General features: G+C 48.3%; 2 protein-coding genes across 2 annotated transcripts in view; both read left to right on the forward strand.

Moving 5' to 3' along the window:
• Positions 1–11,963: 11,963 nt before the first annotated feature.
• Positions 11,964–40,770, forward strand: Lrrc38 (leucine rich repeat containing 38). Its single transcript, XM_052175858.1, is given in 5 exon segments — positions 11,964–12,228; positions 12,915–13,039; positions 13,134–13,176; positions 17,175–18,239; positions 40,517–40,770. Coding segments are annotated over 5 exon segments (1,752 nt in total).
• A 29,056-nt stretch (positions 40,771–69,826) lies between these two features.
• The window catches only part of LOC127680164 (preferentially expressed antigen in melanoma-like protein 1), a 2,624-nt gene continuing 697 nt past the window's right edge, over positions 69,827–71,753 (forward strand). Inside the window, exons 1-2 of the mRNA XM_052175733.1 lie at positions 69,827–70,119; positions 70,425–70,991. Coding sequence (XP_052031693.1) covers positions 69,827–70,119; positions 70,425–70,991 — 860 coding nt within the window. The remainder of the gene's footprint in view (positions 70,120–70,424; positions 70,992–71,753) is intronic.

A 71,753-nucleotide genomic window follows, 5' to 3' on the forward strand; every position in this document is an offset into this window, starting at 1 on the left:
TATCTTTGGCCTCCATGTGCATGCGCGCTGTGGTGCACATACCGCCTCCCCCCAACAATTAAAATTAAATATTTGGAGAGGGGGCCATTCTATGATATAAACTAGCCGGTCAAATCAGGGCATAGGTGTAGCATGGACTCATGCCTACGGCTTAGATCTTATGTCCATCATACAAGGTCTCTGGGCACAGTGGACTCCATAAATGCTTTCTACCTGGCTTGGATTTTTGCAAATGCGTACTTGGCTCATTTGCTGCACCGAGCTCTTTCTTGGAGGGTCTTTGTCTTTTCTGTGTCCCACTTCCCTTCCCATCTGTCATCTCTGCATCCTCCATGGAAACCCAACAGCGCCCCATCTTTCTGGGGCAGAGAATAATGGTGGTGAGTGTTTAGGGAGAGAAGAAAGAGATACTGGCACACAAGCAGAGCTTAATGGAGTCCAGTCCTCCTGTTAAAGTTTTGATATGGTTTGTTCCCCAAGTCCGTGTCGCGATGTGGCCAGGGGACCTCACCAGACAACATTTGGACCCTCTGGCTCCGGAAATCACGAGCCAAACGATTCCCATTATTTTCAAAATTACCCAGCTTCCGTGCATCGTACTTTAGCAACACAAGATAGACCAATGCACTCTCCTAAGTGCCCCTTTGGGGAATGCACCGTCCCCTTGGTACTAATGAAGGATTTACAGAGGGAGGCAGCTCTGCCTAAGTCACTGACTTGTACGGCAGTGGGGAAGAGAGGAGGTGCCTCCTGGGACGTCCTCTAATTAAATTTCCAGCACCTCAGACAGAGGTCCGTACTCTTGTTCCCTCCCCTGCTTTTCCACTTGCTTAATTTTACTATGAATTAGAAGTTAATGAGGGGGAGGATGGTAATGAACTCTTCTCCGTAACCCTCTTCAGTTTTTTCCATCACCAGCTGAGTGTGTGATTCCATTACAATATGACATTGCCCGGAAGAGGAGTCACACTCGCGGGGTCTCAGATGCCAGGTTCGACTCTCAGGCCTCTTGCACTTCTGATCCACTGGTTATATATCTGAGGTTCTTGTTCCCCCGGATGCAGGTCCTTCAACTATGTGTTTCCCAGCCTCCAGCACAGTAAGGAATAAACCTCTGTTCTTTATAAACTACCCAGTCTGGGCTGGAGAGATGGCTCAGCGGTTAAGAGCACACTGACTCCTCTTCTGAAGGTCCTGAGTTCAAATCCCAGCAACCATATGATGGCTCACAACCATCTGTACAGCTACAGTGTACTCATATATACATAAAATAAATAAATAAATCTTTAAAAAAAAATAAACTCTCCGGTCTTGGTTATTCTGTTAGAGTAACACAATGTAGTTAGCTCTGTGAAGTAGCGGACAGCTGATACGGGTCAGTTAACCTGTCCACCCAGCGATAGCTCTACTTCCAAGGGATCTGACGCCTTCTTCTGGCCTCTGTGGACCTAGGCTCGCAAGTGGCACATAGACACACGGGCAAAACACCCATACACATAAAAATAAAATAAATTTTGAAATAAATAAAAACTTTTAAAAAAAATTGCCATCTGGATAGTATTTGAATAGTCTGGTTTTGCTAAGTCAAGGCCGAACCACAGCTGTAGGCTGGCCGTAGGTCACGACTTCAGTAGAAAATTAAATAAATTAGTTTTGTGAGAAATAGTTCAGAAAACCCAGAATGTGCAATAAGGAATATTATGTAAGTTATGATTATACCTAAATCACATGTTATGTATTTTTCTTATCAGAAAACCTAACAGTTACGCATAAAAAGAAAAATCCAAGAAACACTTATTATCAGCACATTGCTGGTTCTGACCAGGGTCCAGCCCAGTGAGTAATACGCATCCAAGACGCGCTCCCCAATATGACAGTCTCACTAGAACAACCATAAATCATCATCAGGACATAACAGGGTACTGCAGCACTGAGAGTCGAGAGGGGATGGCTGCTTATGGAAAAAGTAGGTTCTATTTATTTCCATCAGCCAGAGGAAATGAATTCATTCTCCCCACTCTAAGGACCAGCCTGCCGTGTGGGTGCCTCCTCATCTCCTCGCCTCTCAGAGATCAGTCTGGGAGACCAGCTGTTCGAGGTTAACATGATTAAACAAAATGACTGCGACTTCTCAGTCAGAGTAAGTTGCTGGGAATTCAAAGCAAAACAACTTGACCCCCAAATAACCCATCAGTTGCTTCTCTGCGAGGCACCTCATCTTCTGGAGGGAGCGATCTGATTGGATGTTCTTGAGAGCATTGACATAGTGAGCAATCTGATCGGATGCTCATGAGCATAGGGAGCGATCTGATTGGATGTTCATGAGCATAGGGAGCGATCTGATTGGATAGTCATGAGAGCATCATAGGGAGTGATCTGATTGGATGTTCATGAGAGCATCTGCATAAGGAGCCATCTGATTGGATGTTCATGAGAGCATCCGCATAGGGAGAGATCTGATTGGATGTTCATGAAAGCATCCTCATAGGGAGCGCTCTGATTGGATGTTCATGAGAGCATCACACATAGGGAGTGCTCTGATTGGATGTTCATGAGAGCAACGGCACACTGCACTCTCTGATCTCACAGAGCAAATCCTCCTCAGAACTTTTTTATCTTGGCCAGGCAGTGGTGGTACACCCTTTAATCCCAACACTCTGAAGGTAGAGGTGGGCGTATCTCTGAATTCAAGGCCAGCCTAGTCTACAGGGTGAGTTTTAGGATAGTCAGGGTTACAGGAAAAACAAGACTTGTTTTTTATAGTCTCTTATTTATTGTGAATGTGTGTAGGTGGGCAGGGGTCCTTGGGCCATGGTGTATGCGTGGAGGTCAGAGGATAACTTGCTTCGAGTTGGTGCTCTCCTACCCCGTGGGTTGCAGGCATCAGCGCAAAGTTACCAACCTTGGTGGTGGGTGCCTGCTGAGCCATCTCACTGGGTCTCAAGTTTAAAGATGATGTATTTATTTTACTGTGCGTATATGTGAGCATGCGTGCTTCGTGGTGTGAGCATGGGGGGTCAGAGGACAAGCTGTGGCAATGGACTCTGGTTTTAAAACCCTGTGGATTCTGGGGATCAAACTCAGATCCTCATGGTTGTGGGCAAGAGCCTTTACCCACTGAGTCATGTCACTGCCTAACCAATTATTCTTTTTGAGGCAGAGATTTCCTGGATTACTCAGGGGTCCGATGGTCCCTACCATTCAGAGCTGAGCTTACAGGTGTGTGCAGGGATACCTGACATGCTGGGCACTTATGAGACCGAGGCAGGCAGAGCTCTGTGAGTTCAAGGCTAGCGTGGTCTACACGGTGAATTCCAGGACAGCCAGGAATATAGAGTGAGGCCCCAGTTTATAAACAATAAGCTTTTACAGAATAGAGAGGAGGGGGCTGGGTGGGACAGACTCAGTTTCTCCATGTTTTTCAATTAAGTTGAAAGGCCGCGGGAAGTCAATTCACATAGAAGGGAAAGTCCTGCTGGGAAGTGGTGATGCATGCCTTTAATCCTAGCACTTGGGAGGCAGAGGCAAGTGAATTTCTGAGTTTGAGGTCAGCCTGGACTACAGAGTGAGTTCCAGGACAGCCAGGGCTACAGAGAAACCCTGTCTTGAATCCCCCCCGCCCCCCAAAGAAAGTCCTGAGAAGCCAAACAGCTGCTCTCTGCAGGTGTGTCCAGCCATGACCTTGACCCCGGCTGCTATCTGACTTAACAAACCTTCTAGAACTGAACCCAGAGGGAGCAAGTGTCCTTTTATGACCACAGCCTGGAGGCTAAAGCGTAATTGTGTCTTCAGCAGTGCAGCTGAGCTGTTCCCTTCACCTTTGAAAGGGAGCTCACTTTCCAGAGCCTGAATTCTGCACTTGGGAGAGATCAAACTAGGCCGATGAGAAGCCAGGGAGCAGGACGGGAAGGGCAGAGAAGGTAAGAGAGCCGAGGCTTTGGACACTGCGGTGCGGTCTGGAACCTGGAACCACTGAGCAGACGCGAGGAAGCGACAGAGAAGAAGGGTGGGGGCTGTTACTTGGGTCTAATGTTATTCAAGTGTTAGTGACAAACTGCATTTATTTTAATGATTTTAGGCCTCAGGATGCTATTTCTAGAGTTTGACACTGTAGAGACTCCGCCCGAGTTCCCGGACTCTAATCCTGGTTTCGCTAAGATAAGGGTCTTCACTGAGCATGCGCGGTGTACCTCAAAGGGGTCTTGGCTCGAGGTTGAAGATGGATGTTGAGAGCAAACTCGCAGCTCTGTGGGGCCGGGAGGGCACCAAGCATTTGGAGAAGGATAGTGGGGAGCAGGAGAGGCAGGAGGGGGTCCTGGAATGGGCACACACACACACACACACACACACACGCACGCGCACACACACACATGCACACATACATGGATGTCCAAGGAAGCCAGAAGAGTCACCTGATTTGGGTGGGAACCAAACGTGAATCCCTAAAAACAACAGCTTCTAGTCGCAAAACCCCATGTCCGGGGTTTTGAAGGCTGAATGATGGCACAGATGGAGAATCTCTTCCAGACAGAGATGTGCTCCCGAGAGAAGGAAACTTCACTCACGACAGCACAGAGGCCCAACAATGTCATGTGAATCTCTCTATGGGCGCTTCACTCACCTGTAAAATCCGTGCCAAGAAATGAGCCAGGCTGCCCCCTTCCCGGTCCCGGCTAGCGTTTCATCTCTGTGTCTGTTATAGAGAGCAGTGCTATGGAGTGAATGCGTTCTCCCAATAATGACTTGTTGCAAATGCATAAATCTTATTCCTGACTCTGACTCTGGCATCTCTCCCTGTTGCCTGTTATCCTACCATGATGTCATTTGCCATACATGTCACACACACAGCCAAAGGGACCCTACTGTCACCAGTGGGGCTGTCCAGATGCTCTGGACACTAGATTACGGCCACAGAGCATTTACAGAAAGGAATGGGACGGCAGGCTTGGCTTTGATGCCCGGGGGCGGCCCCTTTAATTTCTCTTGTCTCTTCTGACCCACTGAGGCCAGCCCTAAGCTGCCTTCTAGTTCCCAGCTCGCAGAAGCTCAGTAAATTGCATCTTTTGATTGAACCAAATGTTTCCAACTCCTGGATTCTCTTAGCATCAAAAGGAAATGACAGCAGGGGCTGGAAGACCCAGGTTTGATTCCCGGGACCCACATGGCAGCTCAGAACTTTGCACAGCTCCAGTTCCAGGATATCCAGCGCCCTCTTCTGGTGTCTGTGGGTATTGCATGAATACGATTCACAGAAGAACATGCAGTCAAAACACACATAGTTATAAAAATGAATAAATCTCAAAATTTTTTGATAAGAAGATGACAACAACTTTCACCAGGTACCTTAAAGGATTTAAAAATGAACAAAAGCCAGGCACGGTGGCGCGTGCCTTTAGTCCCAGCACTTAGAGGCAGGGACAGGTGGATCTCTGTGAGTTAGTTGGAGGCCAGCCTGGCTACATGGTGAACCCCGGGCCAGCAGAGCTACATAGTGGGACCGTGAGTCAAAATTAAAATAAAATAAAATAAAATAAAATAAAATAAAATAAAATAAAATAAAATAAAATAAAGTAATTATAAAAAAAAACAAAAATGGAGACAGAACAAAAGAATGGCTATACAATGTATAAGTAAAAGGCTGTGAGAGCTCAGAGGGCTAGTAAAGACTTGCTTGGAGGGAGCACCGGGCTACTCGGCTGGATGTAAGGTCACCTTACCAGGTTTAGGAAGCACCAAAGCTCTCCAAAGCCTCGGGCGTCTTTATAGTGTGCATGCGTGCGACTGGTTCAGGTAAGGACATAAGAAGAACTGAAGACTGTCCACAAATTCAACCCCATGTCATCCCCAGTCCTTCCCCTGTTCCTTTTTCTCAGTTCGTGGTTTATCCAGACCTCATCTACCTCAAAGCTATCTATTCACCTTGGGCCTGTCATCTCCGGCAAAGGCTCCCGTCTGCCCAAATCTACCCCGCCTCCTCCTCAGGGCCTCAGCCTGCCCCTTTCCCTCGATGCTCTCAAAGTCGAACATGGCCACAGGCCACGTAGAGAAAGAGAAGAGAGCAGGCCGGGCTTTGGCGCCTCAGGCGGCCCTTATGTTTCTCTCATCCCTTCTTTCTGCTGTGTCAGCAGGTACGGCCCAGCCTCATCCCGAAGGTGAAGAAACCAGCTGAGGAGATTTACAGAGATGGGTGGATTCTGTGTGCCCGCGTGAATGGCAAAAGCATTGATTAATGGAACTTAATCTCCAAGGGCCTCTCAAGAGCAACCCATGTCTGAGTCTCTCTCTCTCTCTCTCTCTCTCTCTGTCGCTCTTTCTCTCTCTCACACACACAAATAAATAAATAAATAAAAAACAACATAACATAATTTAATTTTTTTTTCAAGGTGAATACCAGAAAGATGACTCAGCAGTTAACAGCACTGACTGCTCTTCCAAAGGTCCTGGGTTCAAATCCCAGCAACCACATGGTGGCTCACAACCATCTGTAATGGTTAAGAGCAATCCATGTCTGAGTCTCTCTCTCTCTCTCTCTCTCTCTCTGTGTGTGTGTGTGTGAGAGAGAGAGAGAGAGAGAGGGAGACAGAGAGAGAGAGAGAGGGAGACAGAGAGAGAGAGAGAGAGAGAGAGAGAGAGAGAGAGAGAGAGACTGAAACAGAGAGACAAAGAGTATGGAGGCCCAAGGACAACCTCAACTCTTCTTCAGTAGCCCTTCAGCTGGCCAGGAAGCTCTAGACACGCCCCTGTCTATACCAACCTCCCCAACTCTGAGATTAAAAGTGTACACCGCTGTGCATAGCTCTCCCACTCCCACCCTCATGAGACAGGGTCTCATTGTGTAGCCCTGGCTGACCTGGAACTCAATATGTAGACCAGGCTGGCTTCAAACTCAAACTCACAGAAATCCACGTGCCTTTGCCTTGTGGGTGCTAGGGTTAAAGTTAGTGAGACTTTCTTTAAACAAACAACCGTGCTTGGCAATCAAACCTTAGCATCACTGAGTGAGTCGTTTCTCCCCACATCTCATTTCTGACTTCCCTAACAAACCTGGGCTTTCTTTATTATAGCAATCCAACCTTACCTTTAATAATGTCGAAAGTGCTTGGTGACAATCCTGGCTTGCTCTTTTTTGTCCCCTGCAGTGTACCCACCATCTGAGGGAGTAGCTGACCCCTGTGCCAAAAAGAATGGAGAGTCTGAATGCCTGCACTAGACTTGTCCATTAGGCTATGTGACCTTGACCATATGGGCTTCAGTTTCCTCACCTGTAAGATGGGGAGAACAGCTGGACTTGCTTTGAGATGGCTGCACTTAAAGTGCTATATATTTAAAACTCAAAAGAGCCACAACCAACATTTTAAAAGTGTTCAGTTAAACGATAAAAGTGATATTTTCCAGATCATAATGACTGTTTTTTGTTTGTTTTGTTTTCGTTTAGTTTTTTGAGAAAGAGTGTGCTCTGCTTCTCCTGTAACTTCCTATATAGACCATGGTTGGCCTTGAACTCACAGACATGCTCCTGCCTCTCCCTCTCAAGTGCTGAGATTAAAAGGCTGCCACAACCTGACTGATGACTATTTTTTTAAAATCATCATTTTTATTTTATGTGTATGGGTGTTTTGCCTGAATGTATGTTTACCATGTGCATGCAGTACCTGCAAGGACCAGAAGAGGTCGTCAGATGCCTTGGAACTGGATTTTTTTTTTCCCTGAGACGGGGTTTCTCTGTGTAGCCCTGGCTGTCCTGGAACTCACTCTGTAGACCAGACTGGTTTTGAACTCAGAAATCTGCCTGCCTCTGCCTCCCAGAGTGCTGGGATTACAGGTGTGCGCCACCACTGCCCGGCTGGAACTGGAATGAAAGACAGTGTGAGCACCATATGGATGCTGGAAATTGAATTGAATGCAGGTCCTCTGGAAGAGCAGTCACTGAAACATCTCTCAAGTTCCACGATGACTATTTCACCAAGGAAGTATCGTGTTTTCTGCAGCCTCTGGGGGTCTTCATGAATACAGAAAGAATGTCTTATGGAATTAAAGCTTCAGGTAAGGTGTCCTGTGAACTCAGTGGGACGGCTTTGGGAAATGCATGCAAATGTATGCAAATCACATTCGGATTTCCATAAAGTAGTCTGTGAGTACCACCTCCGCGTTTACTAGAAAGAAACCTGGTGCCTTTGTACCGTGCCTCTCTCTGTTCTGTCGGGTGTCTAATCTGCCCTCTCTGAAAGATGCACCTGGTAGGGGGAGGCGAGCACGTGGATGTGCATGGGTTGCAGAGGCAGAGGGGTTGATGGCGGCGGCTTCAGAGCTGCTTAGCCGTGAGGTAGGAGCGGCAGGTCCAAGACTTCAGTATTTGTGCTGGTGAGATGGCTCAGTGGGTTAAGGTTCCCGATGACCTTAGTTTCAGTCTTTGGGACCCCACATGGTAGAAGGAGAGGACTGACTCCCACGGCTTTCTTCTGACCTCCATATTCCCACAGGGATACCAGTGTGCCCCTGCACTGACACATGCACACGTCCATACAAAATAAACATATAAAATACAACTTAAAACATTCTTCAGGATGTGACAGTGAGAGTGAGCGATTCTTCAGGTTGTGACAGCTGCCACCCTATCTGTTAATCACCAGGACTGCTTTGACTGATCTGATTGGCTAGGTGGGCATCGATGCTCCCTGAATGTCCCTCCCAAAGGTGAGTGCTTCGTGAAGAGAATAACCCCTCTCCATAAAGGAAGGTGGCTTTTGGTGCAGAGTGTACAAGTAGCTGTGCTCCCCAGGTACAGCCTACAGAATAGCTTTTTTTGTTTGTTTGTTTGTTTGTTTTTTGTTTGTTTGTTTTTCGAGACAGGGTTTCTCTGTGTAGCCCTGGCTGTCCTGGAACTCACTCTGTAGACCAGGCTGGCCTCGAACTCAGAAATCCGCCTGCCTCTGCCTCCCAAGTGCTGGGAATTAAAGGCCTGCGCCAACACTGCCCGGCGAACAAGCTCTTAAGATCCAATATTTAAAACTTTCAGCCAGACCGGGTGGTGCACAGCTTTAATGCCAGGACTCAGAAGGCAGAGGCAGGCAGATCTCTGTGAGTTTGAGGCCAACCTGGTCTACACCGTGAGTTCTAGGACAGCCAGGGCTACATCAAAAGACCCTGACTCAACAGCAAAACAAACAAAGGAACAAAATTACTAATAGTTTCTGCATAGAAATGTACATCTCAGGTGTGTGTGTGAGTGTGTGTGTGTGTGTGTGTGTAAGCATGGAAGCCAGAGGTGAGCATTAAGTGTCTTCCTCATTTTTTAAACCACCTTACTTTTTGAGGCGGGGTCTTCCACTGAACCTGGAGCTCACCAAATGTCTAGGCTAGTTGTCCAGTGAACTCCAAGGACACGCCTGTCTGGTCACCTCTAGCACTAGAGTTGCAAGCACACACCACCGTGCCCAGCTTTGAAGTGGCGCTAGGGATTTGGACTTAGGCCTTCCTACGTGCACAGCAAGCATGTCACCCCATCGAGCATTCCCATGGCTTTTCCAGCCGGGCAGTCTTCTGCAAGGTGCAGGTGGGAAGAAAGGAGGGTCAGCACAGAGTCTTGCAGCCGTCCGGGCAGCGGGAACTTTCAGAAGTAATTCAGTCTTCAAGCACTTCAAGCAATTGTCATTCCGGACAGCAGGCTCATTTGTTCCCACAAGCACGCACAGGTTCATTCATTTGACAAAGATTCAGAGAGCAGGGCTCTCCGATCAGCTCTCTGCAGGGTTCCGGGACATAAGGGCAGAAAGGACATTTTTTTTTTTTTCTGTTCACACTCAGAGGAATCTTTCCTTGCTGCCCTTGCACACAGGGACTTTTCTTTTCTTTTTTTTTTTTTTTTTCTTTTAATCCCAGAGCTTAACCACCCAGAGCAGGAGACAAATGTATCACCCGGAAACACCAGGCATAAGTCAGGCCTGACTGCTTAGGCAGCAAGCGACACGGAGGAGGAAAGGTCTGGCCGTACCTGGGAAGGTCAAGGCCACACAGAGGAATGCGCAGGAGCCTGCCAGGTGGGTTGGCAGAAGGGACACTGCGTGCCAGGACGCAGGAGCGTGAAGCCACAGGGCCGTGTGTTCCAATCGGGAAGTTCGGTCAATGGTGTCAAGATGTTCTGTTCCCCCCTCCCCCTTCCCCCCTTCGCTCTTACGAATTCCGGTGACATTTACGGGGCCCCAGGTGCTTGCGCCTCCATTATGGTAAACAGAGCCTCTGTCGCTTGCCCTCTGCTGTGGCCTACCCTTCAGTCACTTCAAGGAGATGGAGTCCCTGGGAACCGGGGCTGTCTGTATCATCTCTGTGGCCCTGCCTGCCAGAGATCCAGGACAGAGCCTTCTCTGGACTCTGGGTGTAGGAACAGATAAGAATTCCCTTTGTCACCTTCATGATTTCCCTCCTCACTGAGCTCCCCCTCCCGTGACCAGCAGTTGAGAGTCTGTCTATTAGTATCTCACTTAATCATCACCTGTGAGTCACATACCGAGTCCCCACTTTATAGAAGTAGTGATGACAATCTGAAGGCATGGGCTCGCTTGTAGAATAGGAGCAGCCTGGGAATGCTGACTTTGGCACTGGGACGATGACTCAGAGGGTAAATTGCCTGCTCTGCAATCATGAGTACCCGAGTTTGTATTTTCAGTACCTACAATAATAACCAGATATAGATGCCCGCGTCCCTGTAACCCTAGGATTAGAACATGGGGTAGAAGCGTGGAGAGAGGAGGGTCCCAGGCCTATGATGGTCTGCTAGGCTGGTCAGGTGATGGCCTCCTGCTTGGGTAAGAGACGATGTCTTCAAAAACTGTGATGGAGAGTGAATGAGGAAGATGCCGGAAGTCAACCTCCGGCCTCAACACAGTCACGCGTGGGTCAATGCGTGTTTGCACGTGGCCAGCACACGTGCAGACAAATGCTGGCTTTGATGTGTGAGGGCCGAGGCTTTGAGCTCTGTTTAACCCAAATTTACCATTCTCATTTCAGTATACTTCTTAAAACAGTATGGGCTTGATTTATTTGTGTGTGTGTGTGTGTTGCCTGCGTGTATGCTTATGCACCGTGTACATTCTGTGTCTGTGGAAGCCGTAAGAGGGTATCGTATTTCCTGGAGTTGGAGGTGATTCTGAGCCATCACATGGGTGCTGAGATCTGAGTCCCTGTGAGTGCTCTTAACTGCCGAGCCCTCTCTCCAGGAAGTTCTGAGCTTCAGCGAAATTCACATTAATTCTTGTGGCTCCTTTCCTAAACTGGAGAACCCTTTAGGATAGGTCTGTGTCTGCTCCATCTTCGTACCGTGCCCCACACCTAGCAGAACACTCGTTCTCCTAAGAAGGAGAATCCAAAAGGTCTGGGTGAATTTGGAAAGCCAAGCTTCCTTAAGTCAGCGCAGGTTATGGTGAGAGACAAGCTGGGAGGAGACTTTGAAGAAGGTTTGTGGGTGGCAGAGTAAGCTGTGGGGCGTGGCCTGCATGTGATGGAACTCTAAGCATCTTTGGAGGAACCCTAAATTCCCAGGCTACTGTTGGGCTACAACTGGGGTGTTCTGTGACACACACACACACACACACACACACACACACACACACACCTGACGTCTCACAGGACCAGAGCAGAGGCTGTGTTTGGAGAGACAATGCCCTTGTTTTATCCCAGAAGGCTAAGCGAGTGTCTATAACTAGGTAGAGTTGCCGTGGGAAAGCTGGTTAAGAGGCATCATTTGTGGGCAACATCTGGCCAATGGTTTAAACATTTCTTGAGTGCCTCTTGTATGTTGAGGTGGATTCTGGGAACCGAGACCAGGCATCTCTGATGGTTACTAGTGACTGGGATCTGGAGTCATTGAAGAAGCACCCTTCTGGGTGGGTGGTCCTTGAGGATGCCTCCGTAAGGGACAAGCCCATTCCCAAGAGTGGGCAGCTCTTTCCAGTGGCCGAGATACAACAATGTCCCAGGAGAAATCAACGCTCACCACCTGTCCCGGCTTCTTCCTGTCACCGCTGTTCCACCACCGTCCACTGCCGTCAGAATCCAGCTTCTTTGGCTTCCTAACCTGGACCGACACCAGCAGCTCTCCAGGAATCCTCCAGACCTTCAGCACCAGACTTGAACCGCTGAGACATCCAGCCACCAAAGACAGCGACCAGCTCCTAAGCGCTCAGCTTTTCCAGCGTGCAAACCAGCCGGTTTTGGACCATGAGACCATATTGTGTAAGCCAGCCTGATAAATTCCCTTTGTAATCTATGTTCATTCCATTGGTTCTGTTTCTCTAGAGAACCCTGACTGATACAGCGTCCCATTTCCATTTTAATGAGGGACATCAGAGTGAACAAGTGAAGAAACAGACCACTGAGCCCTGGTTTGGTGATAATGAGCATTTTGACAGGAAGACAAGGGATGTTTAGACTGATGGAGAGGCTGGGAAGTAGAGGCAGGCCTGTAGCAGAGACAATATTTAGACTTAGGAAAAAAAAAACCCAAGGACAGAGTGGTATCAATCAAGCCAGAAGCTGTGGGCGTGGTGGTGGTGGTGGGCATGATAGAGGGTCGTGATGGGGCGGGGGTGTCTATATAGAGGATACAACTGGAGCAATGACCTTGAGGTAGAAGCCAATAAGAAGTAATATAAACAGAAAGTCAGGCTAACCAGAGACTGGTAAAGTATAGGCAAAGGGGTCAGAAGACCCAGTGGAAAAGATACATCGAGCCAGGCTTGGTGAGATTTTATTCCAAGTGATAGGGTTAGATAGCTGCTGCTATATAACAAATTACACCACATTCCCACTTAATAGTTTAAAACTAACTATGGTTTTTATATCAATGTCTCTGGGTACAAAAGAGCTTTGGGTTGGCCTGAGGACACCTTCAAGTTCAACTCGGAAGGCTCTGCTTTAAGCTCCCGGGCGCGCTGGCCAGCCTCAGTTCCTCATGGGCCGTTGCTCTGAGGTCACCCTCCAACCATTGCCGTGTGAGCCACCCCGAGCTGGCAGCTGGCTCCATCAAACCGTGCAAGCCAAGAAGGTGACAGCCTGCTGGCAACGTGGAAGGGAACCACTGCCGTTTGTCACCCAGTCTCAGAAGTGACATCCTTCTGTTTCTGCACTTCATCTTGCAGAAACGAGCCACGGGTCCCACCCTCACTCCAGGAACACCTGGAGGTATGATCCTGAGATCTTAGAAATCTTTCCACCACACACGGGAACCCATCGGCAGCACCTGAGGTGCAGGGGGTGATGCGTATTCTGATGTGTATTTCCAGTAGCCATTTTGATGTCCTTGACTATTGGAATCATGAGTTGGGCGTTGGGCAGGAATAGACTTCTGGTGAGAGTTAGCGAGTTGTATGGCTTGGGTAAGGAGATAATGGGGGAGGGGTCTTGCCAGTGGCTAGGAGATGCGGACAGGTGGAGAGGAAGTGGGGAGGGTAACACCAGGGCTTGCTGGAGCACATCTTGCCCACAGGATGATAATGTGTGGGACTCACACTTTTCCCTGGAACAGATAGGAAGCCATTAGCTCCATCCTTCTCCAGTCCTACGTGAAGCCACCCACTTGATGGATGGTTGAGGGGAATTAGGAGCACCGACTGTGAACAAAGACAGTGCCTCTCCTGCCAGGCCAACGGACTGATCCCATGTCTTGAGTCCCACACGAATCCTAACTTGTTCACGCTGGGACTAAGCAAGCTACTGAGTAAAGTGGAGGAATGTTGCCCACCCACTACACTACAAGTCAGTTAGAACTGGAAAAGAAAGTGTGTGTGTGTGTGTGTGTGTGTGTGTGTGTAGAACACCTACCTCCATTTCCCTCTTGGAACCTGTGTGAACAGCGCACCACACCCCCTGGTGGTGGTGGCTCAGAAGGACCAGGAACTGAGTTGAACCCTTCATAAAGTAAGGGACACAGACATCCGCATCCAGCTGCTTCAGGCAAGGGATGGAGTATGTTCTCATCCCTGGGGGGACAAGGGGATGTCCTCATGCCTCCTGCGCTGGCAGCCAGGCACTGATCAAAAAGTGATTCACACCAGTAATCCAAATGACATCACCAAACACCAGCCACAATTTTTATGTTTCCTGCATAGCCTTAGACATGCTGGCAGCGTCGTGCTTAGGAGTCAAGGCCTGGGACTTTGGCTAAGTCAGTCTGTTGGATTGGTTTTGCTCTCAGGATCCTGGCCCCGCTGGGGGCTTTTCAGGGGACCTCCGTGCACACAGCTCCCCTGGACCTCACCTCCTGGCTAACTGAGAGAAGGTTGGGAAAAGGACAAGACAGAAAGATCTCTGAATGAAGATTGGGAAGTACAGGGAGGTTTAAGGATTGAGAGGTGGTAGAAGGGAGGGGGGGGGGAAAGGCATAATAAGACCTTATATTAATTTAAAAAATATATTTATTTGGAGCTGGAGACACGGCTCAGTCGCTCTTCTGGAGGAGCTAGGTTTGATTTCCAGCGTCCACAGGATGGCTCACAATCATCTGTAATTCCATTCCCCAGAGATCCAAGTCCTCTTCGGTCCTCCTTGGGCAGTAGCACTGAAGTAGTGCACAGACATACACGCAAAACATGCATACACACGAAATACAAATTTTGATGCAAACGATAAGACATTTTTAGAAATTAAATCACATTCCTGTATGTAGTGTGTCAGTGTGTATGTGTACAGGTACATGTGTAGGCATACGTGTACCACAGTGTACCTGTGTAAGACAGAAGACAGCTTGTAGGCACCACCATTTAGGTCCCAAGGATCGAACTCAGTTCATCCGGCTTGATAGAAACCACCTTTATCCACCGAGCTATTGCAGCGACCAGAACATTAGGTTTTTAAAAAAAAAACATCCACGAGAATGCCTTCGGTATTTTATATCCCATTTAGAGTCTCTTCAGTAGGAATCTTGGTATGTTTGTTACCTCTAAGAGTAAACACGGGAACGCTCCTGACAAACAGACAGTCTGGAAGTTTCCCCAGGCCTCTTTACCTGTATCTTATCCTGTCCCTAAGAGGTTTGTCCCATGTGGGTACAGGGAGAGTGGGTGGATGGCAAAGTGGGGACCCATAACCCCGGTGTTCTGTTTCCAGCTCCTATCCCTGACTGGTGGGTGACCTTGCTCAGGTCACAGCTCTGTGTTTCTTGAGAGAGGAAGAAATATCCGAGGTGGCAAAGCTTATTTTCCCAAGGAATTCGAGTCCTACAGCATGGGGGTGCCTCCTAATTCTCCTGAGTCTCAACCTTGCCCTGTTGATATTAATTAATTAATAAAAGAAAACAAGTCAGATTAGGATCCAAGGGACTTTGGGAGACACTCAAAGCAAAAAGCAAGGAGTTCCCGACAGGGAGATTTGCGGCCACTCTGTAGAATCCACACATGGAGTCTACAACATTTTCCAAGTCACGTTTCTGCACAAATAATTTCCCTCATGCCCTCACGCTGTCTGGGCAAGGGCAGAGGAAACATTTCCTCTTAATTTCAGGACAAGGGAGTTACAGCTAAGAAGAGGCATTTCTCAGTTGTTTTGTTCCCAGAAGCTCCTAGTGTTATTTTGCATGGCCCTGTTTTGTGAATTATCATTGGCTAAATACAGTGTATACCCTAGATAGAAAGTGACCGCACCCATTGAGTGAGGGAGCGCCATATTTACTCAGGGTGTCCTCTTCCTAGATAAAAGCCCACCTCCTACCAGGCTAAGGTCTGGGATATCTTCAAAGAGATGGGGGAACCTGCCCTATGATTCTGTAGTCAGTGGTAAGACCAGGTCCAGACGCCAGGGGAAGGATTGGGAATCTGACTCACAGTGCAGGGCTGCAGCTAGCCAGACCCTTTGACAGGAAGACACCTAGAACAGAACCCGAGGCTGAAAGAGAGCAAGAGCTCTCTTTTCAGGGTGCTTTTGCAGAGTTTAGGGTGGTTGCGTGTGTTCTTTCTGGCTACAATCTTTCATCCTCAACAGCATCAGTGTGGCTAAGGCACTGTCACCCACCCTGATTCTTCCCAGTTTATACTGCTCTTCAAAAGGCGGAGCCCCTGAAACTGGGAATTGCAAGACAGGGAGAATCGGAACATAAGACAGGGACTGTAGGTCTGCCTTGGTGGCCAGGGTATGTGCAAGAGAGGAGGGATTGAGGGGGCTCAACACCAGCTCCTCCTGGAACTCATGCAAGAGCTCTTGGGCCTTTGGCTCTGTCCCAAGGGCTCAACTGCCTGATCCCTGGCTCAGAGGCACCAACTGGCTTCCAAACTGGATAAAGAGGTCATCCAACCCCCTTCCAAACTGGGAAAAATACCCAGACCTGGATCAGAGGCTAGCTGGCTCTACCAATCCCCAGCAGTGCCAGGGTCTGGGGCAGGGTCAATGGGTAGTGCCAGTAACTGACAGCTGTTCCGTGGGTTATTTTGGGCCAGGGGCTGAGCTTTTCAGTTCCAGGGTGCTGGGATTAAAATAGCCACCTGCAGGGCAATTTTCCTGTAGCAATGTAGGGGCTTTTCCAAAAAGGAAAACATTCAGAGCCGGGGTGGAGGAGTTGAAGACAGGGTTGGCTTGAAGAATGGCAAAGAAGGAATTCTATCACTGTCTAAGACCAACCTCACCTCAGTGGTGCTGAACTCTAAGTGTTGGCATCTCTCTGAGCAGAGTACTTTCCTGGGTCATCAAAATGAAGGATTGATGGGGTAAGAAGAATGGGTAACCCCCAAACCCAGCTTCTGACCTTCCTCAGTCCTCAAAGGGAGTCGTGAGATGTCCCTACCCTTGCCTTTCTACAGATGGTGTCACAGGAGTTCAGGGGGCACTTGGAGGCTCTGGTTCCAGGTCACTCACCTCGAAACTGCCCCAGTGCCTCTTGCTTTGGCTTTGCTCAGAGCCACAGAAGATCCGTGCTGGGAGGATAATCAGTTCCATCTCCAAGCTCAGGACCAGCATGGAAAACGCTGACTGGCCCTGGCTATCCTTCCAGTCACAGCGGGACCTTGGCAGCCACCCGCCTGCCTCACACGCCCCTCCTGCAGGAGGTGGGACAAAAGCAGGTGGGAGGAAAGAGGGGACTCCGGTTTTGGAGTCTAGCCAATTCTCAGCTTCGCAGCCCCAGGCAGGGACTTGACAGTTTGCGGGGCTTTGTCCGGGACTTGGAGCTAGAGTGACCTGGGACCCTTTGGCAGAAACAAGGGTGGCGCTTCGGGCGCATGCCCCAGACACGCCCCATGGAAATCGCTCCAGGGATCCGTCACCGAACTTAATCCTGAGCGCCGCTGGCCAGGTCTGTGCGACAGGTCCCACTTCCCCGCCCTAGTGGGGTCGCGCTGGGTTCCCTCCGCGATCTCCACCTGTGTTTTGGACTGTTCCAGAGGGTCAGTTTCCTGTGCGGGTAAATTCTGCACCCAGCACCTCTCATCTTCCTCCTCCCTCCCCGCCGCCCGGACACCCCGGGTCGCTCTGTCCCCGCCGCACTCTCATCGTCCCCGCGGGCCCCGGCGCAGTCTCCTCACCCCGCGCCGCTGCCCTGGGGCTCTCGGCGCCCCGGAGCCAGGGTCTCGCTGCGTCCTCCTCGCGGCGAACCGAGTCCTCTGGAGTCCCCGGAGCCATGAGTCTCTGCGCTGCCCCCCGCCGCCTCACGGGCGCTGCTGCGGCGCTGGGGCTCGGGAGCCTCCTGGTGCTGCTCGGGCCGGGACGCGCGTGCCCCGCGGGTTGTGCCTGCACCGACCCCCACACTGTGGACTGTCGCGATCGCGGGCTGCCCAGCGTGCCAGATCCCTTCCCCCTGGACGTGCGCAAGCTGCTAGTGGCCGGCAACCGCATCCAGCAAATCCCTGAGGACTTCTTCATCTTCCATGGAGATCTGGTGTATCTGGATTTCAGGAACAACTCTCTGCGCTCGCTGGAGGAGGGCACGTTCAGCGGCTCGGCCAAGCTGGCTTTCCTGGACCTGAGCTACAACAACCTCACCCAGCTGGGTGCCGGCGCCTTCCGCTCAGCGGGGAGGCTAGTCAAGCTCAGCCTGGCCAACAACCACCTGGCCGGGGTACATGAGGCCGCCTTCGAGAGCCTGGAGTCCCTGCAGGTGCTGGAACTCAACGACAACAACCTGCGCAGCCTCAACGTGGCGGCTTTGGATGCGCTGCCGGCGCTGCGCACAGTGCGCCTGGACGGGAACCCCTGGCTGTGCGACTGTGACTTTGCTCACCTCTTCTCCTGGATTCAGGAGAACGCATCCAAACTGCCCAAAGGTGAGCCAGAGGGTGGGTGGCTGGAAGTCAGGGCTGGGGGGAGTAGGGAACGAACGGGAATCAGTCTGGATACGTGAGGCCTCGCTTTGGGGGCTCACCAGAGAGTCCCCTGAACGAGAATTCCCAAGGTGTAACTCCATAAGACCAACTGCCCGAAAGTCTCAGATATGTTAGCAAAGGGTGTTAAGAGAACACACCCGGAGCTCTCCCAAGTTTCTCTATTTACTTCCTACCCAAGTTCAGGACCCGCCTTTTCTCCATCATCGAGGTCCACATCGTCTCCGGATGCTTTTAGGTCCTAGGACAGGTGGGTTTGAGCAATGTACCTGTCTCTCCTAGTGGGAAAACCCCACGTTGTGTAAGACGCCATACCATTTCCAGACCCCGGAGGGGGAGAGGAGCTGGCTGATCCCGAACGTGATCTTGCTGCTACAGATTCGAAACGGGTCCTCTTTGTTCCCATCTCTCGTTGACTCTTCAGTCCACCCCCTGGTGAGGAAAATTGCCGGTGAGGACAAAGACAGCCAGCCTAGTGTGGGAATGTGGGACAGAAACCTTTCAGGTGGGCACCTCCCCTGTTTTCCTGCCGCTCCTCCTGATGACCCCATACACATACCCAACTGGCTGATGGGAACACAAGGGCACTGGGAACGCAGTAACAAGGGAGTAAAAGGCAAAACTGAGAATGCAGGGACTCTAACACTCATGGGGTATGTGCCAGGACGGAAGGCAGGCGATGTCCTTACCTTCAGGGGAGCTCACCCATCTGCTCGTGAGACTTCGGGCACTGGTTCAAATTGACCTCTCAGAAAAAGCCTTTAAAGTTTTGGTGAAATTGGTTGCAGTCCAGTATAGCGCATGTTATAAAAGGAGGCGTTGCTATGAACATTTCGTTATTCCTCCCATCGAGAGTTCCTCTGTGTATGGAATTCCGGTGTGTCCACCTGTGTGGTCCGCGGGGTCACAGGCACACAACCTGAGCCTTGCTGTCCCTTCTGAGTGGGCACTTCCCCTAATGGCTCTACTATGTATGTAACAATTCCTACAAAATTTGGCTTGCAGGGTACAGAGTCTCCCAGGTTTGAAAGACGCCCTTGTTCTCCTGCCTGCCTCCCCAGATCTGCCAGGAGATTCGGAGTGACAGAAACGTCCTGTGGAAGCTCTCACTGGAGAGAGGGTCACCTTGTCTTCGATTGCCCCTGTCTCAGCAGACTGTTTCTCAGTTACCTGACTGTGGGGCTCCAGTTTTCCAGTTGAGGGCAGGAGCTTAGGTTCTGTTTTCAGAGCTGTCTTAGGTAACCAGGCCCCTAAGGCTTCTGTACCTTGGCTTCTTGTCCCTTGAGGACTTGGGTTGACCTCTAATGCCTCCACAGAGCCTTAGGTCAGAGTTGGAAGTCATGAGTTTTCATTTTGCTTTAAGGTCCTGGGCACTTAAGGTTTTTGAAGTTTGCCCTTTTTTATGTGTTTTCAAGATCGAAGCACAGTCACGGAGGTCTAATCCCAGAGCAAGGGGAATTATTACTCTCCCCGTGTCCATCCTCCATGGGAGAAAATGGACAACGGGTGGACATAGGAGGCTAATGGACAGACACTGAACAGAGACAGTGTAAGGGTCTTGGGAATAGGGCAAGACTGAGAGGAAGACTGGTTTCATCCAGCTGGGAAAGGAGGGTGACAGCTGGAAGGTACCTCCTGAGGCACAGAGCCAAAGGCAGCTCCAGTGGCTTACAAAGTGTAGCCAGGGCTGTGTCCCCAAAGTGAACCAGGAGAAGGGAGGGTGAAGGGTCTGGCTCAGGCTGAGAACTGAGTGCGAGAGAGATTCCAGTTCTGATCTAGACTCAGGCTTATGATTCTGGACCAGCCCGTGACCTCCCCAAGCCTCAGTTTCCCTGCTTCAGAATTAAAAATGTGAGGCAGAGGCAGGCAAATTTCTGAGTTTGAGGCCAGCTTTGAGGTCTACAGAGTGAGTTCCAGGACAGCCAGGGCTACACAAAGAAACTCTGTCTCAAAAATACAAAACAAAACAAAACAAAAGACAGACTGGAAAGTGGAGGGGAGTATTAATAGGGTACATAACCTGATAATTTAATACATGCATATGATATGTAGCTATTAAATAAGGAATTTACAAGTTGTACCCTATTAACCACTGATCATTTTTTTGTTCTGGCCTCTCCGAGGTTTCTCCTGGCCTTAATAAATTATATGTATGTTGATATGGGGACTAGAGATGGCTCAGTTTATAACGAGTTTGCCATACAAGCGTGAGGACCAATCCCCAAGCATCCATGTAAAACTCAGGCATGATGGTGCGTGTCTGTAATCTCTGTGCTGCTGTGGGATGGGTGGATGCAAATGAATCCCAGGAGCTCATTGACCCGCCCATCTAGCTGTTTTAGGAGCCTCCAGGCTCAGCCGGAGAGACCTTCTCTCAAAAGAGATGGTGGAGGGTACTGGAGAGGTGGCTCAGTGGTTAAGAGAACTAACTGCTCTTGCAGAAGATCAGAGTTCAGTTCCCAGCACCCAGGTCGTAACTCCTCCTCCAGAAGCTCCAAAGATCTCTTCTTGCTTTCCTTGTCTACTATACTCCAATGGTGCACATAGCATCCCCACAGCAGGCCGATATCCATATTATTAAAAAATAAAAAACAAAACAAACAAAAAATTAAAGGTTACTTGAAAAATTAGGCGCAGAGAAACTGAGGAAGGAAGACCTCTGGCCCCTGTCCACGTGCACACTAGCTTTGTGTGTCTGGCTATACATGTGCACCACACATGAATACACACTAGATAATTAAATACTATAAACTATAGCCACTGGTATATTAATTAAATAAATGCTTTAATTAGTTAAATAATTAAATATAGGCAGTGTTGTCGAACACTAAGATTTATTCCTCCTTGGTATTCATTACAAGGGCTCCCTACACCCCCCTCCCCCTCCATGTCCCAGTTTGTCTTTTGTTTTGTTTTGTCTTTTCGAGACAGGGTTTCTCTGTGTAGCCCTGGCTGTCCTAGAACTCACTCTGTAGACCAGGCTGGCTTCGAACTCAGAAATCCACCTGCCTCTGCCTCCCGAGTGCTGGGATTAAAGGTGTGCGCCGCCTGGGCCACCGCCGCCACCACCACCGCCCCCGCCACCACCACCGCCCGGCGCCAGTCTTTTATGAAGGTGAAGGCCAAACATCTCTAAGGCCCAGCTGGGGCACTGAAGTATGCTTGCTTGTTTGGGTGTTTGCAGTGCCACACCCTCTACCCAGTCTTGCATGGCTGGTCTGTAACTCACCTCATCCGTAAACGAAGATGGTACAGTATCCGCTAGGTGGGCTTCCTGGGAGACTGGGAAGAAACAGTTAGTAGTTAAGACTGTCCCCGAAAGGCATGTGTGTTGAGAAGCCACGTTCCCTCCAAAGCAAGGCTGGATGGAGCCAGGCTGGACGGACCTTCTGACTCCCAGCTCATTAGCTATGCGGACCACCCACTTGCTGCCGCACACGCCCTGCCTCTTCCCAGGAGGGAGCCCGGAGGTCTGAGTAGAGGACAGCTCCCTCCAGCGTTGCTCTCTGAACCCTGGCACCCTCCTCCGTCCCGACGGAGCAGAGCCATCTCCTGGTGACCTTGGTTGCCTCAGCCAGTAGCAAGACTGTGTTGTCTGCCAGGTGAGCTGCCTTTGGGATGGGGAGTATCCAAGCCTCAAACCTAGTCCCCTAGAAAGGGCTGGGAAGCCCTGTCATTGGAGCTGAGGACTGACAAGAAACTGCCCTCCTGGTGGAGGGGGGACTAGGAAAGCCAGCACCTCCAATGGCCAGTTAGGAGAAAGCAAAACAAACCAGAAATCCTAGAGTTCCCAATTAGTGTTAAATTTCAGATACACGAGGAATCCAGTTTCAATATAAGTATGCTATCCCTAAAGCTTTGAAGACCAAACATACAGTGCTCACTTAATGCATATTTAGTATTTCCATGAAATGTTATTTGTCTTTTATATGAAATGCAGGCCTAATTGAGCATCCTATATGTGTGTTTTAATTTATACTTTGATACCTACGTGTCTGTATCAATGCCAAGGTCTTTTCAGAGGCTGTTCTCCCCTTCCACTCTGTGGGTCACGGGCGCAGAACTCAGGTTATCAAGCTTGGTGACGAGTGCCTTTATCCACTGAAGCATCTTGCCAGCCCATGTTTATTTTGTTTGTTTCGGTGATAGGGTTTTGCTGTGCAGCCTAGGTTGGCCTAGGACTCACCATTCTCCTGCTCCAGCCCCCCAAGTTCTAGGGTCACCGGCATTCATGTTCATGCCAAGCTCTCTGGCAGCCCTACCCTGCTGTCTATAGCTATAAAGCACTTTGTCCTTACCTTCTGTGCTTGGTGGACACCCTCCCCAACAATTTTCCCAACAAGAAACCAAAGCGGTACCAGATAGAGCGCTGGCAGAGGGCTGAATGGTTAGTTAATGGTTTAGATAACCTTGCACTCTGGGATGTATCACCGCCCCGTTTCTCTGAGAGGGGTAGGAAGGAGCAGCGTCTTTCTCCTTCAGGCCTCGGATCCTGGGTGACATTAAGCTGCTTCCTCCTTCTTGTCCCAGGTTCTGTATCTACTCTGGTGGTTCACCATGTGATACCAGGCTCTTTGGTAGTGAGGGACAGTGGGTGGCCAGGGCACAGAGCTAATATCTCTTTAAATTGGAAAGTACTCTGGACCTGGAAGCCAGATTGACTCTGGAAATCACCCAGGTAACAAGCCAGGGTAGAGAGAGGTGGGGGGTGTCAGGACGAGACCAGGAAGCATCTTGTAATGACACCTTTGTCACAGATGCTATGCTCCTTAAGACTTCCCTTTGCCGGGCTGGGCTGTGGTGGCGCACGCCTTTAATCCCAGCACTTGGGAGGGAAGAGGCAGGCGGATTTCTGAGTTCGAGGCCAGCCTGGTCTACAAAGTGAGTTCCAGGACAGCCAGGGCTACACAGAGAAACCCTGTCTCGAAAAACAACAACAACAACACATCAAAAAAAAAAAGACTTCCCTTTGCCATGGTGTGCCTCCTGTCAGCCTGGGAGATGGGCAGCATCATTTGAGAGTCACTCCAGCCTTCTTTAGATCTCTCGGTCCCCAGAGTTCTTGAGTGAGCACCAGGGGAGACGTCTATGAACAATATTGTATGAGGTCCATCTGGGGCTTTCCTGTGCTCAGAAGCTTGATACCTGCTTCCGGGCAAGCCTTGGCTCCCTGGCTCTGTACCATGCAGGAGTTTGATTGTCTTCGTTACATTACTGTTGCTTTCATGAAACACCATGACCAAAGCAAAGTGGGGAGGAAAGGCTTTATTTGGCTTACACTTCATCCTCCAAGGGAGTTCAGGGCAGGAACCTAGGGGCAAGAGCTGATACGGAGGTCATGGAAGGGCGCTGCTTACTGGCTGGATCCTCATGGCTTGCTAACTGCTTTCTTATAGAACCCAGAACCACCAGCCCCATCACAATGAGCTGGACCCTTCCATATCAACCACTAATTAAGAAAACGCCCCACAGGCTTACCTACAGCCTGATCTTATAGACACATTTTCTTAATTGAGGATGCCTCCTCTTGGATGATTTTAGCTTGTGTCAAGTCGACCTGAAACTATCCAGCACAGTGATATTACCTCAATTGCTGACAGTCTCTAGGTCTAAGACTTCTGAAATCAAGAGAGTATAAGCATGAGACCTGGAAAGCTATTCTCAAGTAAAAATTCGTGGATTAAAACAATGTCTATATTCATATATCTTCTCTTCCTTTCTTTTCTTTTTATCTCTTTTCTTTTAAGACAAGATCCACCACATAACTCTGGCTAGCCTGGAACTTGCTATATAACTTTCTATGTAAGCCAGGTTGGCCTTAAACTCTCGGAGACCCGTTTGTCCCTGCCTCTTTGTACACCACTATGCCTGGTCGTGCAAATATTTTCATAAGGGTGTGCATGCATTATCACAGAAGGCCTGTTCATAATCGGTCCCTAGCCTTGTCCTGGAGTGATGGTGGACGGGGCTCACAGGGATTGAGAGCTGGCACGGGCTAGACTGTATGCCTAGCTTTGAAGGTGCGTGAACAGGTGACAGGCCTGAGAGAGCTGATGTCGGGGAAGGTGCTGATGGGGCTTGTCAGGGACGCTGGCTTGGCCAGGCCTCTTCTTGTGTCTTCCCTTTCTATCCATGGTCTCCTGAACTCCACAGTCACAGCCCTCAGTACCAGAGAGGAGGTGCTTGACTCTGTTGCCTTTGACCTTGAGACTTGGAGATGTAGGCTGAGGGGCCGGGGCGAGGGTGGGTATGACTGAAGTAAGTGTAAGTGCCTTGTCTCTGTGTGACTCCCAGAGATGACACAACACATCGGTGTAGAGTGTTCTGGCGCTTGGGGGCTGGAAGCCCCGGTGAGCACCTCTGTGGGCAGAGTCCTTCCATGATACAGAGCCATGGCAGACGGTGCTTATCCAGGCCCCATGTCATACATATCACTTAACCGTCCTAACTCAGGGCCGGTGGGGGAGGCCATCCTGAGCCCCAGAGACTGCCTCAATTTTCTGATGTCGGCAGGCTTGCCTCAGGCAAATGAATGGGGATTACTGCCATCCAGATTGGAGGAAAAAATGAAAGTGAAAGCTTGCCTGAGTCACACGGTTACTTTCTCTTAGACAAGTCCAAGGTGACTCTCTTCTTTTCTAAAAATAAAATAAGGGCTGGAGAGATGGCTCGGTAGTTAAGAGCACTGACTGCTCTTCCGAAGGTCCTGAGTTCAAATCCCAGCAACCGCATTGTGGCTTGCAACCATCCATAAAGAGATCTGGCTCCCTTTTCTGGTGTGTCCGAAGACAGCTACAGTGTACTTACATATAATAATATATAATGGGTGGGGTCCACTGGAGCGAGCAGAGATCTTGAATTCAAAATTCCCAGCAACCATGGCTCACAACCATCAGTACAGCTACAGTGTACTCATACACAAAAAAATCAATCAATCATCAATCAATCAATCTTTTAAAAAAAGATGGTAAAATGCTGGATAAAGAAAATCAAAAAACTTATAAAAATAAATAAATAAAATAAAGCCATTTTGTTTTCCCCGATTATAAGAGTAACAGGCTTCAGTTGTTAGCCTGTCAAGAAGTGGATACATGTTGCAATAAAAGCTGAAGACAAACAAGCAAACAAAAGCAAGCAACAGTAACAAAAACCAAACCAAACCAAACAGAGGAGCAAACAAAAAATCCCAGAGGATGGAGAGATGGCTGAGCAGCTAAGAGCATCGGCCGCTGATGGAGAGATGGCTGAGCAGCTAAGAGCATCGGCCGCTCTTGCAGAGGTATTGGGATCAGTTCCCAGTACCCACATGGTGGCTCACAGCCATATATAGTTCCAGTTCTACTGAATCTGATGCCCTCTTCTGATTCCCAAGCACATCGCATATGCACCATGCACCTGCATAGGTCTAAGCAAAACTCATATACATATTTTTAAAAGACAACAGCAACCACCAGCACCACAACAAAACAATAAGAATCCTTTTACTGGGGCTGGAGACATAGCTCAGGGATTAAGAGCACTGAGTGTTCTTCCAGAGGTCCTGAGTTCAATTCTCAGCAACCACATGGTGCTTCACAACCATCTGTAATGGGCTCTGATGCCGTTTAGACACACCATGTCTGGTATGTCTGAAGATAGCCATAGTGTACTCATATACATTAAATGAATGAATGAATGATTAAATGAATTTTAAAAAAAATCCTTTTACTATTAAAGTTCTATGTTAAACGTTGTTTTAGCTCAGTGTGGTGGTTCACATCTTTAATCCCAAAGCTCAAAAGGCAGAGGCAGGTGGATCTCTGAGTTAGAGTCCAGCCTGGTCTACAAAGTTCCAGGACAGTTAGGTCTACACAGAGAAACCCTGTCTCAATAAATAAGCAAGCAAGCAAGCAAGCAAGCAAGCAAGCAGGCAGGTAAGCAAGCAAGCAAACAAACAAACAAAAACAAACAACACACACATACATATATATGGCATTGTGGTATATGCCTTTAAGCCCAAACTCAGAAGGAAATATCACATGGGTGGGCATATCTCTTTAAGATCAAGGCCAACCTGGTCTATATAGTGAGTTCCAGGACAGCCTGGAGTGAGACTCTGTCTCAAAACACCAAACAAACAAACAAGAAATAAATTAGGCACAAAACGATAAGGTCTATGTTGAGTAGTTTATTTCAACTTGAGACAAAGTAGAGTCATCCAAAAAGAGGGAACCTCAGTGTAGGGCACTTTCTTAATTGGTCCCCTTAAATGGGGAAGGACCCAACCCATTGTGGGTGGAGCTATCCACCCTGGGCTGGGGACGTGGGTTCTGTTAGAAAGCAGGCTGAGGAAGCCCTGAGAAGCAAGTCACTAAGCAGCACTCCTCCATGGCCTCTGCATCAGCTCCTGCTTCCGGGTTCCTGCCTTGTTTGAGTTCCTGTCCTGACTTCCCTCAGTGATGGACTAGGACATGCAGTGTATGTTATATTAACCCATTCCTCCCCAAGTTGCTTTGGTCGCGGTGTTTTATCACAGCAATAGAAACCGGAACTAAGCCAACTTCTATACAGTTGGCTCCACATCTGTGGAGGACCTGAGTGACAAAATTCACAGAAAAGGAAGGAGAATGGGAGTTACCAGGGGCCAGGGAGTAGACGTCTAATGGGGGCAATTTCTGTTTGCAAGGTATATGAGCTCTGGCTGCACGGTGCCGGGATGAGCCCTTGACCCGATGCCCTGTGTACACCCTTCTCTCCATGAAATCAGCTTATTATTTAATCAGACGGAGTGTCTGCTAGCCGAGACAGGGAGGATAATTGGGAATTTTCCCCTGTGTGATGGTGGATATTTAATGAAAGTGGCAGTAGAAAACGAAGGTTAGCACTATAAGAAATTAGGACCCATGCTCCTTGGCACCCAAGAGCAGTAGCAAGCCTCCCGGTGCTCCCGGCGTACCTCCGCACCACACAGTGTTCCTCTCTGGCACAAAATAGTTACAACTGAGGCCACAGCACAAACATCCTCTCCAGATGTTTGGGGTGATGAAGAATAGGTATGTGGAAAAAACACCAAACAGGGTGTCGTGTCAGAAGACGTGGGGTCCAGGCCAGAGTCTAGGTTTCTGTTGCTGTGATAAACATCATGAAGCCAATGTGAGGGGGCGGGGGGCGGGGGGCGGGGAAGAGTTTATTTCATCTTATAGGTCAAAGGCAAGGAGAAATAAGAGTAGAAACTCATTTTACAGGTTGCAGACCGTCGTTGAAGGAAGTCAGAGTAGTAACTCAAGCAAGATAGAACTCAACACAGAAACTGTGAAGGAAAGGTACTGCGTAGCTTGCTGTCAGACCCGCCTGCGTAGGAACAGTACGCCCGTAGTGGGCTGGGTCTTTCATGCCTGTTGGCCAGAAGGGGGCACCAGATCCCATTATGCATGGTTATGAGCCACTATGTGGTTGCTGGGAATTGAATTTAGGACCTGTGTGGAAGAAGAGACAGTGCTCTCAATCTCTGAACCAGCTCTCAAACCCCTTGGCTGGATCTTTTTTTTTTTAATTTTAAATTAATTAGCAATCAAGAAAATGCTCTTACACATAAGTTCACATTGACCAATCTTTTGTTTCGTTTTATTTTGTTTTGGGTTTTTTGTTTGTTTGTTTTTGTTTTTGTTTTTTCGAGACAGGGTTTCTCTGTGTAGCCCTCGCTGTCCTGGAACTCACTCTGTAGACCAGGCTGGCCTCGAACTCGGAAATCTGCCTGCCTCTGCCTCCCAAGTGCTGGGATTACACGTGTGTGCCACCCCTGCCCGGCTGACACTGACCAATCTGATGGTGGCAATTCTTCAATTGCAGAGCCTGCCCTCAAGATTGGCAGTCGTCCTAGTGACCCTAGGCAAGATGTCCAACTCCCCTCACCTCTCATCTCTGCTATGCAGGGGGAGCTGGGGAAGGAGGGAAGTTCAGGCATCGAATGTGTCTTCTCACTCTTCTAACCTTCTACCACGTGCTGTGTGAGAACAGACAGAGTGGCTGAAAGCCTGGCACTGGATGCGAAAGGAAGGGGTTTTACCGGCGTGCCCCCTTTCGCCCAGTGAGAGGCAAGAGGACGAAGCAGGCTGGCTTTGTGAGAGAGGAGGCTGCAGTTCCCTTCCTCCAAGGTGTGCGAGGAGCTCCTGGAGCTGCAGCTGTAGCTGTGAGGTGAGTGGGTTGGGTTGGCTTTACCACACCCCTTCCTCAAGCCTACCTTGTCACTAGGTCCCTGACAAAAGCCACATCAAAGGTCTTGCCCCCCCCCCCCATGGGGAAGGACCCAACCCATTGTGGGTGGTGCTACCCGCCCTGGGCTGGGGACCTGGGTTCTGTAAGAAAGCAGGCTGAGGAAGCCCTGAGAAGCAAGTCACTAAGCAGCACTCCTCCATGGCCTCTGCATCAGCTCCTGCTTCCGGGTTCCTGCCTTGTTTGAGTTCCTGACCTGACTTCCTGTAGTGATGGACTAGGACATGCAGTGTATGTTACATTAATCCATTCCTCCCCAAGTTGCTTTGGTCGCGGTGTTTTATCACAGCACTAGTAATCGGAACTAAGCCAACTACTATATAGTAATAGAGAATGCAGCTCAACCAGTGGCCAGAGAAATCCAACATCTTTCAGCAGCGCTCTTCTCTGCGGCTTGTCAGGTTGGTGATGATAAATAGGTGACTAGCCAGAGCTGGAGAGGTGCCTCAGCTGTTAAGGACGCTTGCTGCCAATCCCGGTGACCTGCGCTTGCTCCCGGAGACCTACATGGTAGAAGAGACCAGATGCCTACCTGCTGTCCTCTGACCTCTGCAAGTGTGCTGTGGCACAGGCCCTCTACCCCAATCCAAAAATAAACATGTCACAAGAATTCTAATAGGAGAGAGAACAATCCTGGAAACATCTGGGCAATGAGTGCGCAGACGACGACTTCTCTACTATGAAGTAGCCCGCAGCCATTCAATGTGTATTTTTGCACATGTCTTCATGTGGTATCCATGCATGTGTGTTATACTCATGGTGCATGAGCCATTGTGAAAAAGGTACATTTGGAGGTCAGAGGACGACTGACGTCATGGTCTACCGAGTTCCTTTAGGCAGAACCTAGGGCTAGGCTGGAGGCCAGGAATTCCCAGCCATTCCCCTGACTCTGCCTCTCAGCACTGTGCATACAGGTGAGCACGTGGCCATGTTTGCCTAAAAGAATTGGTGCTGGGATTACAGGTACATTAACAAACTCGCTTGCATGTATATATATATATATATATACATTATATATATAATGATATTTATAATATATAATATATTATCATAAATTATATTAATATATAAATTATACCAACATTATTAATACTAATTAATAATAAAATAATAACATTAATAATTAATAATTAATAATATAATTTATTAATATTATGTTAATAATATTAATAAATAAAATATATTATTATAAATAACATTATATATATTCTGGAGGCTCCAACTTTGGTGGTCATTCTTTCACAGTAAGCTCATTTAACCGTTCCATCATCTTTCTAGTTTCCAAGGTGTATTTTATTCTATAGTACCAAGACTCAGGAGTCTGAAGTGGGAGGATGTTCTTTGTTTTTGTTTTTTTTAAGATTTATTTATTTATTTTATGTCCATGAGTATGCCACTGCTCACTGAGCCATCTCTCCAGCTCTCGTTCCAGCCTGCTTGGTCCAGCCGAAAGATTTATTTATTTACTACATGAGAGTACACTGTAGCTGTCTTCAGACACACCAGAAGAGGACATCATGGTCTTGTCACAGATAGTTGTGAGCCACCATGTGGTTGCTGGGATTTGAACTCATGACCTTCGGAAGAGCAGTCAGTGTTCTTAACCGCTGAGCCATCCCTCTGGCCTGTGGGAGGATGTCTTGACACCAGGAATTTGAGACCAGCCTGGGAACCACAGTGAGACAAATCCATAAAAGTGGTATTTGGTGAATGAAAAGATATTCTCCATGGCGTTATCAAACATGGTGCCTAAGGAATTTCTATCAGACAGATTTGCCTCAGGAGATTTCCTAGGTCCACTTAGGAGAGGACTTGGAAAGGTCTAAACTATTACGCAAACCATGTTTATAAGTTTTTCCATCTGCCTTCCGTTCGTTTAGTGCTGGTGTCTCGGCTCGTATTCAGGATTTGCTTAATAAGCAGAAGTCGGAGAGCAGAAACCTATCTTTAACAACAGAAGTGCTTAGGAGAGCTTGTGGCCAATCGCACCGAGGAGCCTGAGAAAGGCCCCCTGAGAGGTCTGAGCCCAGCCTGTTCCTTGGCGAGGGGCCGGGCCAGGCTTGAGAGATTAATCTCAATCCACCATCTGCTGTGTCACTGTCTATTTCTAGGATGGCAGTTTGTCACCCTCGCCACTCAGGTGTCAGCTGTGGGGACAAGTCATCATTCAGGGAATGGAGGCGGTGTGTGTGTGTGTGTGTGTGTGCGCGTGCGCGCGCGCGGGAGGAGGACCCCAGCCACTCGCGTGCGTGAGGCACCCATCCCAAGAGAGACTCTGGGCCAGAACAAGATGGAGCCGGCTGGCGTGATGAATGGATAGAAGGAAGGGCCACCACAGGAGGCCACCTAAGCTGCCCACTGGGACGTCATCCCAAGGGGAGGTGATCCGCACAGACACCTTTTCTATAGTCCTCCAGGATGCGGAAGCCTCCAGGCTGGTGGGTTTGCAGGAAATCTGGGCAGCCATAGTTAATGTGTGGTTGCCGGGCAGTCGTTGTGTGGACAGGGACGAACTCATCCGTGATTTCCACTCTTCACGATGTATCCCGGGGCCGCTGAGCACAGGCAAGAGAACCTGACCCTGGCTGAGTAAAGAGGAAGGTTATCAATGGAAGGATGCCAGCCGACCCCCGGAGCTGGAGAAGCAGGCTCAGAAAAGGACCGGGATGCAGCTTGGTCAGAAGAGTGTTCCCATGGCTCGCCGGAAGGCCTGGGTGCCGACTCTGGCAGTGAAAACTGGGTGTGGTTGACACAGGCCATGTAGGCTGAGGCAGGAGGACTGCCTGCTGGAGGCCAGCTTTGGCTACATAGTGAAGCTCTACCTCAAAACAAACAAACAAAAACAAACAAACAAACAAACAAACAGACAAACCCTCCCCCCCCAAACCAAAAAAACCCAAACCCTCAAATAAACAGTAATTGGAAGGGGGAGATAGTTTTGCTGAACCCCACTGGGAGGGACAGCAGGAAGGGTTGCTGGACTAAACTCTGGGCTCTGGTTTCTTTTGAGATATTGAACTTTGTGTTGATTTTGCTAGCACAGAAAGCTACTAACCCCATTGTGGTCATTCCCCAGTTGCTGGGGGAGGAGTGGATGTGTGTGTGTGTGTGTGTGTGTGTGTGTTTAAACCTAAGGATGGCCTTGGCTATCACTTCATAGATGACATCTGTCCTAATTTGGTTTCTCTTGCTGTGATAAAACCCTGATTAAAACCAATTTGGGGAAGAAAGGACTTATTTGGCTGACAAGTTACAGTCTGTCATCAGGGAAAGCCAAGGCAGGAACTGAAGCAGAGATTTCTGAGGACACTGCTTGCTGCCTTGCTCCCCGTGGCTTGCTCAGCCTGATTTCTTCCTTTCTTCTTTCCTTCCTTTCTTCTTTCCTTCCTTCCTTTCTTCCTTCCTTTCTTTTTTTAAAAAAGATTTATTTATTTTATATATGTAAGTATACTGTAGCTATCACACACACCAGAAGAGGGCATCAGATCTCATTACGGACTGTTGTGAGCCACCATGTGGTTGCTGGGAATTGAACTCAGGACCTCTGGAAGAGCAATCAAAGCTCTTTTTTGTTTTTTGTTTTTGTTTTGTTTTCTTTTGGTTTTTTTCGAGACAGGGTTTCTCTGTGTAGCCCTGGCTGTCCTGGAACTCACTCTATAGACCAGGCTGGCTTTGAACTCAGAAATCTGCCTGCCTCTGCCTCCCAGAGTGCTGGGATTACAGGCGTGTGCCACCACCGCCCTGCTTTTTTTTTTTTTAAGATTTATTTATTTATTTATTGATTGATTGATTGATTATATGTAAGTACACTGTAGCTGTTTTTAGACACCCCAAAAGAGGGCATCTGATGTCATTACAGATGGTTGTGAGCCTCCATGTGGTTGCTGGGATTTGAATTCAGGACCTTCGGAAGAGCAGTCAGTGCTCTTAACCTGCTCTTAACTGCTGAGCTATCTCACAATATGTTCTTAACCTCTGAGCCATCTCTCCAGCCCTCAGCCTGGTTTCTTACACATCCCAGGACCACCTGCCCAGAGGTGGCCCCATCTAGCATGGGCTGCCCCCCACCCCCATCAGTCACCAATCAAGAAAATGTTTCACAGACACTCCTCAGGTCAATCTGATGGAGACAGTGCCTCAGCTGAGGATCCCTTTCTCCAGGTGACTCCAGTCTGTATCAAGTTGACAGAAACCAACCAGCACACCGTCCATCCTGTGTTCTGAGACAGAGTCTTTCACCAGCCTGGGCCTCCCCAAGGGCTGTGGTTGCAAGCACATAGCATGATGCATGGTCTCTTAAAAGTGGACTCTGGGCATTGAAGTCAGGTCCTAACGCTCACTCTCTCCTCAGCTGGCAAGCAGTTCTAAGGAGTTGTGCTAAAAGCACACTGTCTTAGGGTTTTACTGCTGAGAACAGACACCATGACCAAAGCAACTCTTGTAAAGACAACATTTAATTGGGGCTGGCTTACTGGTTCAGAGGTTCAGTCCATTATCATCAAGGCAGAAGCATGGCAGCCTCCAGGCAGACAAGATGAAGGCAGAGTTGAGAGTTCTACATCTTCAACTCTTGTTAAAGTGGAAGACTGACTTCCAGGCAGCTAGGACAAGGACATTAAAGCCCCACACCCACAGTGACACACCTACTCCAACAAGGCCACACCCACCCCAACAGAGCCACACCTACTCCAACTAGGCCACACCCACCCCAACAGGGCCACACCTACTCCAACAAGGCCACACCCACCCCAACAGGGCCACACCTACTCCAAGAAGGCTGCACCTCCCAACAGTGCCTCTTCCTGGGACAAGCATATACAAAGCATCAAACACACTCAGTCGTAAGAGGTCATTGCCCCCAAAGAAACCTGGAGAGATTGAGAAACCTGGCAGAGTGGGGGTGTCAACAATGGGAAGTGGGGGACGGTTACATAGATGCTACTGGTAGGGGGCTGAATTGTGAGCCCTGAAGGTTATGGAGCCTGACTCTGCTGTCATGGTGACCTTATTTAGAAAAAGTCTCTGCAGCTGTGATTAGCTTTAAGAGTCTAGAGATGAGACCATCCTAGGTTGGGGTGAGGGAGCAGGGTGGGGGCGGGGCTTGGGGGATGACTGCCTCACTCCAATGACAAATGTCCTTGTAGGAGAGAGGCTGAGAGATATCTGAGTGACAGAGACATGGAGCAGAAGATCCTGGGAAGACAGGCTAGAGAGTGACATGAGGCAGGCACAAGCCCAAGAATATTAAAGGTGGAAAGGACGGGCTCTCTCTCCCCTGGTCTCCCCTAGTCTCTTCAGAGGTAACTCCACAGCTGTGAGAGCACACATCGTGTGTGTGTGTGTGTGTGTGTATTTGTGTGTGTGTGTTGGGACAAGGCCTTATATTTTGTAGCTCAGGCTAGCGTCAATCCCTTAATCTCCTGCCTCACCTTGCCCTCCAGAGTGCTGTGCTATGATTACAGGCACATGCCATGATGCTCCGTGCTCTACTGTGTTCTAGATGGAAGTTCTTGGTTTGTTATGTGTATAGTCTTGGGGACCGAAAGCAGGGCCTTGTGCATGCCAGGCAGGGAGAGTTCTGCTTCTGAGCTATACCCACAATCTTTTTGTTTGTTTGTTTGTTTATTTAAGTTTTATTCTATCACATGGTCTCTCTGTGTAGCTCAGGCTAACCTTGAACTTTTGATTCTCTTGCCTTAGCTTCCTGAGTACCCTGGGATTACATATGTGAGGCACCATAACCAGCTACAATTAGTCTGGGTGACCCAGTTTGTAGCTGTAATGAGATAATGCAGGTCCATGCCCTGTGGAGTTGTCAGTATTCTGGGGCACAGGAACCACAGTCCCCCAACGCCCCATTGTCACTCTAGCTAACTGAGGAAGGTCTCCCAGGCTTTAGGGAGTCCCAGTCATGGAACACCAGGAGTTTTGATTCAATGCAAACAAAGAATTTCAGGAGTGGCCAGTTTGTGAAATTGAATTTATTAAAGATATTTCAGTATAGATTTAAATATGAAAGTTATAAGAGAAAGGGGGCTCAGAAGGACAGACAGACACACACATACACTCAAAGAGTCCTGGAAAGAACACCCAGGTATGTGTGGGCTCCTCAAGGAAGAGTGGGCCGTCTCATAGTTACATGTCCCGATTAGGTGTCTGACACAAACTTGACACAAACTAGAGCTATCTAGGAAAAGAGAAACCTCAATCCAGAAAATACTTCCACCAGAGTGGTCTGTGAGATTGTCTTTAGAGACATTTTGTTTGTTTGTTTGTTTGTTCCTTCCTTCCTCTCTCTCTTTCTTGCTTTCTTCCTTCCTTTCTTTTGTTCTCTCTTTCTTTCTTTTTTAAAGATTTATTTATTTATTATATGTAAGTACACGGTAACTGTCTTTGGACACTCCAGAAGAGGGCATCAGATCTCATTATGGATGGTTGTGAGCCACCATGTGGTTGCTGGGATTTGAACTCAGGACCTTCAGAAGAGCAGTCAGTGCTTTTAACCACTGAGCCATCTCTCCAGCCCTGGAGGCATTTTCTTTTCTTTTTTTCTTTTCTTTCTTTCTTTCTTTCTTCCTTCCTTTCTTTCTTTCTTTCTTTCTTTCTTTCTTTTCTTTTTCTTTCTTTCTTTCTTTCTTTCTTTCTTCCTTCCTTCCTTTCTTCCTTCCTTTCTTTTTTTTTTCTTTTTTTCTTTTTTTTTTTTTAGTTTTCCGAGACAGGGTTTCTCTGTGTAGCCCTGGCTGTCCTGGAACTCACTCTGTAGATCAGGTTGGCCTCGAACTCAGAAATCCACCTGCCTCTGCCTCCCAAGTGCTGGGATTAAAGGCATGTGCCACCACTGCCCAGCTTGGAGGCATTTTCTTAATTGGTGATTGGTATGGGAGAGCCCGGCCTACTGTGGTGGGCTGGTGTCCTAGGCTGCACAAGAAAGCAGGCTGAGCAAGTCACTGGGAGCAAGCCTGGGAGCAGCACCCCTCATGGCCTCTGTTCAGTTCTTGCCTTCATGTTCATGTCTCGAGTTCCTGTGCTGGTTTCTCTGATGATGGACTGTAATCTAAAAGCAAAATGAATCCCCCTCTCCCAAGTTGGTTTTGCTTAGTGTTTTATTACAGCAATAGAAACCATTCTAGATGGAACTGGAGAGATGGTTTAGTGATTGAGAGCACTGGCTACCCTTGCAGAGGACCTAGGTCTAGTTCCCAGCACCCACATGTTAGCTCACAGCAACCATAGCTCCAGTTCCAAGAGATCTGAAGCCCTCTTATGGACTCTGTGGGCATTGCATGTACATGTTGCATAGATATACATGCAGGCAAAACACATAAAATAAAATTAAAAAAAAAAACTAAGACATACTACATACTTATTCAATTGGTTGCTTAAATGAGATACTTTCCTGTTTGTTTTCTTGAGACAAGATTTCATATAGCCCTCAGTATACAGCTGGGCTGGCCTTGAACTTCTGATCCTCATGACTCCACTTTTCAAGTGCTGAAGATACAAACACACCTGGCTCCTGGGGACACTTCCGGTGCCCCACTGGCTGGGGTCCTGCTGGCATTTCCTGTAAAGAGGATGGGATGTTAATATCCTAAATCACATGGATGGCACAAGTCAAGGACGAGATCCTATCCAACGTGCCAACAGTCCTGCGCTTGGGCTTAGGAGGCAGCTGAGTTAGTGGAGTGTTCGTCTAGTATGCAGGAAGCCCTGGGTTCGAGGCCCAGCACACACAAACCAGGCATGGTGGAGTATGCCTGTAATCCTAGCACTTCTGGAGGTGGAAGCAGGTGAGTTTGAATGGCTACATATGAGTTCAAGGTTAGTCTGGGATACATGAAACTCTGCCTCAAAAACAAAACCCAGGGGCTGGAAAAGCAGGTCAGTGGTTAGGACAGTGAATTGCTCTTAGGGGACTGGAGTTTAATTCCCAACACCCACACCATATAGTTTATAGCTACCTGTAATTTCAGCTCCGGGATCTGACCTGTCTGGTCTTTTGTGTGTGTGTATGTGCATACCCTGCCCCAACTTTAAATCAATCAATCAATCAATCAATCAATCAATCAGTAAACCACAACTCTAATTAACTCAGTGGACGACACATGAAGCATAGATAGCAAGGTGATGGTGACAAATGCCTTTAATCCCAGCAGTTGGGAGGCAAAGGTAGGTGGATCTCTCAGTTTGAGGCCAGCCATTGGGGGTGGGGATGAGATCGGGAAAGGCTGTGTGTGTTTGTGTGTGTGTGTGTGTGTGTGTGTGTGTGTATGACTAAATGCATTATATACATAGAGAAAACTATCAAACTATCAAGCAAACAACAGTAATAAAACCCAAACAAAAACAGTTCCAGATTGAGAAACCCAGTCTATGATAAGACACTGTTAAGGAGAGAAGGGAACCCTGAAGTCACAGACCCCAACACTGAAGCCCAGCACCAGTCATGGGTACCGCTGCAGATGGCTCCAAGGACAGATCTCTGCCCTCTTCTGCCTGGCCTCGTCCATCCTGCCGATGGTCTTTGCCCAGTCCCTCTCCTTTGTCCGGCCTTTGTGAGCGCGGGAGAGCCGTTAAGTCAGGACATCTTATCACAACTGAGCACGTAGCCCAGCCTCCACCCTGGTGAGTTGCGCGGCCGTTTCCCAAATAAGCCCTTTTCTTCCAGCCACAGAGAAATGTGAAATGACATTTTCTAAAAACGCCGCTTTGTAAAAATGCCAAGGCTAATCTCGAGGCACAAAGAACATTGTGGAAATCGGAATTGACTCAGGGAGCTGCAGCCTGGGAAGAGGACTGGGCTTAAAGGTGCGCACTACGGGTGAGCATGGCTACGGCTTGAAAGCTGAGCTGAGACCCACTAGGGGCTTGAGGGCTGCGTGTGGCCTGCGGCTCTTAGAACCCTGCTCAGGCCCCGGCTGGACTCTTCTTTCTTGTTTTGAGGGCATTTGGCTAGAGGCTAACGTAGCTATCAAGAAGAGGCAGACTGACTGATTTTAGCACTGAAGAAAGAGCTAGGGAGTCCCACTAGGGAAATCTTAGAACTTCACTGATGCTCAAAGGCTTTTCAAATGCTCAGAATGAGTATGTTGGAATATGATTTTTTAAAAAAACGTATGCCTAATTTTTAATTTTCATGTGTGTGTGTGTGTGTGTGTGTGTGTGTGTGTAGGCCAGAAACAGGCATTAGATTCCCCTGGAGCTGGAATGATAGGCAGTTGTGAGCTATCATGGGTGCATGGACCCTAACTTAGATACTCTAGAAGAGCAGAAAGTACTCTTAACCACTGGACTATCTCTCTGGTTCCATGTTTTTTTGTTTTTTTGTTTTTTTTTTTTCTGACAAAATTCCATGTAGCTCAGGCTGGCCCAATCTTCCTCCTTCTTTAAAAAGATTTACTTATTTATTATATATAACTACACTGTAGCTGTCTTCAGACACTCCAGAAGAGGGCATCAGATCTCATTATGGATGGTTGTGAGCCACCATGTGGTTGCTGGGATTTGAACTCAGGACCTCTGGAAGAGCAGTCGGTGCTCCTAACCACTGAGCCATCTCTCCTGGCCCAATCTTCCTGCTTGCAAATTTCAATGTTATAGGTATGCAGTATGTTGTACTGGGAGAGAAACCAAGGCTCTGTGCACGAGGCAAGCAGTCTGCCAATGGAGCTACGACCCATTCCTGCTGTGCAGTTCTAGCTTCTTAAGAAACAGTCAATGGCTCAGGATGTAGCTCAACGGTACTATGCTTGCCTATGATGAGCAAGGCCCAGGCTCCTATCCTCAGCACCACCAAGACAGACAGACAGACAGACAGACAGAGAGGGTGGAAGGTGAAAGGAAAGAAGGGGACAGGGAGGGGGAAAAGGAGGAAGTGTAAAAGAAAGAAAAGAACAAAGGAATCCACGGTGAAGATAGACATGGTGTCCTGCCTACAAGGAGTACAGGGACAAAGATGGTGCAGACTGAAGGGGTGGCCAACATATGACTTGCTCAACTTGAGACCCATCTCATGGCTAAGAACCAGTCCCTGACACTATTAATAATACTCCGTTCTGCTCATGGGCAGAAGCCTAGCATAAATGTCCTCTTACAGGGTCCACTTAGTAGCTGATGAAAACGGATGCAGAGACTTCACAGTCAAACATTAGATGGAGCTTGGGGAGTCTTGTGGAAGAGTTTGGGGAAGGATTGAGGGACCTGGAGGGGATAGGAACTCCACAGGAAGACCAACAGAGTCAACTAGTCTGGACTCTGGAGGGCTCCCAGAGACTGAACCACTAACCAGAGAGCATACATGGGTTGGACTCACCTCCCCAACTCCACACATGTGCAGCAGATGTGCAGCTTGGTCTCCAGGCCAGTTCCCAACAACTGGAGCGGGAACTGCCCCTGGCTCTGTTGCCTGCCTGTGGATCCCGTTCTCCCTGACGCAATCTTCCCAGCCTGCCTGTCTGGTTCCAGTGGGAGAGGGTGGGCAGTGACTTGATGTGCCAGGGTTAGAATCCAGTGAGGGCCTCCCCTTTAGAGGATACGAAGGAATAGGGGATGGGGAGAGGAACTGTTTGGGGAAGGACTAGGAGGAGGAGGGCTGAGATTGGGATGTAAAGTGAATGAGTAAATTAGTGGGGGAAAAAAGATGGGTGTGGTGGCTCACTCCTGTAATCCCAACACTTGGGAGGCAGAGACAGGCAGACTTCTGTGGGTTTTGGGCCAGCCTGGTCTACAAGAGTGAACTCCAGGACAGCTGGGGCTATTACACAGAAACCTTGTCTCAAACAAACAGAAAAGGAAAGAAAAGAAAAGAAAAGGTTGAACTAAATGGGACTGGAGAGATGCCTCAGCAACTAAAAGCACAAACTATTTGCTCTTTCACAGGACCTGAATTCTGCTTCCAGTAGCTTATGTCAAGCAATTCTAGATGATCCAATGCCTCTGGCTTTCAGGGGCACTACATGTAAACACACACATACACACACACATACACACACACACACACATAGACACACATACAGACACACGTGCACTCACTGTGACTAGAAGCAGTAGGATGAACAGAATCAATGTTCAGTACATGCATATATATGACTAGAAAGTCAGTTCCATTAATTTGTACATTTAATGTGTCAGTCTTTATAAGGAAGCCAGGTGTGGTGAACTTGGGAAGCAGAGGCAGGCAGATATCTGTGATTTGGAAGTCAGACTGGTCTATATAGTGAGTTTTGGGCCATCCAGGGCTACCCTGCCTCAAAAAAATATATTCGTATATGGAAAATCAAAGCCAAGTATAAACCAAAGAGCTCTGGTTGTCTAAATCCTTGGGTCTATAAAGCAGCTGCATTGATTTAGGGAGCGGTCAGAGTTGCTAGGCAACTGTTCCCTTGGGAGGGATACAAGTTTGTGGCAGCTGTGGGTGTACGAGGGATGGACCAGCACTGAAGGAGGGAGGAAGCTCAAATATTCTTTCTCCATCTTTGTTTCTGAGCTGGAGAAGATGAGGCACACTAGTAAGAACCCCAAGAGTGGTTTGGGGTGCTGGGCAGTGAGTGAGAATGTTCTTTGCTGGGCACAAGGGGTCTCATTAAGAAGGTTGGAAGAAAGCATCCTTACTCTCAGATGATGTTAAGAAAGGATCGGGGGTGAGCTCTTTGTAGCTGGGAAACACAGAAACAGAGAACAGGAGCCTTTCCTGAGTATTCTAAGGCACCAAAGGTAAGCAAGGCTCGACAGTCGCTAAGCTTCCTGTCAAATGAGTGTCTTCCATTTTCTCCCTGGAAAAAGCGCACCTTATAAATATCTCCGCAGGTAACAGGAAGTCTCCAGAATTGAAGCCTGGGCTCTCAAGCCTAGATTTGAACCTGTGGAGCTATGTTACTGAAGCCAAGTGTTGTGAGAAGTCCCCTGAGGTACCTCTGAGCAGTCACAGGCTTGCAGCCTAACCCTCTCTCATTCCACCCACCTCTCCCCAGGCCTCGATGCCATCCAGTGCTCGCTGCCCATGGAGGACCGGAGGGTGGCCCTGCGGGAGCTGTCCGAAGCCAGTTTCAGCGAGTGTAAGTTCAGCCTGTCTCTCACCGACCTCTTCATCATCATCTTCTCCGGGGTGGCTGTGTCCATTGCTGCCATCATATCCAGTTTCTTCCTGGCCACTGTGGTGCAGTGCTTCCAGAGGTGCGCCCCCAACAAGGACACGGAGGATGAGGATGACGATGAAGATGACTGAGCCGCCTCCTCCCGCTCTTCGCTTTCCCACACTTGGCCAGCGGCACCTCTCCGAGGGAGACTGATGCTGAAGATAGAGGAATCGCATCACTCCAGGCAGTAAACGGGATGGATGGAGCTTGCCTAGACGCAACTGCTGGGATAGCCGATCCCAGAGTATAGAATCAGCAGAGTAGAGATGCAGGAAGGACGGAGAGATTCACTCTTAAGCAAGAGCCCACCCCAGACTGGGGGGGGGGGGCGGGGACTCAGGTGTGTGAAGATAACCAAGTCAGGCTTCATGGCTTACAGCTTACCAATCCTCCCAAGCTGAAGTTGAGAGCTCACAGCTTCTGACCTCAGCGGTGTTTGGGCCGTTCTTATTACAAGCTGCACTATGAACCACGAACCACTTCCCCCCTAAAAGACAGTAGCGTTCTCAGTGTAGATTCACCTTGAGCTCATCCTCCGTGGGAGCAGGAATCCTTTTCTTCTGTAGAAGATCCCAGCAGCCTTGAGACGTTAGACCCAGAGCAGACACACGTATTTGCCATAGACAATGTCTGTCTCCCCCGTGTTGCTGTGATGAGACCTCAAACCCAATGTGATGAACAGTGAGTGGGTGCCTGATGACCTGAGCCAGCAGCATGAGCTGGGGGGCTGGGGACGGAGACCTGAGGTGGAGGTTTACAAGGAGTTCCTGGCGGGACCCGTTCCTTCAGGGTGTTTTGTATAGGATTCGGTCTTGAGACTCAGTGCGTTTAGTGCCCTTATAATTCAGACTTTGGAGGCCTCCCTGCCCCTCCTACCAGGTGAGGACCCCGTGAGAGGGTCTATAAACCAGGAAGGGGTCTCTCACAGGAACTCAACCATACTGGTGCCCCAGCCTCTACCTTCTAGCCTCACAGACTGAGAAGAATAAATGTTTGTTATTTATACACCCTCATGTCTGTGATTTTTGGGGGATGGGGTGAGGGAGGGGGAAGGTAGCAGCTTAAGGGACTAGGACACCATCCTTTTTTTTTTTTAATTTATTTATTTTGTTTTTTTCGAGACAGGGTTTCTCTGTATAGCCCTGGCTGTCCTAGAACTCACTCTGTAGACCAGGCTGGCCTCGAACTCAGAAATCCGCCTGCCTCTGCCTCCCAGAATGCTGGGATTACAGGCGTGCGCCACCACCGCCCAGCTCCTTTTTTTTTTTTTTTTTTTTTTTTTTGTTTTGTTTTTGTTTTTCGAGACAGGGTCTCTCTGTGTAACCCTGGCTGACCTGGAACTTACTCTGTAGACCAGGCTGGCCTCGACCTCAGAAATCCGCCTGCCTCTGCCTCCCAAGTGTTGGGATTAAAGGTGTGTGCCAGCACTGCCTGGTTAATTATTTATTATTATATGTGTAAGTACACTGTAGCTGTCTTCAGACACCAGAAGAGGGCATCAGATCTCGTTACGGATGGTTGCGAGCCACCATGTGGTTGCTGGGATTTGAATTCAAGATCTCTGGAGGAGCAGTCAGTGCTCTTAACCACTGAGCCATCTCTCCAGCCCCGAGGACACCATCTTTAACTGAAATGTTACCAAAAATAAAAGCTTAGGCGTTGTCAAGGGTGCCTGTTGTCTGTTGGTAAATAGGCTGGGAAAGGGAGGTGTTGTTACCACTTGGACTCCAGTCCTGAGAGACAGCACCTTGCAGAGGACTGACAAGCATGGCGCCACGTTTCGATGGCCACTTTGCTCGTCAGTCTTCTCCGTCGTGTACCGTCAGGGTGATTCCCTCGGGAGTCCCATCTCAGCCGAGAGCTGAGCCTTCCTCTGTGTCGGAGTGGTCTTCGACCTATTAGCTGTAGAAGTTTTCGGAAACGCTTCTAGAAGCCGGGAGGTCAATAAGAAGGTTGCATTGGGCCAATACATTGTTCATTAAGCAAAGCAAAGCAAAGCAAAACAAAACAACAAGAACCAAAACTGGGATGTGATGCCACACACCGTTAGTCCCAGCACCCATGAGGTAGAAACAGAGCTCTATTGAGTCAGGCTCACCTGGAATGCCTCTTACAATTTACTCTCTGTCCTGGGACTTCATTTATGCCTACTGCTTTCCCAAGTGATAGTTTTGTTTCCTTGTATAAACCTTGTATAACCAGTCAGGGTTACAAGCTACGTAATAAATCCCTGAGTTAAAAAAAAAAAAAAAAGTTGGCATGATACCACAGGCCTGTTATCCCAGTCAGCACTCAGGAGGTGCAGGCAGGAGGATTGCCTCAAGTTTGAGGCTTGGCTGACCTACGAAGTACAAGTGAGATCCTGTCTCAAAACCAACAAACAGAACAAAAACCTTACACAGGGTTTTTGGCCCCTGAACAACCTCCACCAGTGTCATCAGTGGCCTCGGGGTGTGTGTGACATTTCTTTGGAACATAGGCTGTGACAGTGTTTTCTGGAGTGAGGGAGACAGCACTTTGATTCAGAGATAGTATGAAGCAGACATGTCTTCAGCCCCAGTGGGTTAATGCAAGATGACGTGTGCTGGCTACAGTGAGTGGGGCTCGGGGGTCAGGACCTGGACCAGAAGCTTCTCAGAAATTGCCAGGGTATTTTAGGAACCACTCCTTTGTTGTTCATAATGTGCACCTTAAAGGCCAGGTGCAGTGTGGTGCACTCCTATAATCCCAGCACTTGGGAGATAGAGGCAGGAGGGTCAGTTGTTCATGGCCAGTCTGGGCTTCAAGCAATCCTCTCTCAATAGGACTAAAAGTCAGGGCTGGACAGACGGCTCAGCAGGTGGATCAGTTGTGTCTCCTGCAGAGGACCCTGATTTGGGTCCCAGTACCCACATGGCAGCTCACAACCATCTGCAACTCTACTTCTAAGGAGCCAATGCCTCCTCCTGGCCTCCAGGGGCTCCTACATGCACACAGTACACATAAGCTCACACACATACAAAGAAAGAAAGAACAAAGTCTTGCTTCCGAGATTATTACTGAGCACTTGCTGACTTCCAGGTTCTGGGTTGCATTGGATCACATGGGCACACCACATTAGAAACATGCCTTTTTCTTTAAAATACAAGGGAAAAAAAACCTATCACGTGGGAAGCAGTAGCAGACTCTTAAGGAAATAAGTGAAGTCCCACGACAGAGAATAACTCATAGGAGGCATTCCAGAGCAGTTGGATGCTGTGTGCCTCAGCGATCACCTGAGAAACATGGCATACAGGAGGAGCTGTATCAAGAGCGTTATTGAAGGCACTGGCTCACAGAGGTGGGTGGGGACAAGTACCACGTTCTGCAGTTGGCAAGCTGGAGACAGGAGAGTTGATACTGCAGTCCCAAGCCAGGGCAGTGGAAGGCTCCATTCGGCAGTCAGGGAGAGTGTTTCTCCTCTGCTGCCATTGTGACTTGCTCAGGACCTGAATGGATTGAATGACGCCAACATCATGCTGCACAATCACTCGATTCAAGTGTTGATTTGGGGCTAGAAACAGCTGCAGTTGACACACTTTGGATGAAGCACATATCTGAGCACCTTACATCTCAGTCAACTTGACACATGAAGCTAACCACGATCTCCTAGAGGCTTCTGATTGGATGGCTTCAAGCTAAATCTCATGTTTCCTCTTCTCTTACTTTCCTAGCTTCCCTCTCCTCTTTCTTCTTCTAGTATTTCTCTCCTCTTCTCTATCCCCAGAAATCTTGTCAAGACTCTCAATCACCCCTCTACTTGCCAGTACCATGGGCTGACTTCTTATCTGGTTTCCAAGGCAACCTCAGCACCTCAGTGGGCTCCGACTCTTGAGGAAGAAGGTAGCCTTCTGCTGAGCAGACCACATAGGCAAACTGAAGTTGATCATCACATGAAATTGTGTGTATTTGAGCTCTTGTTTATATATCGCAGTTAGCAACGAGGGAGAGAAAGTCTGAAGGGGCTTTGCTGCATTCGGGCATAATATTGTAATGTCTCCTCTGCATAGTCTAGGGCACATCCTGCGGGACCTTAAGCTGTGAAGCCTCTCTGAGAGAAGATCCCTTCCCTGGGTGAAAATGTCCACAGTCAATAAAGCCCTGTTGTGACTTTTCTTTTGCAAGTGGGCCCAGCAGAACTCCTGAAGATGGCAGCAGTTTGGCCCAGAGGATAGTCCTGTACTACTGGGGTTGTCCAACTTCCTTCCATCTTAGGTCCCCTGCACAGCCCCAGTTTGTCCCAGGGGAGGCTGAGGCCATTCTACCTGACTTCCTCCATATGCTCTTTCCCTAGATCATCATTCCCACTTGGCACCCACGTCTCATCTAAATATTACCTCATCAGGGGCCTCTCCTGCCCAGCCCAGGAACCCCCGACTGTCCACCCTCTGTGATGACTAAACTTGAGTCATCTTTCCACTTTCCACTTTCCACTTTCCTGGGCTAAAGGATGCCCAGATAAGTGATATAGCATCTTTTTTTTTTTTTTAAGATTTATTTATTTCATATGTGTGAGTACACTGTTGCTGTCTTCAGATACATCAGAAGAGGGCACCAGATCTCATTACAGATGGTTCTGAGCCACCATGTGGTTGCTGGGAATTGAACTCAGGACCTCTGGAAGAGCTGACAGTGCTCTTAACTGTAGAGCCACCTCTCCATGCTATAGCATCTTTTCTGGTGTGTCTGAGAGGGCATGTCCGAGCAGAGTCAGAGCATGATTATTTACTACTTACTTGCAGTGTGGATGAGCCCAGCCCATATCTGAGGGTCCAAAGAAAACAAAATGATCCAACTTTGCCTTATAGAACTCGGGTCTCATTTTCTCTCTTTGTACATCACGTTCTCCAGCCTTTGGATTTCTGGGCTTGCATGGTTGGCTTCTGAGTCTCAGGCCTTTGGATATGGACTGAGACATTGGCTTCCCTGGGGCTCAAGCTTTTAGATAATAAATGGTGGGACCTAGCTTACAAAATTTAGTGAGCCAATTCCCTTTGTAAACTCTGATATATCTTCATACGCACATATATATGTGCATATATGTTTGTATGTATGTATGCATGCATGCATGTATGTAGATCCTGTTTGTATGGAGAGCTGTAATCCCCTCTTACCTTGAGTCTTAGGGTTTTACTACTGTGAACAGACAACATGACCAAGGCAACTCGTTTTTTTGGGGGGGGTGTTGGATTTGTTTTTTTTCAAGGAGGGGTTCCTCTGTATAGCCCTGGCTGTCCTGGAACTTACTCTGTAGACCAGTCTGGCCTTGAACTCAGAAATTTGCCTGCCTCTGCCTTCAAGAGTGCTGGGATTACAGGCGCAGCATGCACCACCACCCCCGGCAAGGCAACTCCTATAAGGACAACATTTAATTGGAGCTGGCTTACAGGTTCAGAGGCTCAGTCCATTATCATCAAGGCAGGAACATGACAGCGTCCAGTCAGGCATGAGGCAGGAGGAGCTGAGAGTTCTACATCTTCATCCGAAGGCTGCCTTCAGAATTCTGACTTCCAGGGAACTAGGAGTAGGGTATTAAAACCCACACCCATAGTGACACACCTACTCCAACAAGGCCACACCTACTCCAACAGGGTCACACTTCTACTAGTGCCGCTCCCTGGACCGAGCAGATACAAACCATCGCACCCTGTTTGGTTCTCATGGTTGTCTGCTGGGATGTTGTTTGCTAGTGCACAATCCTTCTGGACTAGATCCCAAACTGCAGGAACAAAGCCCAAGAATCCTCTTCTTCTTCTTCCATGCCCAGTGAAGACTGGCCTTGAACTTGGCACAATCCTAATAAATATTTGTGAACGAGTGGATGGAGGAAATGTACTGATAGATGGGTAGGTGGGTGAATGGATGGATGGATGAAGTATGGGCACTTGTGTGGGTTTCATATTGATTCATAAAAATAGGTGGGTGGGTGGGTGAATGGAAGAGTGTTCCATCTGGGTGGATGGGTAGCTGGAAGGAGAGATAGATGGGTGGGTTGCACGTATGGGTAAACAGATAGGAAGTTACACAGCCAGGTGGATGGATGAATAGATGGGTGGGTTGGTTGTATGTGGACAAGTAAAGATATGGGTGCATGGGACAAAGGATGGGTGAATGCGTGGGCCAGGGTCAGCAGATGTCCGTTCAGGTGGATGTATATTGGGAGGGCTATGGGGAAATATATGGATGGGTAGGAAACTGGTGAGCTGCATTCGGAGGGTGAATATACAGCAGGGTGTATGGCCAGGTGGGTGGATCGTAGAGGACAGTTGTGAGTATGTGCGTGGTTTGAATGGACAGGTGGGTGGATGGGTGATACGTAACTAAGCAGATAGATAAGTGATTGATTTCCTTCCGTTTTCAAAGATCTGAAAGCCATCCATACTCTGTGAGGAATGTGGCCAAGATGATCAGTGCTGTGAGTACATCAAAGAAAGAGCCCTCTTCGTCTTGCAGAAGACACACGGGGCACAGCTCTGAGCTCAGGGCTACGGTGATTGTCGGGAGCTGTGTCAATGTTCTTGGTCTGAGAATATGCACATGTCTAGTGCAGCTTGGACAGCTGACTACGGATGTAACCCTGGACCTCACCAGGGCTTTCCCCTTCAAAGCAGAGACAACAAAGGTGAACCTCTGGGCCACATCAGAGCAGCTCTGTCTACCTGACACAAACAGTCTTGGCATCGTGATGGCGTGCTGAGTGGTTTTCATTTGTGACCATCTGACCCCTAATTACTTCTGTTAATTACTTGGACAGACTTTTGGCGCAAAAAGAGCTTAAAACCCAGAGAAGTAGGAAAGGGTATCCTTCGTCTGCCCTTGTCCACCACCTGCTCCCAAAGGAGACTACTGCTTCAGGTTCTTTGGTTTCCCGGGGATTTATTCTCTCATTGACTCTGTGCCGAAACTAAGGTCAGCCTGCCATTTTGATGGGTCCTCTCAGAAGCCAATTCTTTAGCTAATCCCATGTCTTCTAAAGTGACTGATTGCTTACTGGGGGACACGCGTGACATTGGGAAGGGAGGGGAGGAGAGGGACAAGGCTCCTGGTCATCTGTCCAGCGAAGCATCAACTTCTTCAGCTCTTTACACTGCCCTCCCCACTTCCCCATCCAAGGAAAGACCAGTGTGGGATGGCCCTGTCCAAGAACAGGTCAGCACTTCACTGGGTGTACGGTGTAGTTCCAGCTTTTGGAAGGATGAAGAAAGATGGTTGTTATGAGTTCTAGGCCAGCCTAAGCTACAGAGTGACACTCTGTCTCAGAAAAAAAAATAAAAGAAAGAAAAAAAGAAAAGAAAAGAAAAAAGAAAGAAAGAAAAGAAAGAAAAAGAAAGAAAGAAAACATCTCAAGCAATAACATGCACAAAGATGCGTCAGCAGAAAAAGGTACTTGTTGCCAACCAAACTTGACAATTCCCTGCATAGTGGAAGGAGAGAACTGACCCTTGAAAATCGTCCTGTAACTTTTGCATGAGTGTTGAACACACACACACACACACCCCAAAAATCAAAAGTCCAAACAAGCACAACCTATACCTTGCGAAGTCTAATGCCCATACTAGAAAAACATGCAGCATTTAGAAGACAAAGGACTGAAAACAGCCAGCCTGGGCTGTTCCACAAGGGTTAAGAAGCTCAAAACCGCCGGGGCTGGGGTGGGGTGGGGTGGGGTGGGGTGGGGGGGGTGGGGGGTGGGGGTGGCACATGCCTTGGGATTCCCAGCACTTGGGAGGCAGAGACAGGCAGATTTCTGAGTTCGAGGCCAGCCTAGTCTACAAAGTGAGTTCCAGGACAGCCAGGGCTACACAGAGAAACCCTGTCTCGGGGGGGGGGGGAGGGGGGGAAGAAGCTCAAAACCATCCTGGAAAGGCTGGAAAGATGGCTCAGCAGTGAAGAACACTTGCTGCTGTTGCAGAAGACTGAGTTCGAGTCTTACCATCCACATGGTGGATCCTGACCACCTGTAACTCCATTTTCAGGGGGATCTGAGGCCTGCTTCTGGCTCCCTAGGATACCAGGTACACACGTGGTATACATATGTGGCAGGTAAAACTCCTATTCGCCTAAAAAAGACTGTTACTCGTTTCTGAAGACAGGTTTTCTCTATGTGGTTCTGGCTGTCCTAGAACTCTCTCTGTAGACCAGCCTGGCCTCAAACTCACAAAGATCCACCTGCCTCTACCTCCCGAGGGCTGGGATCAAAGGCATGTGCCACCACTCCCTGGCTTACCTACAATCCTTTTAAAGAGCTATTCTAGCTGTGTGTACTGGCCATGCCTTCAGTGCTAGCACTCACTCAGGGGGCGGAGGATGATGGATCACTGTGAGTGTGAGACTAGCCTGGTCTACACAGTGAGTTTCAGGGTAGCCAGGGCTACACAAAGAAGCCGTGTCTCAAAAATAAGAACAACAAAAAAGGCATCCTGGACAAGAATGAAATCCTGACGTAGGAATAAATCCTTGAGCCGGGTGGTGGTGGCATACGCTTTCAATCCCAGCACTTGGGAGGCAGAGGCAGGCAGATTTCTGAGTTCTAGGCTAGCCTGGTCTACAGAGGGAGTTCCTGGACAGCCAGGGCTACACAGAGAAACCCTGTCTCAAAAAAGACAAAAAAAAAAAAAAAAAAAAAAAAAAAGACCAAAAAGAATAAGCACATGAATAAAGAAATAAGCATAAAAATAAACAAGAAAACTATCTTTATCTTAATAAGCCCTGACTTTTGCTTCATATGAATAACTAGTTACCAGCCAGGTGAGCTTACGGAAGTGAGAAAAGTGACACAAACCGGAGGCCATGCTAGTGTCTGGCTACCTCCTTATATAGAGAGCGGAAAAGTCCTCAGGCCTGAGTGTCCAATGGCTCTCATCAGGAATCCTTCCCCAAGTCCGATCCTGAAATGGCTCAGCTCTGGGCTCCCTTTCCTAATTTGTCCTATCATCCTGAATGATTGTTTGTTTTCCTCTCTGTTGGGAAACTGCTGTTGGATGATGGATAGATAGATGGATGGATGGATGGATGGATGGATGGATGGATGGATGGATTGATCGGTGGGTGGATAAATGGTTGGGTGGGTGGGTGGATGGAGTGGGTAGATGCATAAATGGGTGGGCAGGTAGGTGGATAGCTGATGGATGGGTGGGTAGATGGATGCATGTATGTATGTATGGATAGGTAGGTGTATGTATGTATGTATGTATGTGTGTATGTATAGGTGCATGGATGGATGGATGGATAGGTGTATGTATGTATGGATGGATAGGTGCATGGATGGGTGTATGGAAAGAGCTCCTTAAAGGCCTTTGCAACTCTACAGTGCTTGTGGACACCTGTCTCCCAGTAGGTACTTGCTGGGTAGCTGTAGAAAGTCATTAAGAGTGATTTGTGTGTCTGTTCCTTAGGGGAGAGGCTGGTGTGAGGGACTTGAAGATGGGCCCATTTCCTACCCCAAGGAAAACCTGGGAGGGTATCCTGTGCCTCAGGAGTATGTAGTTCGGATCCAGACCGGACCCAGGCAAGGGCACAGAGAACTGACGGAAGTGGTACTGCCCTATCTCATAAAACACAGGGAACAAATGAGTGAATGAATGAATGACGTGATCTGCCCTGGTGGTTCTCTGGGCTTAGTGTCCTCCCCTGTAACTCACCCTGTGACAGGAGCAAAGGCTCCAGAGTCAGGAGGCTCTCGGTGGGTGTGAGCTCAGCTCTCTCCTTCCCGTGGAACATGGGTCCAGTCACTTAGACTCCTTGACCTTGGGTTTCTCTTCTGTAAAATGGACAAGGCATATCACTAACCCCGTGTGGATGATTTAGTGGGACTTCGGATGCAGGGCACGATGCATGGGATACACCTCTGACGTCCATTTTGATTTCAGATGGAAGACTGTGGAAGACCCCGCGTCCGGCAGGGCCTGGCTTTACTCCCTTCTGCACAGAATGAGGAACATCCTGCCTGCTGCCCCAGTGTCATCCTTTGAATTCTAAGGAGATTCTTCTGCTGAATTCTCTCTGCATCAGTAAAGGAGCGAGGGCTCGTGTCCCTCCCCCAAGTCCTTACCTAGCTCTGACTGGTCCAGGCTTAAAGAGCTCCAGAGCTTTTGGGTTTTTGCTGTTTGTTTTGAGTCAGGGTTTCATGGGGCCTGACCTAGGTTCACACCGAAGGTGACCTTGAACACACGATCTCCTGCACATACAACCCGACCGACCGCTGGAAAGGCAGGCACGGGTTGCTGCTCCTGACTCTGGATCTATTGAACGGAAGAAACAAGCAAACACTATAGAGCATCCTGTATTTAGCTGTTTAGTCAGAGTTGACCAGGGTGAGCTTGAAGAAAAGTGGGATTCACTTGCCCCTTATAGCACAGATGCCCTAGAGGATGTTGGTACCCAGCTCCCACTAGTACTTTTCTTGTTACTTTGCCCTTTTTCCGTTATGACCTCTGCCCTCCCATTCCCAACGCCTGGAAGGGGAGTTCAGTGAAGAAGGAGACTCAGAAATTCTGTTTAGCTTCAGATCCACTCCCACTCCATCCTGTTGTCATGGTGCTAAGGATGACCCGGGGACCTAGAGCTGCTGGACTCCTCCTGTGTTTCCATACACCTTGATCTGAATGCAGAACCTTGAGGTGCAGCAGCAGCAGCGGCCGCAGACCCACTTCAGGGGCTGTTCAGATGAAGATGGCTGGGCTCTGCCTCCTACAAGAAACCAGAAGATTCAGCATGCAGCTGAACCCTCTCCTAGAGAAGGGACCAATAAATAGCATGAGAGATGGGAACGGGCGGTCAGGTACTCAGAGGTCCGAGGGAGGGCTTCTCTGAGAAAATAAGACCCCGAGGGCCTAGTCACAGGGGACACGGAGGAGGACAAGCAAAGAGGAGAGACCCCCACCCCACCTCCCTGGACCCCTGCTTGTCTCTCCATCCACCCCCAGCCAAACTCAAGGCAGCCCGCTGCTGTTCCGAGTCAGCTGCCACTCCAGCCAGGGCAGTCGGTGCCTTTCAATCCCGGGGAGTTGGGGTGGGCGGTAGGTTCCCTCTGTGTGGCCGGCAACTCAATGTCCCCTGCGGTATGCAGCTGCGATTTATCTCTCCCCGACACTCCTTCCAGCCGGCTCGGCGGCCGCAGCTTCAATAGACCCGGCCTGCTCTGGGATGAGTCGGAGTTCATTCAAGAGACAGAAGCCACTCAGGGAGAGAAAAGAGCTGTTGATACCGGATAAGAATGGCCGAGCCGCTGAAAGAATTGGGATAGATCCAGACACAAGAACAGGATCAGGGCGCTGGGAGGAGGGGAGCTGCCTGGATAAGGAATTTATTTATCACTCTGACCAGACTGTCTTCAAGGCAGTCGGGGACACTGTGGACACTCTGGAGAATCCAGTTTGAGGTCCCGAAAACAAAAACTTTTGGATCACGCGCCTTGATGAAGCCACAGAATAGATTTAAACTTCCAAGGGCATCAGAATAAAGCTAAAGGACGGTAAGGAGATGGCTCCGAGGTTAATGTGTGGACTGCTCTTTAGTGGATACAAGTGAGAGTCTTAGCACCCATGTCAGACGACTGTGAACTGCTCCGGGTCTGGCGTCTTCTTCTGACCTCCATATGCACCAGCACTCAACGCAAAAATACACAGAATTTGGGGGGTGGGGTGGGAGGGGGGAAGGTTAAGGACAGAGCGAGCGCGCCCACGTGTGGCTGTATAGCGTACTGCATTCTGAAGCGTCTGACCTTGAAAATGGCATTTTTATTTTTCAGAAATAGCTTTTACTTTCCTTCCCCATCCCCACTCCCCGTTCCACGACATAAAACCTGCCGCGGTGGGCTGGCAAGATGGTCGGCGGGTAAACGTTGGAGCCGCCAAGCTTGATGACGTGAATTTGATCCCTGAGACCAACAAAGTAGAGGGAGACTCCTAACGACTGGGAAAGTTGTCCTCTGCCCTTCACACCTGCTCTGGGGCGGACACACACACACACACACACACACACACACACACCACACAATACACACGTGAATATGCACAGGCACATACACACAATGTAATAATAATATAACAACAACAACAATAATAAAACAATTTAAAAAACCCACCCTGGCTGCCTGGTGTGGTGGTGCACACCTGTAATCCTAGCATTCGGAAGGCTGAGGTAGGTGAATTGATGCCAATAAGACCCCCGTCTCAAACAGACAAACAAACAACCCCTGACCCCTAAACCCTGTCATTGCCTATAATCCCAGCACTGGGAGGAGAAGGTAGACAGATGACTCAAGGTCATTCTCGGCTGCCTCGCAAGCTCCGAGGCCTTCCGGTGCTACATCAAAGGATTCAGATCCGACAGGATGGATAGATATGTAGATATGCTGCAAGCTTCCCAGGAGATGAACCACAACACGCATTCCCCAATGTATTTCTGTTGCTGACAGAAGCAATGCGCAGGTGAAAAACAGCGCGGCTGCTCCGGTTTTTAAAGGCTTGTTTTTATTGGACTGGAGAGATGGCGTGTTGCTTAAGAGCATTGGCAGCTCTTCTCAGAGGACCTGGGTTTGAGTCCCAGGACCCACGTGGTGGCTCAAAATTGTCTCTAACTCCAGTCCCGGGGGACCCAGTGACCTCATCTGTCCCCCATGGGCATATGGGCACATACACATGTGCAGAAGAAATGCCCGTACACATGCAATAAAACAGAAATAATGAATCGATTTTTATTTACGTGTATATATCCATGGGGGTGTGTGCCACATGTGTACAGGTGTCAGCGGAGACGTCGGACAACACTTCTCCTCCTTCCTTTCTTCCTCCTTCCTTCCCCAACCCTCCCTTTTCCCCTGGGGTTGGGGAAAGGGGAAAAAACTAATTTTATTTTATGTTTTGTGGGCCTGGGGATGGAGCCAGGACTTTGCACATTTTAGACAGGCGCTCTTTGCTTGAGTTTCATCTCCTAAACTTCTTTTTTGTCTCCCTCTGTCTTTCTTTGTTTCTCTCCTTCTTTCTCTGTTCCTTTGTTTGTTTCTTTTCTGGGCAATTCGATGCTGAAAACTATTCAGGATAATGAAGTGGGAGGGGCCATTGCATGGGGCAGCATCTCTGGTCTCTCTCCAGAGGAAAGATGAGTCTGAATTTCTAACAAGGTTGAGTCTTCTCTCTACAGCCATATCCAAGTAGGTCATGAATCTGCTCCCACAGATTTCCCCGTCAGAAAGAGAGCTGGCGCTCAGCCTGGTTCTTGATGGGAAGTTAATAGATTTTTTTTCTCACCCAGAAGCCTTTGGACTGTACAGAGATGCTGGGGATAGGGAGTCAGATCACCAATGTTAAGTGCCAGGGGGGAAAATAGCATGTTTTGACAGCAAGTTAACTTTCAGACAAGCTCGCTGGCACCCTCTCATGAATATGGATGTGTTTAAAGAAAGATGGAATGAGAAGCAATTATTTATTTCTTAAAGTGTCTCTTTCCTATGATGCACAGGATGGAGGCCAGGGCCTTGTGGATTCTGGGCAAGCGGTCTCTGTCTGAGATGTACCCTTGGCCGCCCTTTCAAATGCTATTTTTGGTGACTTAGTTTTTTAATTAATTGATTTTATTTGTGCGTTCATGTGCATGCGTGTGTGTGTGTGTGCCTGCCTGTCTGTGAACTACATATGTTCACTGTCTCCAGAGGACAGAAGATGTGCAGGGCAGATCCTCTGAGATGAATCACAGGAGGTTGCAAGCCACCCAATGTGGGTGCTTGAAATTTAACTCAAGTCTGCAAGAGCAACTAATGCTTTAGTGATGAGCCACCTCTCCAGTCAGTTTGTCTATCTATCTATCTATCTATCTATCTATCTATCTATCTATCTATCTATGGCAGGATCTCTGAAAGGGCCCAAATCCTGTTACCAGAATCTGCAGACTGTCAGTGTTCTCGTGTCCCTGAATGGAAATCAGGGCCCTGCCAGGACTCCCACAGGTAATCCTACATTGCCTGGGGCTGCATCTCTGGAACTAAGAAAATTAAGACTGAGACAGTCAGCAGCTCAGTGGTTGAGCTCTTGCCCTGCACCTGTGAGGCCGAGTTGCTCTTCATTATCACAAAATATAGAAGTAGTGTTAATAAGTGACAATACTGGGGCTGGAGAGATGACTCACTGGTTAAGAGCACCGACTGCTCTTCTGAAGGTCCGGAGTTAAAATCCCAACAACCACATGGTAGCTCACAACCATCTGTAATAAGATCTGATGCCCTCTTCATCTGGGTCTGAAAACTACAGTGTACTTGCATATAATAAATAAATAAATCTTAAAAGAAAAGTCACAATACCTGGTTGTGCCCAGTACAGAGGATTTAGATGAGATGCTGGCAGTCTAATTCATCAAACCAAGAGGATTCTATAGGCCCTACATAGTAATCAGAATGCCGGGCTCTCGGGGCAAACACATGCCAACAGACTAGGTTGCCAACCTAGCTCCTGGGTACCTACCTCGCTGAACACAGCTGTGAAGTGCAGGAGCAATTGGCAGCTTGAAGATGACATTTTCTTGAGCTGGGGCAGAGTGATCGCCTAGTGTGCACTAAGCCCTGAATTCAGTCCCCAGCGTGAACTTGAGTGTGTGTCTGTGATGCCAGTACTGGGGAGGGGAAAACAGGAAGATCAGGCAGATTCTGGTAGCAGGATTCATGCCCCAGAGATGGCTGTGGGTTTAACGGAAGCTGGTTCTGCTCTGCTACCGCCCCTGGTGATTTGTCTCTTTTCATGGCCCTTATTTTCCACTCCTAAGAACTCCTTTCCAGAATGGGAAGGCTCTTACAGAGAACGCGTGTTCAGTTCTCAGAATTCACTTGGCTAGTCACAACCAGCTGTGTAACCTCAGTTCCAGCGGAATCTGGTGCCCTCGCCTGGCCTCGGTAGGCACTGCATGCTCATGATGCACTTGCATATATGCAAGCCGTCCATACATATATAACAAAAAACCACATTTAATAAACGACCTTTTAAATTATTTTTGTTTGTTATTTACTTGTAGTGCTGTAGATGGAACCCAGGATCTCAGGAGCACACTGGATGCACCTGGCAACTCATATCTTTCTTAGTTACTCCTAAAAATGGCAGCCTGACTATTTATACTTAAACATTTCCTAATAGTGATTGTTCAAAACTGGTGAATTCAAGGCCAGACAGGACTACATAGAGAGACTGTCTTAAACAAACAAACACCCCTGACTTGCAGTAGTAGTCACGGGCCTCGGCATGGCAGACTCACAAGAAAGCTCGATTTTCCGAGTTACTTAGCAAAGACCGGCTTCTCTGAGGTCTGCCTCTGCTCTAAGCATGGCCTCCCAGCACTTCCCGCGGGCTTCCTTACCCCTTTCTTTTTTTTTTTTATTAATTAATTTATTTATTCACTTTACATCCTGATTGCAGCCCTCCCCTAGTCCCAATCCCGTCCCTTCCCCCCACCCCCTTCCCTCCCCCTTTTCTCTGAGAATGGGGAGGTCTCCCTGGGAAATCAAGTCACTACAGAACTAAGCATAGCCTCTTCCACTATGGCCAGTCAAGGTGCCCCAGTTAGGAGAATAGGATCCACAGGCAGTCAACAGAGTCCGAGACGGCCCCCACTCCAGTGTTGTGGGTTTTGTATGAAGACCAAGCTGCACATCTGCTACATATGTGTGGGGGCAAACGGGGGAGGGGGACACTAGGTCCAAACCATGCTTGCTCTTTGGTTGGTGGCTCAGTCTCTGGGAGGCCCCAAGGTTTAAAAGACTATCTTTTTATTTTTTTTTAATTTATTTGATATATTCTTTTATTTACATTTCAAATGATTTCCCCTTTTCTGGCTTCAACAAATGATGCAGGTCTAAATAGATGTGTGTATGCTGAAAATGCAAATAGATCCATATTTATCACAACATAAACTCCACATAGAAATGTATGAGACCTTAAACTAAAACCGAACACACTGAATCTAATAGAAGAGGAAGTGTAAAACATCCTTGAACCCATTGGCCAAGGAAGACAAAATCCTGACGAGAACATGAATGGCTTAAGTTCTAAGAAAAAGAGTTGATAAATGGGACCCCATGAAACTGCAAATCTTTTTTTTCTCCTTTTTTTATTCGATATAATCTTTATTTACATTTCAAATGATTTCCCCTTTTCTGGCTCTCCACTCCCCGAAAGTCCCATAAGCCCTCTTCCCTCCCCCTGTTCCCCCATTTACTCTTTCCCACTTCCCTGTTCTGGAATTCCCCTATACTGCTGCACTGAGTCCTTCCAGAACCAGGGGCCACTCCTCCGTTCTTCTTGGACATCATTTAATATGTGGATTATGTCTTGGGTATTCAAAGTTTCTAGGCTAATATCCACTTATCAGGTAGTACATACCATGATTGATCTTTTGAGACTGGGTTACCTCACTTAGTATGATGTTCTCTAGCTCCATCCATTTGTCTAAGAATTTCATGAATTCATTGTTTCTAATGACTGAATAGTACTCCATTGTGTAAATATACCACATTTTTTGTATCTATTCCTCCGTTGAGGGACACCTGGGTTCTTTCCAGCTTCTGGTTACTACAAATAGGGCTGCTATGAACATAGTGGAGCATGTTTCCTTATTGCATGCTGGGGAATCCTCTGGGTATATGCCCAGGAGTGGTACAGCAGGGTCCTCCGGAAGTGTCATGCCCAGATTTCTGAGGAACCGCCAGACTGATTTCCAAAGTGGTTGCACCATCTTGCAATCCCACCAACAGTGGAGGAGTGTTCCTCTTTCTTCACATCCTCGCCAACACCTGATGTCTCCTGATTTTTTGACCTTAGCTATTCTGACTGGTGTGAGTAGCTTATGCTCTAAGATCAAGAATTGACAAATGGGACCTCATAAAACTACAGTTTCTGTAAGGCAAAGGACACTGTCAAAAGGACAAAACATCAACCAACAGATTGGGAAAGGATCTTCACCAGCCCTAAATCTGACAGAGGGCTAATATCTAATATATACAAAGAACTCAAGAAGGTAGAACCCAGAGAACCAAACAACCCTACTAAAAAGTGGGGTACAGAGCTAAACAAAGAATTTTCACATGAAGAACTTCGGATGGCTGAGAAGCACCTTAAGAAATGTTCAACATCCTTACCCCTTTCTAAAGCCCTTCTTCCTGCCACATAGCTGCCTGCTGCCCTGTGGCAGAACTCACAGGACATGGGATTCTCTCTTCTCCCCTCCACACTTTTCTAGGAACTGCTGTGGGCTGCAGCTTGTCTGCCCTCGAATGTCCCTGGCTTAAAAACCCAACTACCAAACAAAACAAAAGCTACCATGGAAAATAACGGTGCCTTGTGTAAGGTGACAAATATGGATCTATTTCTTTTTCTTTTTTATTAGCTATTTGTTTTATTTACATTTCAAATGGTATCCCCTTTCCACGTTACCCCTCCAAAACCCCCATTCCATCCCCTATCCTCCTGCTCCCCCTGACAATTTCCTGACTTGCATTCCCCTATTCTGGGGAATCGGGCCTTCACAGGACCAATGGCCTCTCCTCTCATTGATGTCTGAAATGGTCATCTTCTGCTACTTATGTAGCTGGAGCCATGGGTCCCTCCATGTGTACTCTTTGGTTGGTGGTTTAGTGCTTGGGAGCTCTGGGGGGGGGGTACCGGTTGGTACATATTATTGTTCCTCCTGCAGGGCTCCAAACCTATTTAGCTCCTTGGGTCCTTTCTCTAGTTGCTTCATTGGGGACCCTAAGCTCATTCTATTGGTTGGCTGTGTGCCATGGATGTTTTGGTCCACTTTCCAATAAGGATCAGAGTATCCACACTTTGGACTTCCTTCATCTTGAGCTTCTTGTGGTCTGTGAGTTGTATCTTGGGTATTCCGAGCTTCTGGGCTAATATCCACTTATCAACAAGTACATACCATGTGTGTTCTTTTGTGATTGGGTTACCTCACTCAGGATGATATTTTCTAGCTCCATCCATTTGCCTAAGAATTTCATGAATTCATTGTTTTTAATAGCTGAGTAGTACTCCATTGTGTAAATGTACCACATTTTCTGTATCCATTCCTCCATTGAGGGACATCTGGATTCTTTCCAGCTTCTGGCTATTATAAAATGAGGCTGCTATGAACATAGTGGAAGAACTTTCTGAGAAACTGCCAAACTGATTTCCAGAGTGGTTTTTACCAGCTTGCAATCCCACCAGCAGTGGAGGAGTATTCCTCTTTCTCCACATCTTCTCCAGCATTTTCTGTCTCCTGAGTTTTTGATCTTGGCCATTCTGACTGGTGTGAGTAGACTCTCAGGGTTGTTTTGATTTGCATTTCCCTGATGATTAAGGATGTTGAACATTTCTTTAGGTGTTTCCCAGCCATTTGGTATTCCTCAGTTGAGAATTCTTCGTTTAGTTCTGTACTCCATTTTTAATAGGGTTATTTGGTTCTCTAGGGTCTAACTTCTTGACTTCTTTGTATATATTGGATATTAGCCCTGTGTTGGATGTGGGATTGGGAAAGATCTTTTCCCAATCTGTTGGTTGCCGTTTTGTCCTATTGACAGTGTCCTTTGCCTTAAAGAAATTTTTGCAGTTTTATGAGGTCCCATTTACCCCAAGTGGGTAAAGAACATAAAGATAAAACCAGACACACTGAACGTAATAGAAGAGAAAGTAGAAAATAGCCTAGACCTCATTGACACAGGGGGACATTTCCTGAACAGAATACCAATGACTTGGGTTCTAAGATCAGCAACTGATAATTGAAAAGCTTCTGTAAGGTAAAAATCAGTGTGAATAGGACAAATCAGCAAATTTCAGATTGGGAAAAACTTCAATAAAACAAACAAAACCAAAATAAAATAAAATGAAATGAAATAATGACGCCAGTAAAAACTCAGGCCCCATGCTCTGAGCGCCCAACAGGTGATGAGAGAAGCCTACAGCCTAGATTTTTTTTTTTTTTTTTTAAATCTTGGCTTTGCTGGAGGTAAATGTAGAGTTAGATTTGAATCAGTCAGCTTGGAGAAGAGTTTGAGCCAGAACAGCTGAGTTGAACCAGCCAGCCAGAACTCAGAAAGAATAAGAAAGGATGTGCTTGGTCTGCAGAGATGGCTCAGTGGTTAGAGCACGGACCGCTCTTCCTAAGGTCCTGAGTTCAAATCCCAGCAACCACACGATGGCTCACAACCGTCCATAATGAGATCTGATGCCTTCTTCTGGTATGTCTGAAGACAGCTACAGTGTACTTACTAACAATAACAATAAATAAATCGTTAAAAAAAAGTAAGCTGATTCAGCAGTAAATCTCAGGCTGAAAACATTCTAGACCTAAGTAAGGTTGTATGAGGCTAGAAGCTTCCAGGACTAGGTCTAGGTTAGCAGCCAGAGATGATAGGCCCCTGAGATGACAATTACTATAGGAGAATAAAAGTTACTTTTGCATAGAAGTCAGCTTAGCAGGTTGGTGGTACAGGCTCAACTATAAACCTCCTGGCAACTTGGGAGGCTGGGGAAAGAGGGCCGCAAGTGTCTTGGGCTACATACAGGGTAAGTTCAAGCTAGCCTAGAAAACTTGAAGAGCCCCTGTCTCCTGTTCACTTCTTTATATATAAAGAAGGCATGGTCGCCTGGACCTGGAGTCCCAGCATCAAACCTGGGTCCTCTGGAAGGACAGCAGCGCTCTCAAGCACTGAGCTCCTTCTCCATCGGCACGTCTTCTTTTCAACTGCTGGCTTCCAGTCCCAGAATGACTGACCATACACCCGAATCTCCATCCGGCCCGTCCTCAGCAGGTCCTGGATGGTTCAAGGAACTGATTGCATCAAATGTGCCACCCTGAAGTGGCAGGGATTAGGGACTGTGTGAAACCAGAAGAAGCTCAGGTGTGGCCCACTCCGTGACCTTGATCAACCCTGACAAGTGACCACATCCCCCTGCGGCTCCGGGGATGGGCACCGGCACCACCACTCACCTCTGCCTCATTTCAGCCTCTGTCCCTGATTCACAATGCCTGATTCCCAACGGTCCCTCACCAAGCTCAGCGTCATTCATTCCTCGTGAGCTCGCCCATGGAGAACTAGGCTGGCCAGTGCCCAAACAACTGCTGAGCACAGGGCAGGCGTGAGCCCTCCCTTTCTTCCGCGCCCCCCTTTCTCTCCCCGTTCCCATTCTTCAGCCTAGACACACTTCCTATGGAGGAAATCACAAGCCACCCTCTCTAGCTCTGACCCACCCACGCGTCGTCGTCGTGGTAGCTCTGTGTTTACGTCCTACTCCAGCTCAGCCCGTAGCTTCCCACGTGGTCTTCTAAGACCTCAATTCAGGGAGAGCCGAACTACGTCCCTGCATGCAGAACTTATGGAAAGGGCGATTCTGAGCCGGAGATGCTGATGGTGTGGAGGATGCTGATGGTGTGGAGGATGCTGATGCTGATGGCAGTGGAGGCTTTACTGAGCTGAAAGAAGATAGAGATGCGGAGAACAGTGGCTTTGGTTTCCAATTATTTGGTTTTCTAGATGAAGTCTCGCCTGTGGCAAGCACCAACATAGATAGATAGATAGATAGATAGATAGATAGATAGATAGATAGATAGATAGATGGATAGATAGATAAATGAACGACAACAACAAAACATTTCCTCCCCAAGAAATTTTCACCAGAGGATCTGGAGAGATGGTTAAGTGGTTAAGAGCATTTGCTCTTCTTCCGGAGGACCTGGGTTCGATTTCCAGCACCCACATGGTGATACATGAGAGTCTGTGACTCCAGTCCTAAGGGATCCTAGGGCTGGCTTCTCCTGGTGCATAACACCTAAGCAGTCAAAAACACCCACACATTTCAAAAAGAAAAAGAAAAGAAGTTTTATCTAAGTGTGGTTGCACAGATCTTTGGACTCAGTACTTGAGAGAGGGGGAGGTGGGTCTCCATCAGCCACTTTACTAGGCCTGTCAGGGCTACATAGTGAAAGACTGTCTAGAAAAGAAGGAAAGAAAAAACGAAAGTTCAAGTCAGGGGCTGGGACTGTAGCTCAGTTGCTCCAGTGCTTGTCTTCCATGAATGAATCCTAGGTTGGATCGCAGCACCGTACAATCCAGGCTTGGTGGACCAGGTCCGCAGGTCCCACCTCAGGAAGGAAAGGCAAGAGAACCAGGAGGTCAAGTCACTCTTGGCTAAACATGGAATTCTATCAACCTGGTCTATGTGACACTCTTCCAAAAGCTAGAAAGCAAACACACACACACAGAGATACACACACACAGACACACACACAGACACATGAACACACAGACACATGCACACACAGACACATGCACACACAGACACACACAGACACATACACAGACACGCACACACAGACACACGCACACACAGATACATACACACACAGACACATGCACACACAGACACACACACACAGACACATGCACACACAGACACACACACACAGACACATGCACACACAGACACATGCACACACAGACATATATACACACAGACATATACACATACAGACACATGCACACACACATGCACACACAGACACATATGCACACACAGACACACACACAGACACATACACACAGACACATACACACAGACACACATGCACACAGACACATGCACACACAGACACATATACACACAGACACATACACACAGATACACATGCATACATGGACACATACACAGACACATACAGACACACATGCACACATAGACACATACACAGACACACACAGACACATACATAGATACATATGCAGACACAGACACACACACAGACACATATGCACACACACAGACACGCATGCACACACAGACACACATGCTAACACACACACATGCACACCACCATCACCACCTCAACAAAAGAAAATTTTAGCTGAGCATTGTGGGGCACACCTATAACCATAGCACTCAGAGGTAGAAGCAGGCAGATCTCTGTGAATTTGAAGCCAGTCCTGTCTACATTGTGAGTTCCAGGACAGCCAGAACTAAGTAGTCAGACCCTGGCTCAAAACAAATAAATCACACACACACACACACACACACACACACACACACACACGAAGAAACATAACATTTTAAATTTAAACTGGAGATATGACTCAGTGACTAATAGCACTTGTTTCTCTTGCAGAGGATCCTGGTTCAATTCTCAGCAATTATGTGACAGGGACTCACAACCCCCTAAAACTACATTTCCAGGGGGTATGACCTCTATAGGGATTACACACACAAGGAATGCTTATAGGCAAACCACCATAAACATAAGGTAAGAATAAACACATGAAAAAAGAATTTTAAAAACCCATTTATTTGTTTGTTTTAAGGGCAGGGGCCCACTGTTTAGCCCTGGCTGGCCTGGAACTCACCGAGATCTGCCTCTCAAGTTCTGTGTCTAAAGACATGTGCCACCCATCAGACCTAAGAATGAATTTTTGTTTTGTTTTGTTTTGTTTTTTGGATTTGGTTTTTTTGAGACAGGGTTTCTCTGTATAGCCCTGGCCGTCCTGGAACTCACTCTGTAGACCAGGCTGGCCTCGAACTCAGAAATCTGTCTGTCTCTGCCTCCCAGAGTGCTGGGATGACAGGCGTGCGCCACCACCACCTGGCTAAGAATGAATTTTTAAACTAAGCTTTGGGTAGCGTTGGCTAAGCAGTGAGCAGCGCAGTCTTTCCCTTTCCGTTCTCAGGAAAGGGGGGCAGATGGATTCTTGCACACACTGAGTGAATTACATACCGATTATCAGCACTGCAGGAGACCCAGCCTCAAGCAGACATGGCTGGGGACCTGGTGGCTCAGGGCTTTAATCCGAACGGGACTAAAGCAGGAGGAAGAGGCAGATGTCTAGGCTTTCAAGGCTAGCTTGGTCTATATGTCTAGTTCTTAGCCTCTCCGCAGTATACATGTCTCAGAAAACGGGGTGAGGAGGGGCCTGCAGAGGTGGCGCATGGGTTAAAAACACTTATTCTTGCACAGGACTTAAGTTTGAGCCCCAGCACCCACAATCATTCCTAGATCCAATTCCAGGGCACCTGATACATTCTTCTGACCTCCAAGGGCACCCAGCAAGCATGGGGCACACATCTATACATGCAGGTGAAACATCATGTGGCTACAATAACATATTCTTATTTTAAATTTTTATTTATTTTTCTGTGTATAGATGTTTTTGTCTGTGTGTCCACAGAGACCATAAAAGGGCGTGGAACTGGCACTATATGTGATTATAAGCTGCTATATGGGTGCTGGGAATTGAACTTGGTACCTCTGGAGGAAGAGCCAAGTGCTCTTAGAACCTCCCCTCCCCCCCTTTTGAGACAGGATCTTACTGTATAGCCCTGGCTGTCCTGGAACTAAGTATGTAGACCAGGCTGGCCTTGAACTCACAGAGATTCACCTGCCTCTGCCTCTGCAAAGTAATAATTTTAGAAAGAAACTTTATAATCTTTTTCTCTTTTCCTTCCTTTTCCTTTGTGGTTCTGGGGATCCACCTGAGGTCTCCACCACTAAGCCACAGTTACTCACTGGGATATTCAAAGCAAGCTTTCTGCCTCTCAGCTACACCTCAGTCCCAAACACTTTCCTGCGTTGGCTTTTATATTTCCTCCCTGGTGTATGTTCATCCTGGTTCCTGAATTGCTGGGTACTCGATCTGTAGACCAGGCTAATCTTGAACTCAGAGATCTGCCTGTCATTGCTTCCTGAGCACTTTGATTGAAGGCGTGTACCACTGCCAGCCTGTGAGGCGAGGCTCTTACAGGCCCCAGGTCTGAGGGTACTGACTTGGGCTCTGGGTTGCTGAGGGCAGGACAGGTACAGGGACACAGTACTGCTGCCTGACTCTACCATATTCAGGAGGTACAGCTTGTATGCTCAGTGACTTTAAGACTTAGACACGAGGCCTGGCAGTGGTGGCACACACCTTTAATCTCAGCACTTGGGAGGCAGAGGCAGAAGCAGGTAGATTTCTGAGTTGGAGGCCAGCCTGGTCTACAGAGTGAGTTCCAGGATAGCCAGGGCTACACTGTCTCAAAAAACCAAAAAAAAAAAAAAAAAAAAAAAAAAAAGACTCTTGGACACACACAAAAAAGGTGAATACCACCATGCCGGACCCTGTTGCTTGCCGGGTACGGTGGCCCACACCGTTACTGCCAGCATGCCTTTAATTCCCAGGGAGACAGAGGCAGAGGCAGAGAGGCAGAGAGGCAGAGAGGCAGAGAGGCAGAGAGGCAGAGGCAGAGGCAGAGAGGCAGAGGCAGAGGCAGAGGCAGAGGCAGAGGCAGAGGCAGAGGCAGAGGCAGAGAGGCAGAGAGGCAGAGGCAGAGAGGCAGAGGCAGAGAGGCAGAGGCAGAGGCAGAGGCAGAGGCAGAGGCAGAGAGGCAGAGGCAGAGAGGCAGAGAGGCAGAGAGGCAGAGGCAGAGGCAGAGGCAGAGGCAGAGGCAGTCGGATCCCCATGAGTTTGAGGCCAGACTGATCTACAAAGCTTGTTCCAGTACAGCCAAGGCTGTTAGCTTAGTGTCTCAAAAAACCAAATTAAACAACGACACACCTGCACCCCAGGTCTGGTCCTCAGGGATGTTCTCTATTTAGCCCTGGTGACTTGCTCTCTGTCCTCCTCCCGCTGACCCCCAAGCCTGTAATTGAGCTGATCTCATCTGAAACATCTCCTACCTTCTGAGGAAACCAAGGTGCTATCTGTCTGCCTGCAAGGATCAGGTTAGGTTTAAGCTGCCCTTTCGCAAATACTAAGGCTTCTAATATCATTGTACAAATTTCGCCTTACACCTCTGTCCCTCCATGACGCCCCACATCTTGAGGCAGGGAGTGTACTTCAAATGGTACTCACCTAGAGTGCGGGAAGCATCAAAGCCAGGCATGGGGATGTGTGTCTCCTAAACTGTGGCTTGCCAGCCGTGATGTTTTGTTCTGGGAGCCAACACTGGACCGGCTGAAACAATAGGATCACCTCTACGGGCTAGCCTAGTCTACATCCTCTAGGCCAACCTGGGTTACATATACCAAAGCCTTGTTTCAGGAAGACAAAACAAAAGAGAAAAAAAAAACCCACAGGTGACACTGAGTTTGTGAGTTGCTAATTTTTTTTTTTCAGAATCTGGTTTGTATCCTTATTATCTTAAAGTGGCTAAAGAATCCTGCGAGAATAATGTCACATATCAAGTTGTTTTTTGAGACTGGGTCTCACTTAGCTCAGGCTAGACTGTTACTATCCTAGCTTGGCCTGTCCTGGAACTCCAGATTTTCTTCCCTCTATATAGCAGAGTGGTCTGTGCTGCTATGCCCGGCTACTTTTTAATTTTCTGTGAAATACACTCAACATATTGAAAAAACCTGTTTATGGAGTGAATCTATGACTGAGCCTTGACTTTAACCCCATCTTAATTCTTTCCCTGTGGGGAGAACACAGATCAGATTCAAACACATTTGTGTGTGTGTGTGTGTGTGTGTGTGTGTGTGAGAGAGAGAGAGAGAGAGAGAGAGAGAGAGAGAGAGAGAGAGAGAGAGAGAGAGAGAGAGAGAGACTGTCTTTATAATGTCCTGGGGCTTGGGGCTTGCGGGGTAGAGACCTGGATTTCCGAACTCACCCTAATCCTCCTGCCTCTGCCTCCCGAGTGCTGGAATTAAAGGTATGCACTACCATAGCCCTGCCCCTCTCTCTCTCTCTCTTTCTCTCTCTCTCTCTCTCTCTCTCTGTGTGTGTGTGTGTGTGTGTGTTCTGGCAAAGTTTCATCCAGTAGTCTTGGCCGCGGCCTGGAATTTGATATTTAATTAAGTCAATGTTGGATCTAAAGTCAGAAATTCTCCTGCCTCGGCCTCCCGAGCGACGAATTCAAGGTGGGCAACACCACAGCCACACGTTTTAAATTAAATTTAATTTTTTTAAAAGGAAGGGTCTCATCCGGCTCATCCTTGGCTGGAGCCCGGAAGTCGATATTTAGTTAGAGAATGCTGGGCGGAAAGTTAGAGATCCTCCTGCCTCTGCCTCCTGAATGCAGGCATTAAAGATGGACGCCACAACCATCCCGCAACCTCTCTCCCTTCCCGCATTTTTTTTTTTAAGACATCGTCTCATTCAGTAGTCTTGGCCGGAGCCTGGAAATCGATATTTAGTTAGCTAAGGCTGGGCCTGCAGTCACAGAGATGCACCTGCCTCAGCCTCCTTGCCACAGGTGTTCGAGTTTCCCGCCATATCTGGCTCCAGATTCAAAAAAGAAAGAAAAAAAAAAGAGAAAAAAAAGAAAAACGTTGGAGGAGGGAAAAAATTTTTCCTGTGAAAGTGGGCGGGGCCTGGGACATCCAATCAAGTGGCGGCTTGCATGGGGGCGGGGTCCGGGCTTATTTAAGCGGGCGTGGGAGCCGAACGTTGTGTAAAAGCTTCGGCGTGCGGGCACGAGAGCGCTGTGGTGGCGGCGGTGGCAGCGGCTTCCTGTCAGGTCTCTGTGAGTTTGAGGCCAGCCGGGGAAACAGGAGCCGGAGGCCGAGCCGCGGCGGGCGCGCAGACATCTTTCTTCTGTCCGCCTCTGGTAAGCCACTCTGTTCCTTAGCGGGAACAGCTGTGGACAATGGTTCCACCGCCTCCGCGTCGAGGCGGAGGCCGGAGGATCACTTCAGCCCTTAGTAAGAAAAAAAACCCCAACAAAATAAACACCCCACTCTGCGCCAGGAGAGACAGACATCATCCCGGACCCATCGAGAGACCCACGGCTGCGCTGACCGGATAGGGCCGGTTCTTTCTCACTCCTGTTTCTTTTTGAGGTTAGGCCTTCATCTGCGGCCCGGGGCCATCGCAGGACTCGGGCTTCAAACACTTCCGGCCGTGCAGTGCCATCGAGCCCGTGTAACTGAAGAATAACCTGAATTTAGGATCTTCCGGCTTGTGCTTCCCAGTGGCTAGAATGAGCCGTGTGTGTGTGTGTGTGTGTGTGTGTGTGTGTGTGTGTGTCTGTATGTGTGTGTCTGTGTGTGTGTGGCGCGCGTGCGCTAGCACACCCTGTTTATCCGTGCATTCCATCAGTCCAGTTGCTTCCCCAGTCAAAAAGATTGTTTCTTTTGAACTTTGACCCTTCAGACTAACAACCGCTTCCAGGCGGAAGTTCCTCCCTGGCTAGGGCCTTCTGAGAGGATGGGGGCAGCTGGGCCCCTTAGGCCATCATCTGGGCCTCTGGCCCCTCCCAGGGGTATGTAATTCTGCTTGGCAGTTAGTGACCTCAAGGTGCTAGACCCACGGTGGGCCACAGCCTGCATCAGCTTCGTTACATTTATGAAGTAGCAACGGAATGATTTTAAGGCTGGGGGTGGGGGACGGGTCACAGCATTAGGAAGGCTGACAGTCACTGTGGTAGCCCGGTGGTGGTGGCCCCAGCACTCGAGGCAAAAGACCAGCCTGGTCTACAGTAAGCCAGACTTGCGTAGAGTCAGTCATTCATGACTTTGGTTACTTGTTGGAGTGCTGTCTGAGATGACTAGATATCTATTGATATTTTCTCAATTTACTAGGCAGGTCCGGTTAGATGGCATAGGGCTTTAATGGGGAGTGGTAGGCAGACGTTTAAAAAGTGGGCATAGTGCCAAATGCCTTTTGTGGAGGTGGGTGGGGGTTGGTTTGGGGTTTTTTGAGGGGGGTTTCTGTGTATAACCGCCCTGGCTACCCTGTGCCAACACACTGGGCAGCCTGGAACTTATGTAGATCCCTCCACCTTAGGTTTGAGTGTTCTGATGGACATGTGAGTCACCACTCTAGACTCACAAGAAACTTTTCTCCAACAGAAATTCAACCCTTGGCATTTAAAGTATTTAGTCAGGTGTGATGATTAAAGATGTGAACACCTTTAATTTCAGTGCTTGGGAAGCAGAGGCAGGAGGAGCTCTGAGTTCAAGGCCAGCCTACTGGACTACAGAGAGAGCTTCAGGTCAGGTAGGGAAACCATGCCTCAAAACAAACAAAAAAAGAAACAAAAGAACAAAACCAAACAAAACATAACAAGTAAATGATAAAATGTTTAGTTTGAACTTTGGTGAAGAGTAGCTCATTAGGAAAAATGCCCTAACATGTATGATGCTCAGGTTCAGTGCTAAGTGCTACAAAAATAAACCTCTTCTCAAATATTCTAATAAACATTCGGTTTATAATCCTAGTCCTCCCGAGGCTGAGGTAGTAGGATTGCTATATATATGCTATGTGTAATTCTGAATTTGTGACAACAGAGTTTACCAAAGGCATTTAACCCAAGGCAGTTGGCTATCTTTACAGGATACTGAGGCTATATAGAAAAAAAACCCTGCCTTAAAAAAAAAAGTTGACAGCCAGAGCCCAAGATGCCGGAGTGAAGGCCCTGAAGAAGGTGCTGTAGCCTTCCTCTTCACTGTGCCTGCAGCTGGCTCTGGATTCCGAATGTCCCAAAGTGTTATTATATAGCTCTGGTTGGCCTCAAATTCATGAGATCCCTCTGACTCCGAGTTGTGTTTTTTGTTTATATGTCCTTAAATTATATTCTAAGAACATTCTGGCTTGGAGACATAGAAAATTATAGTTTCTTGTTTAAGACAGGCTAACACCTAGTTCGCTATGTAGCTGAGGGTGGTCTCGAACCCCTGGTTCTTCTACCTTCCAAGTGCTGGTCTATGAACCATTCTCAGCATAATTTCCTTCTTTCTAATAGTTATTGTTGTTCCCCCAACCCCATGCCCCCAAAGTTGACCCCCAACTGAATATATACCTCTGCCTCCTGAGTGCTGGGGAGGCATCTGCCATCCCCAACCCCCTGCTGCCATACAGAGTCTTGGATGACACATTTGCTTCAGGGAGCTGGGGTTTAACTTCTAGAATGCACAGGACTTGGTTCCTGCTGGGAGTGGAATCTATTGCCTAAACTGGAAATGGATGGTAATAAGAAGGACTGTGGCTATGGATGTGTGAGACCGTAGTCCTGGGGCCAACAGGGAGTGGGATGGTGTTGTGGTCAGTGTAGCACTGAGTAGAAGGAACTAAATTGAGGTCTCTGCCACTATTGGAACAGTGACTGTGGCCCTGACCTAGCTCCTGTCGTGGCTGAGGAGAGTTTCGGCACTTACATCTTTTTCTAAATGTTGCCCCAGGAATCCTGTTCCTGAAGATCCATCAGGATGAGCTGCAAGACCCCACCCACACTCCAGGAGCTGGCGGAGGACAGCCTCCTGAAGAACCAGGACCTGGCTATCTCTGCTCTAGATGACATACCTTCACTTTTCTTCCCATCACTGTTCAAAAAGGCCTGCAGAAATAGATGCGTGGGGATCATGAAGGCGATGGTGCAGGCTTGGCCCTTTCCCTCTCTTCCACTGGGGGCCATGATCAGTAGGAAGACTGCCTACAGGAGAATCTTAGAGATTATCCTGTATGGCTTTGATGCCTTGCTTTTCCAGAAAGTTCCCCACAGGTGAGTGATACGCAGAAGGGAACAAAAGCAGAGACAGTTGGGGTCAGTTAGAATGTGGGAGAGAAGGTAGACGTTGGATGGAACAGAGGCTTTCGATGGCCCCAGCTTGGAGAGCTACTGGGGCTTTGGCCATTGCTGAACCATCTGGGAAAGGGCTGGGGAGTATGCAGGATTCCTGCATCAGCAGTGGCTGAAGGACTCTGCCCCTGCTTCCCACAGGGACTGAGTTGGATTCATGGACAAGGGCATGGGAGCCAGAATGTGCTTAGTGCCTAGGTGTTGAGACTCTTTTGTTCTCCCCACAGGAGGTGCAAGTTGAAGGTGCTGGATTTACGGGTCATGCCTTTGAAGCTATGGAACAGGTTGCCCGTGTTTGGGACTGCTGGCTGCAGTGAGAATCCAGCAGTGGTGGGCCATTCGGGAACAGAGGTGAAGCAGCCAGTGAAGGTGCTGGTAGACCTGGTCCTCAAGGAAAGCCCACTAGATTCCACAGAGTCCTTCCTCGTTCAGTGGGTGGATAGCAGGAATGGTTTGGTGAGGCTGTGCTGTTGCAAACTGCAGATCTGGGCAATGTCCATTTATTACCACAGAAAACTTTTGGAGATTTTGGATCTGGACTCTATCCAGGAGCTGCGGATGTACTGCATCAGTAATCCCATCTGCCTGCTTAACTTTGCCCCTTACCTGGGCCGCATGAGGAACCTGCGCTGCCTCATTCTCTCTCACCTCTGGCAGGCCTTCTCTATGACCCCAGTGGAGAAGCAACAGGTTATCACCCAGTTCACTTCTCAGTTCCTCAAACTGAAATGCCTCCAGGTCCTGCATCTGGATACTGTCTTCTTCCTAGAGGGTCATCTGGATGAGCTATTCTGGTAAGGAAGGATGGTCAACTTTCTCATTAGAATAAAGCAAAGCCTTCTCATATACACATTAGTGGGCTTGAGCTCTCTGCAGCTACTGGGAGATTGACAGTAGCTAGGCACTAGAGTATCAGGGCATTGTTTTGTGTCTGCTGTCCCAGAAAGAGGTGGTCACATAGCTACTAATAGGAGAAGGGTCAAGCTGCAGTTGATGGTCTGGAAAGGGCGAATCATGCTAGGAAGCCTTCTCAGTAATGAGATCAAGTGAGAATGAATTCTTAGCTCTTTCTTAGCAAGTGCCTAAGGGACATTGGAACAGGGAAAAGGATGGCATTGAAGAGGGCTGTACTGAACACCTGCACAGTTCCCAAGCGCAGACTTTTTTTTTTTTTTTTTTTGGAGACAGGGTTTCTCTGTATATCCCTGGAACTCACTATGTAGACCAGGCTGGCCTTGAACTCAGAAATCTGCCTGCCTCTGCCTCCCAGAGTGCTGGGATTACAGGTATGCGCCACCACCACCACCACCACCACCACCGGGCCCAGGCTGGCTTTTTGAGATGAGGTCATAACATGTAGTTCAGATTGGGAATAAGATTGGTTTGTACTTCCCATAATCCTCCTGCCCTTGTCAGGTCCATAGTGGTATCATATCACAGGTGCGTACTGTCATACCCAGTGTTGGTTTTGACCTCAAGCAGAGGGTGAGTAGATGGGAAATGTGAAATTATGCCTGGGTTGGTCTTTCAGGTGTAAAAGGGAATTGTAGTCTTGG

Source organism: Apodemus sylvaticus, chromosome 3 (assembly GCF_947179515.1).
Source record: "Apodemus sylvaticus chromosome 3, mApoSyl1.1, whole genome shotgun sequence".
NCBI classification, from domain to species: domain Eukaryota; kingdom Metazoa; phylum Chordata; class Mammalia; order Rodentia; family Muridae; genus Apodemus; species Apodemus sylvaticus.